The 64,221-nt window shown below is 50.5% G+C and overlaps 12 protein-coding genes and 1 long non-coding RNA gene across 35 annotated transcripts in view; 7 read left to right on the top strand and 6 right to left on the bottom strand.

Moving 5' to 3' along the window:
• Positions 1-393, top strand: part of LOC114846491 (receptor activity-modifying protein 1-like) — a 2,965-nt gene extending 2,572 nt beyond the window's left edge. Inside the window, exon 5 of the mRNA XM_029135498.3 lies at positions 1-393. This exon is cut by the window's left edge and continues 26 nt beyond it. Within this exon, the coding sequence (XP_028991331.1) occupies positions 1-221 (221 nt within the window). The 3' untranslated portion in view covers positions 222-393.
• Positions 394-3,784: 3,391 nt separating this feature from the next.
• Positions 3,785-6,691, bottom strand: LOC114845622 (UDP-glucuronosyltransferase 2C1-like). Its single transcript, XM_041068428.2, has 2 exons — positions 6,207-6,691; positions 3,785-5,762 (listed from the first exon to the last, which is right to left on the bottom strand). Exon 2 carries the CDS (start codon positions 5,751-5,753, stop codon positions 4,161-4,163), a length of 1,593 nt encoding a protein of 530 aa, XP_040924362.1. The 5' UTR covers positions 5,754-5,762; positions 6,207-6,691; the 3' UTR covers positions 3,785-4,160.
• Positions 6,692-6,826: 135 nt separating this feature from the next.
• LOC114845624 (endonuclease domain-containing 1 protein-like) lies at positions 6,827-8,403 on the top strand. The gene is made up of 2 exons (XM_029133846.3): positions 6,827-7,096; positions 7,612-8,403. Exons 1-2 carry the CDS (start codon positions 6,827-6,829, stop codon positions 8,230-8,232), a joined length of 891 nt encoding a protein of 296 aa, XP_028989679.1. The 3' UTR covers positions 8,233-8,403.
• A 102-nt stretch (positions 8,404-8,505) lies between these two features.
• Positions 8,506-10,925, bottom strand: LOC114845625 (tyrosine-protein kinase receptor cam-1-like). Of its 5 annotated transcripts, none has more exons than XM_041068429.2 (6): positions 10,790-10,925; positions 9,717-9,915; positions 9,580-9,649; positions 9,115-9,268; positions 8,713-8,861; positions 8,506-8,645 (listed from the first exon to the last, which is right to left on the bottom strand). In XM_041068429.2, exons 2-6 carry the CDS (start codon positions 9,771-9,773, stop codon positions 8,506-8,508), a joined length of 570 nt encoding a protein of 189 aa, XP_040924363.1. In that variant the 5' UTR covers positions 9,774-9,915; positions 10,790-10,925. The 5 variants fall into 5 exon arrangements, with proteins under 5 accessions (XP_040924363.1, XP_055360394.1, XP_055360397.1 ...); XM_055504419.1 differs by having other exon boundaries at positions 9,115-9,295; XM_055504422.1 differs by having other exon boundaries at positions 9,115-9,295; positions 9,717-9,878; positions 10,790-10,918.
• Positions 10,806-17,103, top strand: hid1b (HID1 domain containing b). Of its 2 annotated transcripts, XM_029133833.3 has the most exons (19): positions 10,806-10,942; positions 11,451-11,600; positions 11,849-12,019; positions 12,472-12,594; positions 13,476-13,582; positions 13,664-13,780; positions 13,843-14,074; positions 14,145-14,201; positions 14,274-14,414; positions 14,593-14,683; positions 14,748-14,899; positions 14,983-15,061; positions 15,135-15,299; positions 15,366-15,584; positions 15,659-15,771; positions 15,845-15,928; positions 15,999-16,090; positions 16,229-16,387; positions 16,458-17,101. In XM_029133833.3, the coding sequence occupies exons 1-19, from the start codon at positions 10,877-10,879 to the stop codon at positions 16,519-16,521; spliced, it is 2,382 nt and encodes a 793-aa protein (XP_028989666.1). In that variant the 5' UTR covers positions 10,806-10,876; the 3' UTR covers positions 16,522-17,101. The 2 variants fall into 2 exon arrangements, with proteins under 2 accessions (XP_028989666.1, XP_040924361.1); XM_041068427.2 differs by lacking the exon at positions 11,849-12,019 and having other exon boundaries at positions 16,458-17,103.
• Positions 16,693-21,633, bottom strand: LOC114845621 (proton channel OTOP3-like). The gene is made up of 7 exons (XM_029133842.2): positions 21,235-21,633; positions 21,022-21,158; positions 20,699-20,757; positions 20,474-20,616; positions 19,498-20,174; positions 17,399-17,554; positions 16,693-17,328 (listed from the first exon to the last, which is right to left on the bottom strand). Exons 1-7 carry the CDS (start codon positions 21,590-21,592, stop codon positions 17,158-17,160), a joined length of 1,701 nt encoding a protein of 566 aa, XP_028989675.1. The 5' UTR covers positions 21,593-21,633; the 3' UTR covers positions 16,693-17,157.
• A 663-nt stretch (positions 21,634-22,296) lies between these two features.
• On the bottom strand, positions 22,297-26,798 carry LOC114845620 (proton channel OTOP3-like). 2 transcript variants are annotated; one of them, XM_029133840.3, is made up of 7 exons: positions 26,269-26,798; positions 26,056-26,192; positions 25,732-25,790; positions 25,503-25,651; positions 24,673-25,349; positions 23,032-23,187; positions 22,297-22,958 (listed from the first exon to the last, which is right to left on the bottom strand). In XM_029133840.3, the coding sequence occupies exons 1-7, from the start codon at positions 26,624-26,626 to the stop codon at positions 22,788-22,790; spliced, it is 1,707 nt and encodes a 568-aa protein (XP_028989673.1). In that variant the 5' UTR covers positions 26,627-26,798; the 3' UTR covers positions 22,297-22,787. The 2 variants fall into 2 exon arrangements, with proteins under 2 accessions (XP_028989673.1, XP_055360389.1); XM_055504414.1 differs by lacking the exon at positions 26,056-26,192 and having other exon boundaries at positions 25,503-25,790.
• A 691-nt stretch (positions 26,799-27,489) lies between these two features.
• On the bottom strand, positions 27,490-30,504 carry LOC114845619 (proton channel OTOP3-like). 4 transcript variants are annotated; one of them, XM_029133837.3, is made up of 8 exons: positions 30,354-30,504; positions 29,781-30,267; positions 29,573-29,709; positions 29,445-29,503; positions 28,877-29,034; positions 28,090-28,769; positions 27,850-28,020; positions 27,490-27,765 (listed from the first exon to the last, which is right to left on the bottom strand). In XM_029133837.3, the coding sequence occupies exons 2-8, from the start codon at positions 30,235-30,237 to the stop codon at positions 27,595-27,597; spliced, it is 1,833 nt and encodes a 610-aa protein (XP_028989670.1). In that variant the 5' UTR covers positions 30,238-30,267; positions 30,354-30,504; the 3' UTR covers positions 27,490-27,594. The 4 variants fall into 4 exon arrangements, with proteins under 4 accessions (XP_028989670.1, XP_028989672.1, XP_028989668.1 ...); XM_029133839.3 differs by having other exon boundaries at positions 29,781-30,264; positions 30,354-30,503; XM_029133835.3 differs by having other exon boundaries at positions 29,781-30,264; positions 30,342-30,503.
• A 123-nt stretch (positions 30,505-30,627) lies between these two features.
• LOC114845623 (pre-mRNA splicing regulator USH1G-like) lies at positions 30,628-35,290 on the top strand. Of its 2 annotated transcripts, none has more exons than XM_029133843.3 (4): positions 30,628-30,772; positions 31,109-31,386; positions 33,212-33,659; positions 33,833-35,290. In XM_029133843.3, the coding sequence occupies exons 2-4, from the start codon at positions 31,223-31,225 to the stop codon at positions 34,646-34,648; spliced, it is 1,428 nt and encodes a 475-aa protein (XP_028989676.1). In that variant the 5' UTR covers positions 30,628-30,772; positions 31,109-31,222; the 3' UTR covers positions 34,649-35,290. The 2 variants fall into 2 exon arrangements, with proteins under 2 accessions (XP_028989676.1, XP_028989677.1); XM_029133844.3 differs by lacking the exon at positions 30,628-30,772 and adding an exon at positions 31,807-32,084 and having other exon boundaries at positions 31,246-31,386.
• A 2,980-nt stretch (positions 35,291-38,270) lies between these two features.
• On the top strand, positions 38,271-41,835 carry trim16 (tripartite motif containing 16). The gene is made up of 6 exons (XM_029135319.3): positions 38,271-39,076; positions 39,497-39,592; positions 39,741-39,974; positions 40,283-40,454; positions 40,557-40,637; positions 40,757-41,835. Exons 1-6 carry the CDS (start codon positions 38,504-38,506, stop codon positions 41,353-41,355), a joined length of 1,755 nt encoding a protein of 584 aa, XP_028991152.1. The 5' UTR covers positions 38,271-38,503; the 3' UTR covers positions 41,356-41,835.
• A 292-nt stretch (positions 41,836-42,127) lies between these two features.
• On the top strand, positions 42,128-44,667 carry tvp23b (trans-golgi network vesicle protein 23 homolog B (S. cerevisiae)). Its single transcript, XM_029133700.3, has 7 exons — positions 42,128-42,274; positions 42,863-42,939; positions 43,090-43,234; positions 43,513-43,602; positions 43,719-43,844; positions 43,932-44,060; positions 44,143-44,667. The coding sequence occupies exons 1-7, from the start codon at positions 42,263-42,265 to the stop codon at positions 44,167-44,169; spliced, it is 606 nt and encodes a 201-aa protein (XP_028989533.1). The 5' UTR covers positions 42,128-42,262; the 3' UTR covers positions 44,170-44,667.
• Positions 44,668-45,286: 619 nt separating this feature from the next.
• Positions 45,287-52,793, top strand: exoc7 (exocyst complex component 7). 13 transcript variants are annotated; one of them, XM_029133683.3, is made up of 22 exons: positions 45,287-45,629; positions 45,756-45,821; positions 46,065-46,249; positions 46,330-46,435; positions 46,590-46,812; positions 47,019-47,186; positions 47,328-47,339; positions 48,334-48,426; positions 48,917-48,985; positions 49,178-49,323; positions 49,575-49,727; positions 49,796-49,894; positions 50,180-50,242; positions 50,328-50,394; positions 50,735-50,773; positions 50,896-50,961; positions 51,268-51,388; positions 51,626-51,721; positions 51,792-51,855; positions 51,953-51,994; positions 52,086-52,219; positions 52,573-52,793. In XM_029133683.3, exons 1-22 carry the CDS (start codon positions 45,552-45,554, stop codon positions 52,673-52,675), a joined length of 2,193 nt encoding a protein of 730 aa, XP_028989516.1. In that variant the 5' UTR covers positions 45,287-45,551; the 3' UTR covers positions 52,676-52,793. The 13 variants fall into 13 exon arrangements, with proteins under 13 accessions (XP_028989516.1, XP_028989517.1, XP_055360246.1 ...); XM_029133684.3 differs by lacking the exon at positions 47,328-47,339 and having other exon boundaries at positions 45,288-45,629; XM_055504271.1 differs by lacking the exon at positions 50,735-50,773 and having other exon boundaries at positions 45,294-45,629.
• On the bottom strand, positions 49,889-52,162 carry LOC129603372 (uncharacterized). Its single transcript, XR_008693157.1, has 3 exons — positions 52,023-52,162; positions 50,561-51,952; positions 49,889-50,425 (listed from the first exon to the last, which is right to left on the bottom strand). It is a non-coding gene; the product is annotated as an uncharacterized LOC129603372 (long non-coding RNA).
• Positions 52,794-64,221: the final 11,428 nt, after the last annotated feature.

Genomic DNA, 64,221 nt, shown 5'->3' on the forward strand with positions numbered 1-64,221 from the left:
TGGAGAACGTGGCTTTCATCTTCCACTGCTTTTACCCAAACCAGGCCATTCAAGGCCTCTTCCTCAGCGTCCACTCCAGCTTCTTCCAGAACTGCACCAAGCAGGAGGTGGTGCTGGAGGACGCGCCCCAGTGGCTGGTGGTCACGCTCACGCTCGTCCCCGTCGGCCTCATCCCCGTCCTCACCTACGTGGTCGTGTGGAAGAGCAATGTCCCGGAGTGAGAGCTGCTGCCGCACACAGTTGTGACGAGATGTGGTTCTCAGCTGGTGCGGTGAGGAATGGAAGCCCAGTGGTTGTTGATGCTTCACTTCGTTTTAAACAAGGCTGTAGTTACTTTGTACAGAGGCACTGCTTCATAATCATGCTGTTACGTATTAAAGGCTTTGTGCTGAACATCAGGCTTGTTGCAGACACAGATGCTACAGATGGGTGTAAATCTGTTACACTTTTTGTGTAAATGTGATGAAATGCTCAGATTGGTGTTTGAAGCTGGAGCTTGATGAACATGAGGATTCAAACACTAGTTCCAACGCTTCGTGCTGACAAAGTACAGCGACTTGTGGGTTGATGAGGAAACCGATTGGCTGCCAAGTTCTCTGAAGCCCGGCCCGAGTCAGATGGAGCAACAGATGCGTTCTCTGAAAACGCTGCGGAGGCTCTTATCAGCGCCGGGGCTCCAGCCGTGGGGCCGCGGGCCTGTGGTGGCCTACATACGGTGCAGGGCCTCACGCCGATGCTGGACCTCCTCAGACCCTCCACGTCCTCAGCTCTGGTGTCACAGGTGGAATGAATGAGCTGAAAGCTGGATGTGGGGATGAAACCTCCTCCCACACTGTCACTGCTGCCCTCCTACAGTAACACGCAGCCAAGAGGAGGCAGAGGAGGAAGAGGAACCAGAGGAGGAAGAGGAACCGGAGGAGGAAGAGGAGACACCAGAGGAAGAGGAGGAAGAGGAGACAATGGAGGAAGAGGAGACAGCGGAGGCAACGGAGGAAGAGGAGACAGCGGAGGAAGAGGAGGAAGAGGAGACAGTGGAGGAAGAAGAGGAAGAGGAGGAAGAGGAGACAGCGGAAGAAGAGGAGACCGCAGAGGAAGAGGAGACAGTGGAGGAAGAGGAGGAAGAGGAGACAATGGAGGAAGAGGAGACAGCGGAGGCAACGGAGGAAGAGGAGACAGCGGAGGAAGAGGAGACAGCGGAGGAAGAGGAGAAAGAGGAGATGGCGGTGGAAGCGGAGGAAGAGGAGGCGGCGGAGGAAGAGGAGGAAGAGGAGACAGCGGAGGAAGAGGAGACAGCGGAGGAAGAGGAGACAGCGGAGGAAGAGGAGGAAGAGGAGGCGGCGGAGGAGGAGGAAGAGGAGACAGCGAGGAAGAGGAGACAGCGGAGGAAGAGGAGGAAGAGGAGACAGCGGAGGAAGAGGAGGAAGAGGAGACGGCGGAGGAAGAGGAGGAAGAGGAGACAGTGGAGGAAGAAGAGGAAGAGGAGGAAGAGGAGACAGTGGAGGAAGAAGAGGAAGAGGAGGAAGAGGAGACAGCGGAAGAAGAGGAGACCGCAGAGGAAGAGGAGACAGTGGAGGAAGAGGAGGAAGAGGAGACAATGGAGGAAGAAGAGGAAGAGGAGGAAGAGGAGACAGCGGAAGAAGAGGAGACCGCAGAGGAAGAGGAGACAGTGGAGGAAGAAGAGGAAGAGGAGGAAGAGGAGACAGCGGAAGAAGAGGAGACCGCAGAGGAAGAGGAGACAGTGGAGGAAGAGGAGGAAGAGGAGACAATGGAAGAAGAGGAGACAGCGGAGGCAACGGAGGAAGAGGAGACAGCGGAGGAAGAGGAGACAGCGGAGGAAGAGGAGAAAGAGGAGATGGCGGTGGAAGAGGAGGAAGAGGAGGCGGCGGAGGAAGAGGAGGAAGAGGAGACAGCGGAGGAAGAGGAAACAGCGGAGGAAGAGGAGGAAGAGGAGGAAGAGGAGACAGTGGAGGAAGAGGATGAAGAGGAGACAGCGGAGGAAGACGAGACGGCGGAGGAAGAGGAGGCAGCGGAGGAAGAGGAGACAGCGGAGGAAGAGGAGGAAGAGGAGACAGTGGAGGAAGACGAGACGGCGGAGGAAGAGGAGGAAGAGGAGACAGTGGAGGAAGAGGAGGAAGAGGAGACAGTGGAGGAAGAGGAGGCAGCGGAGGAAGAGGAGGAAGAGGAGACAGCGGAGGAAGAGGAGACAGCGGAGGAAGAGGAGAAAGAGGAGATGGCGGTGGAAGAGGAGGAAGAGGAGGCGGCGGAGGAAGAGGAGGAAGAGGAGACAGCGGAGGAAGAGGAGACAGCGGAGGAAGAGGAGGCGGCGGAGGAAGAGGAGGAAGAGGAGACAGCGAGGAAGAGGAGGAAGAGGAGACAGCGGAGGAAGAGGAGGAAGAGGAGGCGGCGGAGGAAGAGGAGGAAGAGGAGACGGCGGAGGAAGAGGAGGAAGAGGAGGCGGCGGAGGAAGAGGAGGAAGAGGAGACAGCGGAGGAAGAGGAGGAAGAGGAGACAGCGAGGAAGAGGAGGAAGAGGAGGAAGAGGAGGCGGCAGGCCAACCAGCGAGCAGTGAGACTTCTAAGAAAAGGAGTCTGCTGCGTGCGCTGTGGTTTCTGACAGAGCTGCTGTCTTTGTGAGGACCCGCTTGTACTTGAAGCTCAGCGAGGCCCGTGTGTGGTTGAGGGGGCGGGCTCCAACCGGGCCACGGAACCCGCCCAGTCCGGACTCTGAGCACTCGTTCAGCCCGGGCCCGTTTCTAGTGACCCAGATCCGGTCCAGTTCTGTTACTGAACCCGCGTCCCGGTGCCGGTGTAGCTGATGCCGCAGCAGCAGCGTTCAGCTGACTTCACGGTCCGAGTCGGGTTCTGGCCCGAAGGTTCTGCTCCGGGTTCCCATCGTACGAACCCACCACGGACAGACGTGTAACCTACATTCACCAGTGACCGCGGCTCAGCGCTGGTGATGCTGTCACAACAGACGCGTGTGAGCGTTTCCTTTCTGGCGCTTATCAGCTCCTCGCGGTGAGCGCCGCGTTGTTGATCTTCCTCTGTGCTTTTACTGCCAGAGCTGCTGACGACGGCACAAACGACACGAACCAGACTCTGCAACACAAATAGTGTTTGGTTCATTGAGTGCTTTTACTTTCTGGCCCCTAAATGTGATAATGTAATGTTTGAGCAGCGTCTCCAACCTGATGAAGGCCGGCTTTAAACACTCACATTGAGGTAGTGGCTGCAGAGAAGCTCATACGTGCTTCCTGCCGCTGAAGCAGCAGCTGCAGCCGGAGGACGTTGTCCTGGTGTTAGTTAGACGTTTACTTATAAATGCACTTATTCCTGTTAATCGCTGTGTTAACATAATAAATCCTTAATTGTATCAAATCTGTACCAAGCTTCAGTGAGTGAGTGAGCACCGCCCCCTGGTGTTCAGATGGCTGAACTACAGGAAAGGTGGGATTCTTTATTTTTTTATAGGCTGGACTTAATTAATTCGTTAGTTTTAGTTGAGTTTTAATGAGAGACTTACAAGCAGGAAACCTGTAGTTTAACATTCGTTTAGACCAGATGTAAGGAGGCATTCAGGGTCACAGGCATTTACAGAGCTAAGTCAGTGCTGATGATCTTGATTCTTCTGGACCTTGAACCTGGAGCCACGTTACCTGAGGTGAGTCCTGATGATGCTGTGGTATAACAATTATATTGTAATAATGTAGATATAAAGTATTTTTTACACAGACTGTGCTATAAGTATAAAATTAGAGTACCAATAAAGTGTTTGTCATGTTTTTATTAGTACACATCGCTAGTATTTCTCTGTGTATAAGTACAAGCTTCCAGCTCAGGATGAATCCGGCTGCTGATGTAAAGATAAGACGGAGCTAATGAGGTATCGTGATACTCTTTGATCAGAAATAACAGGAAAACCACAGCAGCTCTGCATCTGCTGCTTCACAACGATCAGGACACAAACATGTTTTCTAGCGTTTTCTAAAGTCTGATCTCTGATGACCAGAACTGTCCTGTGTGGTACAAATACCAACACATACTCTTTGTGGACGATCCTAGAAGGAAATGAGCTGCTCTGCTCTGGGTTTAACAGGTAACATGCTTGGCACCGGGAGACGTGTGACCTTTGACCCCCGCTGTTCAGTGACTGCTCTGACCCTAATCCTGTTTGGGTTTCCTCTTCCTCCACAGTCCACAGCACAGGACCGATATCAGCCCCACCACCGCCGCTGCCGAAGCCAACAGGAAGCACACGACGTCTACAGAGTAGAAGGAGAACCAGGACATCCTGTAGGACTCACTGCGTAGATGGGCGGCGCCTCTGTGTCTCATCACGTACTCGGTCCAGAACACTGCCGTGTCCAGAGGATGCTGGGGTCTGTCCCTGTGGAGGGCCGACAGGCGCTTCATGTTGTCTCTGTAGGACGGGTTGTGAAGGACCTCTTGTATGGCTTTCAGAAAGTTCTGCCGGGTGACTTGGGTCACGTCCACCATCTTAGCGGCTCCTCGCGCTTGGATTCTTAGAACGTTCTCAAACTGGTCGAACAGGAGCGGGATGCCGAGGATCGGTACTCCGTGGTAGATGGACTCGTAGATGCCATTGGTGCCGCCATGGGCTACAAAGGCTTTGACCTGTGGGTGACCCAGGAGGTCGTTCTGCGGCATCCAGTCCACCAGCACCGTGTTGTTTCCCAGGTTGCGTGGACGCTGCCCCACGTGTCTCCATACGACCTTCTGAGGCAGCTGAGCGAAGGCGGCGGCTATCTCTGAGGTGATGTCTGTGGGCAGGCCTTGGACCAGAGTACCCAGAGACATGAGGACGACGCCGTGCTCCCCTGAGCTCCGCACAAACTCCTCCAGCTCTGAGGACAGAGGCTCCGAAGGTTTGCACTGAAACCCGCCGATGTAGGCGACGTTTGGCATCGTGGGCCGGGGGAACTCAAAGACGAAGTCGGCCCTCATGAGCCACAGGTCGGCCCCTTGTAGAAGATGGTAGAAGTTCACGTCTGGACCGAAGTACCTGTGCACCAGTCGCTCATAGTGAGGACACACCACAAACCTGTCAAGCCACGAGTTGAGGATGTAGTGAACCAGGTTCATGGCTCGTTGCACAAATGTCATCTTATCCGTTACAGCGTGTCCAGACACGGGAACGTAAGACGTCGGGGAGGGAGCCACCACGAAGTGAGCTTCTCCGCTCGTTATCCACCTCACGTTAAACACCATGGGCAGCTTCAGCTCATGGGCCACCAGCACCCCCACAGGCAAACCTGGGTCCAGGAGCACAACGTCAAAGTCAGCGTCTCGGAGGCTCTGCATCAAAGTGTGGTTTTCAAACATCTCCACCCCCAACATGCTGGCCTGCTGGTGGATTCTGGACAGGGAGTCAAGGATTTCCCAGTAGAAGTTCACAAAGCCGATCAGCGACGCTCCCTGTCTGCGGATCTCCAGCATCTTGGTCAGGAAGGTTATGAAGAAGTCCTTGTCCTCGATGGCGATGGCCTCCGGCAGGGTCACAGTGACTGAGCGGTAATGTGCTGCACTGTCCTGGATGTACCAGCTGGAGGCCGTGCGCACCACCGTGACCTCGTGGCCCCGAGAGTGGAGGTTCCTGATCAGCAGGTTCATATTGACCCAGTGGCTGCCGTCCACCGGGAAGACGAGGATCTTTCCAGCATGGACGCAGGACGCCACCATCAGGCAGAAAGTCAGCGCCAGAAGTAGAAAACGAGGACCTGAGAGGTTTCCCATGTGTTAACTCTGAGGAAAGAAGCAGAGACAGTAACTACGAAGGCAAACAAACGTCCAGTCAGCCTTCAGAGCACGATGTGATGCTGGGCATTAAACTGCTTTTAGATGAAACGGGTTAAAGTCCAGTACATGTGCTGAAGGCTTAGCTAACAGAGTCTTAGCTAACAGAGTCTTAGCTAACAGAGGCGTAGCTAACAGAGGCGTAGCTAACAGACGCTTAGCTAACAGAGGCTTAGCTAACAGACGCTTAGCTAACAGACGCTTAGCTAACAGACGCTTAGCTAACAGAGGCGTAGCTAACAGAGGCTTAGCTAACAGACGCTTAGCTAACAGAGGCTTAGCTAACAGACGCTTAGCTAACAGACGCTTAGCTAACAGACGCTTAGCTAACGAGCTAAACTGCTCCTCACATACAGGAGAAGAACAAAATAAATCCAAACGTGTTGAAAGTACCTCGAGCCGTTTGGTGTCAGTCAAACATCGCTTCATGGGCAGAGAAGAAAGGTTTTGTCTGACTGGAGAAATGTTCTCTGATCCCAGTGAACCCAGCGACTGCAGGGAAGCGATTACTGGCTTTCATTAAGACTTGTGGTGGTGGGGGCCAAACATGTGCTCGTGGTTCCCCCAGCAGAACAGGAGCACAAAGCACGGGTCCAAGGTCTGAACATCAGCGTTTCTCTCCAGAACCAGAGCTGGTTCTGGAGAGAAACGCTGATCATGAATGCGAGCATCCTTATCGTCATAGTACCTGTACTTTAGTTCTTACAGCTGATGTCTAGATTCTAACAGACCAGCTGTCAGTTCTGACCCAACCAAGGCTCAAAGTAATTAAAGCTCCAGGCTGAGGCGAGGTCCGTCTCCATGGCTACCTGCTGCAGCCTGCTGTCTGGTAACGGCTGAATCATTCTCATCCACTTCACTGTGTCTTTAAGTGAAGTTCTCCAGTCACAACCAGTCTTTCCTGTTGAGGCCAGTGATGCTGACGCCTCAGCTTCTGCTTTCACTTCACGTGCTCAGTGTTCTCCTGAGGAGCAGACCCCGTCTCTGGTCCTCCACAGCTGTCTGCCACCACCATGTCCGCCTTCTGTGCTCTGGCTGCATTCGTCCTGGCTTTGAGTCTGTGTGGAGCCGACGTTGGGGACTTCGCTCCTTGCCTGCAGTTCTTCTACAGGTCATGGCCTCCCAAAGGTCTGGCAGGGACCCCGATCTGCCAGCGCTACGCCAACCAGCACCACTTCGCCACGCTGTACAGCCGGCCTCGCCGCTCGCCGTGGTTCTCAGCTTATCTATACACAGCACCTGCCGGGAAAAGGCCGGCAGCGTCCTGGAAGTACGAGCCTCAGGTGAGAGGTGTAACAGATCTGAAACGCTGAGAAATCAGCTCAAAGGAGAGAAAAGGAGGAACAAACCCACTAAACTAAGCCAGCTTTGGTTTTGTTATTTAAAGCATGTGACGCCGTGGTCACGGGTTTTATGTAAACAAGAGAATGAGGAAGTAGCAGAACCAAATGCTTTAAACCACAACTCAATTCACGTGTCTGACAGTGTGGTGCAAATGAGGATTTAGAGGCAGCAGCAGGTTTAAACAAAGAGGAGGATTCACATGTTCCGACAAAACAACTAATGATCCAGTGTTTGTACAAATAGTGACGAGAAAAACACTGCGCAATGGCAGTGGGTTCATTTCCAGCGTTTCCTGACGTCTGGCCCAGTAAACTGAGCTTTTCTGTCCTTTCAAATCCAAAGACGAGGAACCGAACGTGAACTGAGGCAGTGAGTGCACAAACCGCACTGACTCCAAGCTAAGCTGAGCAGCGTCCTGTCAGCGTTTCATTCTGCCACACTCTGTTCCCACCAGCTGGCCGACCCCCGAGCTGCCGGCGACATGATCCCCTTCCCTCCGGGCCCCGTGGACCAGAACGTGGTGCAGAGCCAGGCCGTGGAGCCGGACTACATCAACTCCACCTACACCCGCGGCCACCTGAACCCCAGCCTCCACCACCGGAGCCACGACGCCCGCACCGCCACCTTCACGCTCACCAACGTGGTCCCTCAGAAGGTGGGCTCCAACGACGGGCCCTGGGAGGTTCTGGAGCAGGCGGTCCACAAAACGCTGGGGGCCTTCTGTCTGGGAGACGCCTACGTAGTGACGGGCGTCATCCCCTACCGCGGCGGGCAGCGCTGGCTCAAGGAGCACCGGGTGGCGGTGCCCGAGTACCTGTGGTCAGCCTACTGCTGCCCCCACTACAACCACAGCCTCCCACAGGAGCTGAGCGGCACCTTCCCCACCTACGGCGCCGTGGGCCGCAACGACCCCAGCAGCGGCGAGGAGATCGTCCCGGTCAGCCAGGCGGCGAAGAGGCAGTTCAGAGGGTACGACGTGCGGAGGATGCCCCTGCACACGCTGGAGATGTACCTGAGGGACCGGGTCAGCGCCGAGCTCAGCCTGTTCTATGAGCAGTGCCTCGGATCACGCTGACCCGGGCCACGACAGAGGGCTCTGACCACTGGAGGCGCCTCGCAGCGCTATGATGACTACGAAGCAGCAAACGAGGGTCAGTTTGTGAAAGAAGGTAAACACAGTGATCTGTAAATAAGATGAAATATATGCAACAAAAAGTAGAAACAATAATAAAATTCACAGAAAACATTTATTGGTGAGTAAATGACAATAAAAACATATGCTTGTTTTAAAACCATAAGAATTAAACCTTGAACATAAGACGATTCAACCCTATGTTGACGCTGACAATCACTTGGGAGGAATCGCGGCTCCGGCGCCGATGGACCTCAGACCCGTCTTCTCCTCGATCCACCTGTTGTAACTGGTCACGCGGGTGTAAACGCCGGGTCGGAGCTGCAGCTCACACACCAGGGGCCCCCAGAGTCTCCCTGTGGAGCCACCACAGCGTCACACTGGTGTTTAGCAACCGGCTCGGGTCCCGGCACGTCCACGTACCCCACACGCGTCCTGGCTCCAGTCGGGTCGAGCGGCACAAAACATGTTCTCTGTGATCATGTTGCCATAATAGTCCTGGTGTCGACACACATCGTCTGGAAGGACGTCGACCTGGGCCTCGCGGAGGTACTGAGACCGGTACCACAGACCTGAGGGAGACAAGACGGAACCACACAGTGACTCAGCTCCAGACGCCGGGAGACACACACACACACACACACACACACACACACACACACACACACACACACACGCGCGCACACACACACACACACACACAGACACGCACGCACACACTTGCACACACACACACACACACACACACAAACACACACACAGACAGTCAGAAACACACACAGACACACACACACACACACACACACACACACACACACTGACTACCTGCAGTAGTTGTGTCTCCCTGCATTCACGTCTGCTGACAGGTGTCGTTTCCTGGTGTCGGCACTCCAGGCCTCACACTCGCGGCCGCTCTCGGACCTCGACACGGTGCCGTTGTAGTGAAGCCCAACGCCCTTGTAGCACTGGGCCCTGTTCACTGAAGGAACAGCCGGGTTGTTAAATGCTGGTGAGAGAGAGCAGCTCGTTACCCTCCTCACAGCGTGACAGACACACACACACACACACACACACACACACACACACACACACACACACACACACACACACACACACCGACTCACACAAACCTCAGAGCACACACACACACACACACACACACACACACACACACACACACACACACACACACACACACTATGAGCCTCCGTTCAGACAGATCCCACCTGACCGATCACATCACATGCTCATCACAACCAGGACCAGATCCATGAACACGACTTTACTCACCTGAGCTTTCATCGGAGGAGGAGGACGACGAAGACGAAGACGAAGACGACAGAACCGCACGCTTTGACCCCTGTGAACACGGAACGTCAGGTGAACTGTTATGAGCATGGATGAAGGCGGATGCACAGATCGCTCACCGCCTGAGACGTGGACAGCGCCGCCAGGGCCCAAAACAGCACAGCAGCGCCTGTCATCGCCTCTGCACCAACTGAGCCAAACAGACGCCGCCTGAACCTGCTGGAGGCTTTTATTGAGCTGGCTTCAGGAAGGAGGCGCCATTGGCTGAGCAGAGCAGGAGTCTGTGTGGGGGCAGTGACATCACACGGAGCTGCTCACCTGGAGAACGCAACAGAAACGTCCTGGAGGGATTTCTGACATTACAGGAAGATGCAAACGGGGAAAAAATGCCTCCGTTTTTCAGCTGAACATCAGTGACAGTGATGAACGTGTCATCAGACGTCAGCATTTGAACTTGAAGACATAACATAAGAATAAGAATAAGAACTTTAATAGTCCCACAATGGGGAAATTTTGTCTCACAACAGCACAGAATATGATATTGTTTGAACTTGAAGACATAAATTAACACAACAAACCCAAACTCACTGAAACCGGCCCCCTTGTTACTGAAACAGTTTGTATAAATGACAGTAGCAACTGTTCTTCACTGGATGTCACTGTTGCTCTGCGAGAATCAGCCACACCTCATTTACTCCGACTGCACCTGAAGTATCCACTAAGTCTGGTTCAGTGTGAACACCAAGACTAAAACTGCTTGTTATGGTGCCTGTGGTGAAGGTGATGAAGTGGATGACGAAGATGAACAACAGCATCGGGTTTCATTCTGTCTCTGTTAGACGTGAAAGTGGAAACAACTGTTCATTTCTACAGTCAAGAACTTGAATGAAAGTAAATATGTACATTAGGATCCCGGAAGTCGCCTGAATCCTGCTTGACCGGTGATGCGTTTACGTGCCGCGGGAATGGTGGCCTACGGCAGTTATTCTCTTATTATAATGTCATGTTTGTACGTGCATGCTTTGAATTAGTGTGGGTGTTTGTGCTTTTATGTAATAAAACAAACATTCTGTCGTGTTGCAGTGAAACAGCGCCGCATAATTTCAACACAATCAATTTCATGGTCACATGGAGTGAAAGCAACAGCCGCAGCAGTTCGGACGTTGAAGTTTACGAGCAGCCGTGAACGCACCGGGAGCGCAGCAGGCTGATAGCGGTGGATGAGGAGATTATCCTCAGCTCGGATCCAAAGGGACGGAGCAGGTTCGGGCCACACAACATGGGCAACGCCGACACCAAGCTTCACTTCAGGAAGGCGGTGATCCAGCTCACGACCAAGACGCGGGTCGGTTCCCACGGCAACGCGAGCGCGAGCGCAAAGACGAGCGTTGGTGGCGCGTTTGTGGTTAAAGGAGATAAAGTTGGTGCCAGATGGCAGCGACGTTTAGACGGAGACGGACACGTGAAACCTGCAGCTTAAGACGAGGAGTTCTCTGAAAACGTTTTGGATCATTCAGTTGTTTATTTATGGAAACGGTCCAAGACGACTTGAGCAAGTGAGGAATTAGAAAACTGGAAGTGAGTTAGTGTCGGAGAACAGGTGGAAGAGGCCTGTTTGTTGATGAGGAGCCTCAGACGTTAAAGTTAAAAGGCAGCGTTTTAGGTGATGGAGTTAGGAGTTTTCACATAACCCATCATATTATGCTTATAATCTAAAAATATTATACTAATAATGCACCACTGCATATAATAGTATCAAACGCACCATGTGCTGTCAGTGACAGAAACAATAATAGATGTAACAGCAGAACCGCGATGGTTCAGTTGGAGGACTGACTGTCTTCCTCCTGCAGCCGGTCGAAGCCACGGACGACGCCTTCTGGGACCAGTTCTGGGCCGAAACCTCCACCTCTGTGCAGGACGTGTTCGCTCTGGTTCCGGCGGCCGAGATCCGAGCCGTCAGAGAGGAGTCCCCGTCAAACCTGGCAACCCTCTGCTATAAGGTGAAGTGATGTTGGCCATTTTACACATCGTGAGTTTTAAGGGGGTTTTAGACTTTACTGAGTCCAGGCGTCTTTAGTTCAACAAGACACAATGTTAATAACAAAGAGTCAGGTGTCGCTTCTCTTCCTCCTGGTTACAGTCAAACGTAGGAATGCTGCTGTTTGTTGTTCCCACAGCTTGTAAAGGTTAAAGGTCAAACACTGACCCAGACTGCACGTGAGAGCGCTGACCAGCCGTGTTTCCTCAGGCGGTGGAGAGGCTGGTCCAAGGAGCCGAGTCCGGCTGCCCCTCGGACAGGGAGCGGCAGACGCTCCTGAACTGCACGCGGCTGCTCACCCGCATCCTGCCCTACATTTTCGAGGACGCAGACTGGAGGGGCTTCTTCTGGTCCACGGTGCCGGGCGCCGGCAGAGCCGGGGTACGGCCGAGGTCCGGTAGCGGTCAGCAGCCTCCGCTTCTCTTCCCGCTCAAAGCGGAGCGTTGATCTGGGACCAGTGTATGATCTGTATGCTAAGATTATAAAAGATGCTGTAAATGTGCTGCAGCGTTCAACAGCGATGAGCACTGATGCTGCTCTGGTTTGTTGATCCTGACCCGGGTCTGGACTGTTAGATCCTGCCCCCCCCAGTTCTCTGGTTACCTGCTCGCCCGGGACCACAGTCCAAACACTGCACATATTGTCTCCCCTTCACTGGTGGATGAATTAAGGAGGGATCGAATGTCCCTTAATTAAAAGTGTGGGACTGGGGTAAAAACAGGGCTGCAGAGTTGGTTTTACTGGTGCTGGTTCTGACCCAGTTTGAACTGCCTTGTTTGTATGTGGTGTTAGAAGGGAACTTCCGTCAGTGTCTAACAGCGTTTCTCCCCTAGCGTTTGGATGAGGAGGGCGACGAGGACGAGGCCCGGCCTCTGGCTGAGTCCCTGCTCTTGGCCATCTCTGACCTGCTGTTCTGCCCAGATTTCACCGTCCAGACCCAGAAGAAGAGCAGCTCAGTGAGTCAGAACTCCGCCGAGTGACGCGTTTGTCTGTCCCGCGTTAGAATGAGAACGGGTCCCATATCAGGAGCGAGGGGAAGTCAAACCCTGGACCAGGAGGCAGGATGTGAGGCCTGTGCTCAGAGACGAGGGCCCGGCAGGTTCCCCTCTGGGCTCAACCCGGTCAACGCTCATTAAGTTAATGAGTGACTCCCAGTGAGGGAGACGGAGGAGCGGCTGTTTGTCCAGCAGCTGTTGAGCAAACAGGTGCTGCCTTCACTCGTCAGGCCCCGCACTCAGCAGCAGTGGAGGTGGAAAGTGGCCAGAGGCTACATATACGCAGGCGCACACACACACACACACACACACACACACACACACACACACACACATACACGCAGATGCACACACACACCCAGGCGCACACACACCACACGCAGACATATGTACGCACACACAAACACACACGCAGGCGCACACACACACAAACACACGCAGATGCACACACACACACGCAGATGCACACACACACCACACACAGACATATGTATGCGCACGCACACACACACACGCAGGCGCACACACACTTACTGTATAGACACACACACACGCAGACATATGTATGCGCATGCACACACACACACACACACACACACACACACACACACACACACACACACACACACTTACTTATTTACTTACAGGAACGTGAATTTGTTCTTCAATGAGCTTCAGGGCCAGTTCACAATGTTTGCAGTCAGGCGGGTCGTGCTCAGACCTCTGTGCTCTGCTGCTCGTGCAGCGACACGTCGTCGCCTCTATTCCTGCAGCGGCTCTTATCTGTGCTGAGGTGTGGGCTCAGGCTCGTTCGGCGCCCACAGCTCCTGTCTCTGCTGCAGGACGCGGCGGAGGACGTCCGCTCCATCGACAGCTGCGAGCTCATCTGGCAGGTCGGCGTGGGCTTCGCTCAGTCGCCGCCTCCGAACTTCACCCACGACCTCAACAGGTGAGTCCCAGCAGGGGGCCCGGCTCCGGGCGGGCTCCGCCTCCTCCCGACTCTGTGTAACGCTCCATGTGGTTCTTCGAGGACGGAGCTGCTGAAGCTGCTCCTCACCTGCTTCTCGGAGGCCATGTACCTCCCTCCTTCCTCCGAGAGCCGAGGCCTCAACCCCTGGGTCGCCTTCTTCTGCTCGGCTGAGAACAGGTGAGGCCCGTCACAGGCGCCGCGTCTGCTGTGTGCTGCTTCCTGACCCGCTGCGTCTCCAGACACGCGCTGCCGCTCTTCACCTCGCTGCTCAACGTGGTGTGCGCCTACGACCCGGTGGGCTACGGCTTCCCCTACAACCACCTGCTGTTCTCGGACCACCGGGAGCAGCTGGTGGAGCAGGCGCTGCAGATCCTCGTCGTCACGCTGGAGCACGATGGCGGGTCGGCGGCCGGCGCCGCCCTCAGAGCCCTGAGCCCGTCCAGCGGCGCCGCCGCGGAGGCCGAGCAGGACGTACGTGGGAGCTGAACGAGCCCATTCATGGTGGTAACAAACCATACACCTTTCAAATCCTCTGTTTCAGGCGGCCGGACCCGAAAACCTGTTTGTGAACTATCTTTCCCGGATCCACAGAGAAGAGGTGCAGTGAAGAGCAGTTCGTGGTTTGGTTCTGAACAGCGGGACGGTAACGGGTTTCCTTCCTGTTCCTCAGGACTTGAGCTTCGTCCTCAAGGGTCTGGCTCAGCTGCTCAACAACCCCCTGGTCCAGACGTACCTGCCTCACTCCACCAAGAAGGTCCAGTTCCACCAGGAGCTGCTGATCCTCTTCTGGAAATTCTGTGACTTCAACAAGGTTTGAAGCGAGTTCTGTGTGTGGTGTCCCCCCAACTGGACCCGCTTAAATGAACGTACCACTTCATATGTGTATCATACTTTACGGTGATCATCTAGTTGGGAGGTCACAGCCTGAATCTGGTTCTGGACCCGTTCTCCTTGCTGGTCTGACCCAGTGGCTCGGTTGTGTCTCGTAGAAGTTCCTGTTCTTCGTCCTGAAGAGCAGCGACGTGCTGGAGATGCTCGTCCCCATCCTCTTCTACCTGAACGAGGCCCGAGCCGACCAGTGTGAGTCCCACGCTCTCGTCTGACCGCTGTGTCCCACAGCTTCACATCCGTCCCCTGTTTGCAGCTCGCGTGGGTCTCATGCACATCGGCGTCTTCATCCTGCTGCTGCTCAGCGGAGAGCGGAACTTCGGCGTCCGTCTGAACAAGCCGTACACGCTGCGGGTCCCCATGGACGTCCCCGTGTTCACCGGAACCCACGCCGACCTGCTGGTCGTGGTGAGACGGCTCAGCAGCTGCTGTTACCGTGGTTACGCCACAGAGCATCTCTGGATTCAGACTCTTTTCTCTCTCATGTTCAGATCTTCCACAAAATCATCACCAGTGGCCACCAGCGTCTCCAGCCTTTGTTCGACTGCCTGCTCACCATCATAGTGAACAGTGAGTATCACACACGTCGCCCCCTGGTGGCTCAGCAGTCGAACTGCTGGACTTTATTCTCTCTCCTGTCCAGTCTCCCCGTATCTGAAGAGCCTCTCCATGGTGTCTGCCAACAAGCTGCTCCACCTCCTGGAGGCCTTTTCTACTCCCTGGTTCCTGTTTTCCAACCCTCAGAACCACCACCTGGTCTTCTTCCTGCTGGAGGTCTTCAACAACATTATCCAGTATCAGTTTGATGGTGAGAACCTGATGTTGATGACTATGACTGTAACACGCGCGGCACCAACCTGCGTCTCCCTCACAGGTAACTTCAACCTGGTCTACGCCATCATCCGGAAGCGGAACGTCTTCCATCATTTAGCCAACCTGCCGTCGGACGCAGCCTTTATTCACAAGGCCTTGCAGAGGAAGAGGAAGTCTGGGATTTCCAGGAGCGGCTCCATAGAGGAGTCGATGGAGGGGTCCAAAGCAGCGGCGCCCGCTGAGCCCGGCACACTCAAAGCCAGCTTAGAGGCCACTCCAGGTACCAGCTGTGCTTCAGCCGTCAGTGAAGCAGGAGGCAGCTCCCATTTTAATGCGCACAGTCTTGTCCCCCAGGAATCGATAAGATAACAGAGAAATCCCAGGTGGGTGAGGATGGGACCATGGTGGCTGTCCCACATTCAGACTGCCCTCAGGCCGCAGCCAGCGACGCCGAGTCCGGCGCGGAGGTACGAGGAGCCGTGTTTCAGCAGGCGCCTGCTGAATGCAGGGGAAGTCACAATGTTGTCATGTTGTTGCCAGGTTCACCACGCGGAGCCGGACCCGGCCAGGACCCGACTGTCGAGCGTCTCGGCGCCGGCGGCCTGGAGCGCTGACCCAGACTGGGTGAGAGGAGGGGTCAGGTTTTACTGGGTTCTGACAGGAGGCGTTTCTGACCTGAGCTGCGTGTTTTCAGGTGTTGTGCTGGAAGGCGAAGCTCCCTCTGCAGACCATAATGCGGCTGCTGCAGGTTCTGGTCCCTCAGGTGGAGAAGATTTGCATTGACAAGTAAGAAGGACAAGGAGAGGTGGCCCTTTAAGTCACAGCTACGGTGGCTTAAACCGACCACCAGCTGAACATCAACCCTCCTCTGATGCAGCTGACGCTATGAAACACATGAAGCCGTGGTTGTTGTTGTTTCCTCAGGGGTTTGACGGACGAGTCAGAAATCCTGAAGTTCCTGCAGCACGGCACGCTCGTGGGCCTGCTGCCGGTTCCACACCCCATCCTCATCAGGAAATACCAGGCCAATGCCGGCACGGCCATGTGGTTCCGCACCTACATGTGGGGCGTCATTTACCTGCGGTGAGAACGCGCGTGCCTTCGGCCGGTTTTGCTGCTGCCTCGATGCTCACACGCCTTCACCTCGTTACAGCAACGTGGACCCTCCCATCTGGTACGACACAGACATCCGGCTCTTTGAGATCCAGAGGATTTAGAGCAGCGGACAAAGACTCGGGATCCCGTTTGTTCCTTTCACACATTCAGCAGCAACAAGACGATGATCAGAGAAGCTTCTGTCCTCGTCCTGGTTTTATTTTAAACAGACGGGTTTCTATTTGTTTTTTTTGTTTGTTTTTTTAGTGCAAATGTGTCAATAAATAAGTTGCTGCACATGAAAAAAAGACTTTAATATGAGCAGATGAATTAAATACATGGCACATTCACCAGTAGTATTCACGAGTATTACCTAATAAAATTTAATTTTAGTTTAGATATTTTCTCCTCAACACAGAAAAACTGAGGAATACTGTTGTAATGAAAAGAAACTAACATAAAATACACCGTATCCAAAAGCAGCTGATCATCATCATTCAACAACCTCCAGCAGCATCTAATCACTCATGTCCAGTTTTTCAGTTTATTTATGGATAATAATATTTTTTTCCTTTATCCCAGTGATTCCAATGTCTGACTTTTAACAGTATAGTTTGTGTAACAGTAACCAGATGCTGGTGATCAGAGTGTGGAGCTGGAAGCTCTCAAACCATCACGCGTGGAGCAGCAGCGACGTCCACATATTCTGCTCCTGTAGCGTAAACGTAACGTAAGCCCTCCATGACGCGGCCCAGTGCTCAGGCAGTGATGAACAGCTCCATCAGCGCCACCACCGAGTGCATCCGGTAGAAGACGCTGAGCGGCTGGCCCAGGTTCACCATCACGAACCAGGCGGTGAAGCCAAAGAACTGCTTGCCCACGCCGTTCTCAAACTGAGGGTGGACCCCAAAGGCAGGAATGATCCACAGCTGGAGGAGAGAGGCAGGACGTGACTGAATGCAGATCCAGCCCTTTTTACCTAACAAACCACCACGTTACCATGACGTTGCAGAGGATGAGGAAGGCACAGATCTCCTGAATGGCTCTCTTGGTCGGTGACTTCTTCTCCTCCTGTTGAACAGCAGGCGAGGCCAATGCGCTGCCGTCCAGCAGCTCCGTATCCGTCCTCTTCTCCTGTGCTGCTTTGTTTTTAAGCTGTGGGGAAGAGTGGGGTTTGTCAGTGAAACCTTCTCCTTGTTGTCAGAGGGTCCAGATGTGTCACAGGCGCCGCTTGTACTTGTAGACTTAGTGGGGCTATACCATGCTTACACTAATTTGAGGCGTTAAAATACGCACAAATTGTGGCTAAATTTACATTATTATTTACGTTACGATGCAGCTAAGTCTTAAAGTACAAATCTGGTTACGCACGCACAGATTGGTTTACGGACGCACAAATCTAATCTGACCCTAATTTGACTCCATATACAGTGATGGTCCCATAAGTACTTAGCCTCACTGCACGATGGCGCCACTATCACAAGAAAAATTTACTTTTGTGTAGTACATTCTCTTAGACAGGTACTGTTGAAATTTTAGCCGAATCGGACTTGTACTTCTATTTTGACAGCGTGTAGAAGTGGGCGTGTCCGTGGATTTTAGAAAAATGGAAAAAAGCAATATCGATCGGTGATCCAGTTCTTGTATTTGTAAGGGAAATCGCGCAGCGAAATCAAAGAGCGCTTTGATGCTGTCTACGGTGTCGCTTCTCCTTCGATGGCGACCATCAAAAATTGGTTCAACGAATTTCAACGTGGTCACACATCGGTTTTTGATGAGCCACGCCCAGGCACCACGGAGGTTAATGTAACAAAAATCCACGCTCTTGTATTGGCAGACCGTCGATTGACGGTGCGTGAGGTAGCTGAGACAGTAGGCATCTCAAAAAAATGCGTAGGTCATATCCTGCATGAAATTTTGGGCATGAGAAGGCTGTCAGCACAATGGGTGCCGCGTTTGCTCACTCCGGACAACCAGTGCAACCGTGAGACTACTTCAGAGCATTGTTTGACGCTGTTTAAGCGCAATCTGAAGGAGTTTTTTGTATCGTTTCATGACCGTTGACGAAACCTGGATCCACTGGTACACACCAGAGACCAAGGAACAGTCCAAACAGTGGACTTCATTTGGAGAACATGCTCTGAAAGGCCGAAAAGGTGATGGCCACCATTTTCTGGGACTCACATGGTGTGATCTACATCGACTACCCGGAGAAGGGCAAAACGGTCACAGGGCTGTACTATTAGAATTATTGTGCCAATTGGACGCCGAATTGCAGAAAAAACTGCCCTATTTGGCAAAGAAAAAAGTGCTCTTCCACCATGACAACGCAATGATTCACACCTCTGCCCTCACGATGGACAAATTGGTCGAATTGGGCTACGAACTGCTGCCCTATCCACCGTATCCTCCAAATTTGGCCCCGTGGGACTTCTTTTTGTTTCCAAACTTGAAAAAATCACTTGCCGGGCAGAAATTTGAATCGAATTAGGAAGTCATTGCCGCCACGGAAGCCTACTTCGTAGACCTCGAGAAAACATATTTTCCGACTGGTTAAAGAAGTTGGAGCATTGCTGGGTCAAGTGTATTGAACTAAAAGGAGACTATATTGAAAAATAAATTGCCACTTTTCCAAATTCTTTTTTGTAGGCTAAGTACTTATCCGACCGCCCTCATAAATCTAGCTTACAAACAAGGAAGATGCGTCCAAGATGTGCTACAGTATTTGACAAGAGCGTTATGAGCGCTCACTCGAACTACTTTCCAAGGTCCAAGAAAGGAGCTCTCACTCTGACAGGTTTACAGAATCTATCTTTGAACACTTTGCCTCTTTACCTGAAAGGCATCACACTCTAATTCAATAGCTTACGCTTTTCGCTACTGAACATAAAATTAATGTAATTTTGACTGAATACTTCAAATACTGTCAAAACAAATACTGTAGTCCTACAGCTAGATTTGAACTAAAAACCGTGATATTACCAGCATCACACTCTAGCACCAACATACTGAGATAATCAGTGTTGGTTAGTACTATTTCTAAATTGCTGGGCCCAACTTCTTTTCATAGGGCCCATAACTGCTAGTGATGCCCCCACCTTTAATATCTTCCCTAACGTGCTTTTCTTCTTGGCCGACAGCTCTGGATGCCTGTGGAGGCCTTCGATGATGAAGATGTTCTGGAGGATGATCTGCAGCAGCGTGAGGAGGGAGTAGGAGAGGTCCAGGTTCTCCAGCAGCTCATTGGCTTCCCCAGCTGCTGCCGCCACCAGAGAGAAGTAGGAGAGAGCGAGCTGGCCGATGGCCGCCGCCACCAGAAGGACCACGTCCAGCTTCCTGGAGGGATTGTGTCCGTCCTGATGCGCCCTCCTCTCCAGCATGTGGACCAGGATGCCGGCCGAGCAGCACAGACACATGAGGGGCATGACGGCTATGTGGTAGCCGTAGAACATGAGGAAGGAGGTGAGACGGAGCTCCTGACGGTTGACCCAGATCTGATAGAGGACGAAGATGGTCACTCCTGCAGCGAGGACCACGGTGCCAAAGACCAGGCCAACCGCTCCACCGTCGTAGATCATGCGCAGGGTGACCTTATGAGAAGCGTGGTGGTGGTGGTGGCCTGCAGTCACCCTGCGGGCCACGTTCTTCCACATCACATAGACCATGCAGGCTGCCATCAGGTAGTACTCGATGTTGAAGGGGTAGAGGACCTCAAAGCCCTTCCTAAAGACCAGGCAGCTTGGACTGGCGGGGCATGAACACAAGGTTAAGTTGCCTGCAGGAGGAGAAACATCACTATTAAAACATGATGCTCAAGGCAGAGCTGCATAAACGCAGCCAGGACAAGTTTTATGAGTTTCCTTTTACCAAGACTTATTTCAAAGAAAGACAAACAGTGGATCAGAAGGTTGGCAGCGATACCTGGCTTAGCGTTAGGAGCTACTCCCTACAGCGGGAGTCCCATGAGTGTGTATCTATTTGTCCTAGTGGCTGAGCTGCGTGTACAGACAGGCTTGTGTGTGCTCAACACGTCAGTTAACCCTAAATGTGTCGCCTCCTCTGAATTAGTTCTACCGTCGTAATCGGTGCCATCGTCCTCAGTCACTTTCGTCTTGTTCATGGCCTTCTCCAGCTCGATCTCCTCGTGGATCGTGTCCTCCGTCACGGCGTTGAGCCACAGCAGCAGGTCGGCTGAGAGGATCACCATCAGCCCAGAGCTGCAGGGAGTTAGAGCAGAGAGTGACTCCTCCAGTGACCTGAAGCTTAACATGCTCCCAACGTGCATGTGTTGCTCTGTACCTGGTGATCACCTTGTGTTTGTGAATGCAGTCTTTGGAATGAGCCCAGAGCAAATATGTCTGAGAACAAAACATGTTAATTACACGTCAAGATCAGATCAGTCACCAATGAAATGTTGTCAACGCTGCTGTGAACATTTGAGTCCAACGGCTTGTTGATGCTTTTTGTTAGTTACAGTATGAAAAGTCAACGATATGTTAAATGGGGTTCTTCCTCTCTGGGGCTGGTAAAACCAGTTTTCATATTATGTAACTTTGTCACTAAAAACTTCTGACCCTGCTGCTTCATTCCCGTGCGTCCCTTCCGTGGAGCTGTGTCGTTACCTGCAGTCCTAGAAACGGAGCCTCTATGAACGGAGACAGCACCTCAGCAGCAGGTGTGCAGTTGCTGACGTGGATCAGATAGCCGGCCCTGAAGATGAACACCAGCAGACTGACTGCAGCGAACAGCAGGAGCCCCACTGGGACACAGCAGGAGGCACGTGCTTTATGATGGAGGGAACTCACACGCATCCTTCTAGCACAAACAGAACCTACCGGTGACGGTGACCCCCCCGGCGTGGTGGTCTTTATGTGGACTGATGTCAGGCTGCTTCCTGGCCCACAGCAGGTACCAGAGCATCCAGATCAGGCCGACCAGCATCAGCACCACTATGAACACCTGGGGCTGGGCTTTCTTCAGGCCGTCGGGGTTGAAGGCCTGTCCCGTCACCAGAGCTGCTCCCAGCAGGAACACGTTCATTCCCAGGAGTCCGGACACCAGCGGCTTCCTGCTGGGATCCCAAATGGAATGGTCCTCGTGTGTCTGGATCTGGTCGTCTGGTCCGTCGCTGGAGGGGCTTCTCTGTGTGTCAGAGAAGGTTTCCATCTCTGTGGCTCCGGCGTCTCGGGTCATCGTCCTCTGGTTCAGGATCCGTGTCGGAGTTCGCTGCTGTCAGACAGTAACTGTGCAGCATGTGAAGGCGTGCGTCCAGACGGTGGTGGTGGAGCTCGTCTTTGTCTGCCGGTTCCGCCCTGCTGTGGTTGGCTCACATTCCTCTACTCTGAAAACAACACACCTTTCAGGGAAAGTGGGCGTCACCTGTCATGTCTGCTTGACTCTGCTTCATTACCTTTTTACCTGCTTGTTTCACGACCACTAAATAGTGAAGCAGAGTCTTTGTGAATTAACATTCAAGCCTCCGACTATTTATTGTCTGTGGCAGCGAGCGACGTTCGTGAAGGGAAATTTGTCTGTTTAGCCTGAATTCCAAACACTGTAGGATCTTTAGACATATTAAATAGAATAATATGATGATCATAAACTAAAACCGTGGAAAAGCCTGAGACGACACACATTGTCCAATTTTCCTTCTTAAGAAGTCATTTACAATCAGTGATTGGTTGACGTGTACTCAGAGTCTGTTGAATTATAACTCCTGTAATTGTATAAAGTTGGTCTATATGTTTATTAGAACCGCTGCCTGGCTCCAGGTAACTCAACTGGAAGTGTAGTTTCCTTCAGACCTGCTCTGGCCTCCTCCCTGAACTTAAACAGAGATGTCCTCATACCAAAGTGCACAAAAACAGACTTCAAGAATAAAAACACATGACTCAATGTCAGGACTATTTCAGACACAGTGTATCTGTTTAATCTTCAGACATCTGTGCAGCTTAAGTAAATGAATCTTATATAACCGTCGCAAAAAGGATCAAGTCCAGGATACACGTTGTCTGCGTGGCCCTTCCTGTGTCGTCCTCTCCAGCTGCTGGATCAGCATCCAGCCATGTGTGAGGCGGAGCTCGCGACGGCTCATCCACACCAGACGGAGAACCCAGACTGGAGAACCCTGGCAGAACCAGCACGAACATCTCTACTGGTGAACGTTTAGAACCACTGGACCAGATCACTCATCTCGACCTTGAGCAGCTAAACCAGTAAAAGGCTGTTGAACCATCTCTGACCCACTGTTTGTGATAATGTCAGAATCAAAAGTCATTGAGTTGTTTGTGAACGCTTCTGCATCTTGAGTACTTTGTCCTGATAGCAGCCACTTAACCACAGCGCTCTGAAACATGTCAACTACTTGTGGCCTGACTTGTTCTGACGCTCAGGCAGTGATGAACAGCTCCATCAGCGCCACCACCGAGTGCATCCGGTAGAAGACGCTGAGCGGCTGGCCCAGGTTCACCATCACGAACCAGGCGGTGAAGCCAAAGAACTGCTTGCCCACGCCGTTCTCAAACTGAGGGTGGACCCCAAAGGCAGGAATGATCCACAGCTGGAGGAGAGAGGCAGGACGTGACTGAATGCAGATCCAGCCCTTTTTACCTAACAAACCACCACCACGCTACCATGATGTTGCAGAGGATGAGGAAGGCACAGATCTCCTGAATGGCTCTCTTGGTCGGTGACTTCTTCTCCTCCTGTTGAACAGCAGGCGAGGCCAATGCGCTGCCGTCCAGCAGCTCCGTATCCGTCCTCTTCTCCTGTGCTGCTTTGTTTTTAAGCTGTGGGGAAGAGTGGGGTTTGTCAGTGAAACCTTATTGTTTTCAGAGGGTCCAGATGTGGACGCTTGTACAGTACTTGTAGACTTAGTGGGGCTATACCATGCTTACACTTCAATTTGGGGCGTTAAAATTACCAGAAAATCGTGGCTAAATTTACAAGTAAAATAACATGACCTTAATTTGCCTCCACGCTCTGATTGGCTAATGAACAAGGAAGTTGTCGCAGTCCTTTAACGTGGAACAGCAGATCCTGAAAGCTCCACAAGCAGCAACAAGCGAGTCCACTGACTGAGGACTTTAATTATATTTAATGATCAGACAGACATGACGGCTCTGTGAAATTGATACTCGCACATTAAACAGGTGTTTCTATCATACGTTATGTAGCATGTTAGCCGGCAGGCTATTAGCAATGCCATGCTATGTTACGATGCAGCTGGAGGTAAGGTGGATATGTTCCAGTAGCGCTGCCGTTGTGATTCTGTGTGATCGTTTCAGACCACAATAAACATGTTTACTTTAACAATGCTTTTAAACAGCCTGATATGTAATGCAGTTGTTAGACAGGCTTGGATTTTAGTGCAGGATCTTGGTGCTTCCTGCTGATCAACACCGTCTACAAGGACACAGATGCCCAGTGTTTCTGCAGAAGATGATCTCTGACCCACCTTAACTCCAGGTGCATCATAACATAGCATGGCATTGCTAATAGCATGTCAGCTAACATGCTACATTGATGTATGAAAGAAACACCAGTTTAATGTTCGCGCAACTGCATCACCTCCGCAAATCACGAGAGTAATGTCACACTTCATACACATAAACATGAGCCATCATGTCTGTCTGATCATTAAATATAAATAAAGTCATCAGTTAGTGGACTCGCTTGTTGCTGCTTGTGGAGCTTTCACAATCTGCTGTTCCACGTCAAAGCACTGCGACAACTTCCTTGTTCATTAGCCAATCAGAGCGTGGAGGCAAATTAAGGTCACGTTATTTTACTTGTAAATTTACCCATGATTTGTGCGTAATTTTAACACCCTAAATTATAAGTGTAAGCATGGTTTTGCCTCACTAAGTCTTAAAGTACAGATCGGTTTACACACGCACAGATCTAATCTGACCCTAATTTGACTCCAGCTAGCTAGCTAGCTTACAAACAGGGAAGATGCGTCCAAGATTCGCTACAGTATTTGACAAGAGCGTTATGAGCGCTAACTCAAACTACTTTCCAAGGTCCAAGAAAGGAGCTCTCACTCTGACAGGTTTACAGAATCTATCTTTGAACACTTTGCCTCTTTACCTGAAAGGCATCACACTCTAATTCAATAGCTTACGCTTTTCCCTACTGAAAAAAACGTGATATTACCAGCATCACACTCTAGCACCAACATACTGAGATAATCAGTGTTGGTTAGTACTATTTCCAAATTGCAGGGCCCAACTTCTTTTCATAGGGCCCATAACTGCTAGTGATGCCCCCACCTTTAATATCTTTCCTAACGTGCTGTTCTTCTTGGCCGACAGCTCTGGATGCCTGTGGAGGCCTTCGATGATGAAGATGTTCTGGAGGATGATCTGCAGCAGCGTGAGGAGGGAGTAGGAGAGGTCCAGGTTCTCCAGCAGCTCATTGGCTTCCCCAGCTGCTGCCGCCACCAGAGAGAAGTAGGAGAGAGCGAGCTGGCCGATGGCCGCCGCCACCAGAAGGACCACGTCCAGCTTCCTGGAGGGATTGTGTCCGTCCTGATGCGCCCTCCTCTCCAGCATGTGGACCAGGATGCCGGCCGAGCAGCACAGACACATGAGGGGCATGACGGCTATGTGGTAGCCGTAGAACATGAGGAAGGAGGTGAGACGGAGCTCCTGACGGTTGACCCAGATCTGATAGAGGACGAAGATGGTCACTCCTGCAGCGAGGACCACGGTGCCAAAGACCAGGCCAACCGCTCCACCGTCGTAGATCATGCGCAGGGTGACCTTATGAGAAGCGTGGTGGTGGTGGTGGCCTGCAGTCACCCTGCGGGCCACGTTCTTCCACATCACATAGACCATGCAGGCTGCCATCAGGTAGTACTCGATGTTGAAGGGGTAGAGGACCTCAAAGCCCTTCCTAAAGACCAGGCAGCTTGGACTGGCGGGGCATGAACACAAGGTTAAGTTGCCTGCAGGAGGAAAAACATCACTATTAAAACATGATGCTCAGGGTAGAGCTGCATAAAGGAATCAGTGACTGAGCACTAATCGCTCCAACCGCCCATGTTGTTCCCGTGGCGTCCGATAGGAGGTCACACTTTGAGCAGCAGAGTCAGGTTTACCTTCATAGTGAGACACATGGGCCTGTGTGACCTTGTTTATGGCTGCGTTTCCTTCCTTCTCCAGCTCAATCTCCTTGTGGATCGTGTCCTCTGTCACGGCCTTGAGCCACAGCAGCAGGTCGGCTGAGAGGATCAGCATCAGGCCAGAGCTGCAGGAAAGAGGAAACTCACATAGTGAAAGGTGAAGATGGAAAGTTCCTGTAGACTGACACGGACAGACAGACGGTACCTGGTGATCAGCTGGTGTTTGTGAATGCAGTCTTTGGAATGAGCCCACAGTAAATATGTCTGCAAGAAGAATCAAGCAGCTTCAACTCCACACTGTCATTTTAGATTCATTAGTCAGAAACCAGCTGTACGTGTTCACGGCTGATGAGGTTGTTCAGTGAAACCTCCTGCTGTTTACAATGCGTGCACCTTCACTTCATTCGTTTTGGAAATGTTGATGTCTGTGGGTGGAAACCTGAAACCCCACTGAACCTGTTTCTGTGTCTATGACCCTGCTGCTCCATTGTCCTGCGTTAGCGCATCCTGTCCGTGGAGCTGTCGTTACCTGCAGTCCTACAAACGGAGCCTCTATGAACGGAGACAGCACCTCAGCAGCAGGTGTGCAGTTGCTGACGTGGATCAGATAGCCGGCCCTGAAGATGAACACCAGCAGACTGACTGCAGCGAACAGCAGGAGCCCCACTGGGACACAGCAGGAGGCACGTGCTTTATGATGGAGGGAACTCACACGCATCCTTCTAGCACAAACAGAACCTACCGGTGACGGTGACCCCCCCGGCGTGGTGGTCTTTATGTGGACTGATGTTAGGCTGCTTCCTGGCCCACAGCAGGTACCAGAGCATCCAGATCAGGCCGACCAGCATCAGCACCACTATGAACACCTGGGGCTGGGCTTTCTTCAGGCCGTCGGGGTTGAAGGCCTGTCCCGTCACCAGAGCTGCTCCCAGCAGGAACACGTTCATTCCCAGGAGTCCGGGCACCAGCGGCTTCCTGCTGGGATCCCAAATGGAATCCTGCTTGTCCGGCCGGATCTGGTCGTCCGGTCCATCGCTGCCACGGCTCCTGGGTGTCGCAGAGAATGAGTCCAGCTGAGCGGCTTCACAGTAACCGGTCATCTTCCACCTTTAGCTGTCTAAAGCTGTCCGTTTGTCAGGCTCGCACTGAGGTGGACATGCTACGCTTCAGCCTATGAAGGCTTGGGCTGATGCTCATCTTTCCACCCTGATGTAGGTGTGGCCACTTTCCCTTCCAATGAGAACGACAGGATGAGCTGGTGCTGCCCCTTTTTATTTCTGCCTAACCACCACAAACAACAGGAGCAGAACGTGGCTGAGCCCCTGATTCAGTGACCTTTTCAAGGAGCCTTGTTTGCAGCAGGAACCTCACACTGTGTCGCGCAGCAGCTTGAACAGAAGGTCAGTCACATCCTTCAACAACCAAGGATCGATTTGTGTCCTCAAAGATGAGAGCGGTGATGGTGGAACTCACACGTCAGGTGTGTTTGGAGAAGGGCGGCTGCTGCTCACATAAGACATTACTGCAAATAGACCGACTAAAACGTAAAGCTCCTGTTGGCAGACGTGTAAATGCTAAACACTTCTACAGTGAATTAGAGGCTTTACAGACACAGTGGTTCATTACAGCAGACTGCCTTTATGTGTGCGACGGGCAGGTTGTAGCAACAACAAACAGCCCAGTGTCACGTCAACACGCCCCAGTTACTGAACTAGAACCTAAAAACCTGGACCCAAGAATCTAATAGTAATATAAACATATTCCTTAAGACCTGAATAAAACCCAATAATTCCAAGATCAGAATCAAATCTGCTCTTGAAAGTCTTTTTATATATTTATTTTCCTGTGCCGCTGAAACAGTGAAACAGTTTTCTAAATGTTTGCGTCTTGTTTGCAGCTTTGCGTCAGTGTCTTTGGCTCATGAAGTTGTAACAGTTTAAATGTTGAATTTTAGTGCAGGAACTTTGAGTATTAAATTATTTTATTGGCTTGTTTACTGAAGTAAAACATCCGCGTGTTCCAGGAACCTCTCGTCTCTTCTCTCCAGGAGCAGTTTTCACGTCCAAAGTCAGGCAGTGAGGAACAGCTCCATCAAAGCTCCCACCGAGTGCATCCGGTAGAAGACGCCCAGCGGCTGGCCCAGGTTCACCACCACGAACCAGGCGGTCAGACCGAAGAACTGCTTCCCCAGACCGTTCTCGAACTGAGGGTGGACCCCAAAGGCAGGAATGATCCACAGCTGGAGGGATCAACAGAAGTCACTCTGTTACATGAAGGCGGTAACTAGGATTCACACTGAAACACACACTGACACCATCGCTACCATGATGTTGGATAGGATGAGGAAAGCACAGATCTCCTGCATCGCTCTTTTGGTCCAAGGACTCGTCCCATCTTGCTGTTGAACAGCAGGGGGCGCTGTTGCGTCAGCTTCTAGCAGTGAGACGTCAGTCGTCTTCCTCTCCTCTGTCGGCTCGCTCACCTTTTTCTTCAGCTGTGGGACAGTTTCTCATTAAACAGACCGTTTCGAGTCTTTTTGTTAAACATCCACGTCATCCGGTACCTTGAATACGGTGCTCCTCCGCTTCTCCTTCTTCTTGGCCAGCAGGCTCGGGTGCCTGTGGAGGCCTTCGATGATGAAGATGTTCTGGAGGATGAGCTCCAGCAGGCTGAGGAGGGAGAAGGACAGGTCCAGGTCCCCCAGGAGCTCCTCCGTCCCCACCGCCAGAGCTGCCACCAGGGAGAAGTAGGAAATGGTGAACTGGCCCACGGCTGCAGCCACCAGCAGGATCACGTCCAGGTTCCGCGTGGGGTTGTGCGCCGCCTCGCGCGCCCTCCTCTCCAGCCGGTGGATCAGCATCCCGGCCAGGGAGCACAGGCACATGACGGGCATGACGGCCAGGTGGTAGCCGTAAAACAGCAGGAAGGCGGTGAGCCGGAGCTGGGGGTGGCTCACCCACACCTGGTACAGCACGAAGACGGTGACTCCGGCGCTGAGCACCAGGGCTCCGAGCGCGAGGCCGTAGACGCCGCCGCCGCCGCCGTAGGCGACGCGCAGCGTGACCGTGTGGGTCGCGTGGCCGTGGGCTGGGCCCGTGCTGCGCCCCACGTTCTTCCACATCACGTACACCATGCAGGCCGCCATCAGGTAGTACTCCATGTTGAAGGGGTACAGGACCTCGAAGCCTTTTCGGAAGATGAGACAGGCTGCGCTTGCACTGCACTCGCACAGGGTGGAATTATCTGCAGGCAGAAGCAGCAGCCGTCAGGTCCTCAGACTTGAGGCTTCAGCTCCAACTACTGCACCGACACACAGGGCGCTCAGGAGCTGCCTGATGCCTCACACCCACCAGCTGCTTTGTAGGAGGCGTCTGCTTTGTCGGCTGTTGCGTTGCTGGACTCGCCTCTGGCTGCTTTCTCCAGCTCGATCTCCTCGTGGATGGTGTCGTCGGTGACAGCGTTGAGCCACATCAGCAGGTCGGCTGAGAGGATCAGCATCAGGCCAAATCTGCCGGCAGACGCAGACGAAGACGCAGACGCACACAGATGCAGACGCAGATGAAGACGCAGAATCACACACACACACACACACACACACACAGATGCAGACAAAGACGAAGACGCAGACGAGGACACAGATGCAGACACACACACACAGACATACACACGCACACAGACATACACACGCACACAGACATACACACGCACACAGACATACACACACACACATCAGACACACACAAGCAGACACACACAGACAAACACACACGCAGACACACACAAGCAGACACACACACACACAGACAAACACACACAAACACAGACAAACAGACAGACACACACACACAAACACACACACACACGTCAACCGGAGGCTGGAAGCGACTTTTAGACGCTAGAACCACGTGGAGACGGTACCTGGTGATTAGCTTGTGTTTGTGAATGCAGTCTTTACAATGAGCCCACAGTAAATATGTCTAAAAGAGAAACAGACAGAGGTTTGACGTGGTTTCAGGCAGCTGTAGGGAGTTTTGCCACGCACTCACCTGTAGAGCCAAGAAGGGAGCCTCCATGAATGGAGTGATCAGGACCACGGTGGGCATGCATGCCTTCAGACTGACCAAGTAGCCCATCTTGAAGACGGACAGCAGGAGACTGACTGCAGCAAAAAGCAGGAGGACCACTGGACAGAGCGGGAGGAAACATTACTCCAACTGGTTTGGACCACTCTAGTTTAGACTTTTAGAAACCTACACATGACCGTCACCCCCCCGGCGTGGTGGTCTTTATGTGGGGAGATGCCGAGCCGGTTCCTGGCCCACAGCAGGTACCAGAGCATCCAGAGCAGGCCGAGTCCAATCAGCAGCACGATGAACACCTCCGGCTCCTCGTGCTTCAAGCCCTCCGGGTTCAGGGCCTGTCCTGCCACCAGAGCCATTCCCAGCAGGAACAAGTTCAGGCCCAGCAGCCCGCTGACCAGGTGCCTTTTGCTGGGAACCCAAACCACCACCGGGTCCAGCTCCTGGGTCTCACTGTCCAGTCCATCGCTGGTGGGACTCACGCAATCCAAATCTTTACCAACATCTGGATTCATTCCATGTTCCCCCTTTGTATTTCTTCTAACAACGTTCTTCGGCGTCTTTAGGCCTTTGTCCTCGTCTTTGAGCTTCCATTCAGCTTCCAGGGGTTTCTCCGACATGCTGCAGTCCATTGTGGTGATCCTCTCGCTCTGCCTTCACTGCTGAAGGTGTGGTTACATTAATAACATCAATAACGACACACCTTTAACTTGAAGGTATCGCGTTTCACATTGACCTTTTTCCTCACATGGAACAAAGTTGGCCTCATGTCCCCAAACGACCGGAGCGCGGCGTTTGCCGAGCTGCAGCGCGGCTTTACTTTGAAAGGGTTTATCACTGTTTGCATCGACAGCAGGAACTGACTCATAAACGTGGAACGTCACTCCTATCGCTGGTAGCAGCTAGTTGGTAAGTGGCAGCTGATAACCCGCTGCAGCTGATAAAGGCTCCCACTGCCTGAACACACCTGAGCCAGTCACTAATCAGCTGGGTGCCTCCACACCTGCTTGTGTTTTAGAGCCAGAAACAGTCACGTTATGTAGCCCATCAGTTACGTTGCATCACAGTGGCCACAGGTTCATTGTTCAACATTTATTCTTTTTGCAGCTCAGACGTTTCAATTTCAAATGAAAGCTGCAACTTTACTAATGCACATACAAATAAAAGGTAAGCGAAACAAACTCTAATTTTGTGATGAACCGTCAGACTGGGGCCTTGAGGCTGGTGGCATTGAGTGAAATCTTTGAACGTGGTTCTTGTTTTAGGCCTTTATTATGTAATGATGAAATCAGTTAATTAATAATAATAGTAATTAATGGCTGTAGCTGCTGTTTTAGATTTTATTATCCTGCTCGGGTGTACGTGAATCACTGAGCTGTATTTTAACTGTCAGAAAGAAACAGAACAATTAAACAAACCGCCTGATAAGTCAGGGCTCGACCAATCAGAGGTCAGCTCGTCACCCCAGCCCCGCCTCTGAACACGCCCTCGCTGGTCTCCTAGCAACCAGCCCGTCAGCGCCGCGCCGCGCCGCGCATCTCGCAGGACCCGCGGACAAGTTGTCGGAAGAACCAGTCACTCCATGGACCCGAACTCCGCCTGATCCGGGGCGCCGCCATGAACGACCGGTACCACCGGGCGGCCCGGGACGGGTTCCTGGACGTGCTGAAGGAGGCCACGCGGAAGGAGCTGAACGCGCCGGACGAGGACGGGATGACGCCGACGCTGTGGGCCGCGTACCACGGAAACCTGGAGGCGCTGCGGCTCATCGTGGGGAGAGGGTGAGTCCGGTACCGTCCCACTAGGACGCGATCAAATCAGCTCCACGTTATGATGGAATGTTACAGTTCAATCAAGAAAAAGTAATAAAACATTTGTCCAATAACTAAAGGACTTCAGTTAATTATTAAAATGTACATGCGTCCATAGTCATATATGTATAAGGAAGCAGGACATGAATGAAGTCTAATTATTATATTATATTAAATTATAAAGGAAAGTTCCTTTATAATTGTCAATACTGTTCTGCCTGCTGCACCATCACTAACAAATCAGTGCAAGTGGAGGCGTTTACACTCCTGTAGTCACACACACACACACACACACACTGGTTCTGTATGATGTTTTGCACACAGCTTCATGTTCAGTCCAACTCAGTTTTTAAATGGATCAGTTATGGTGCTTTAACCTTTATATTCTAGTACAACAGAGAGGCAGACGCCGTTCCTGGGGTTGTTGGCAGCAGGACAGTACATCATGCTGAGTGGCAGCTTTATGAGGCCGGCAGTAAAATGGAGGCGTCTGATGCTGAACATAAAGGTCACAGCGATGGAGAGACTCTAACAGTGGAGTTGACTCCAGCTGACCTGTAATTCAAGGCAGGAAATACTGAGATTCTACTTGTTAAAGCCGGAAATATTATCAATTAATAAATTCACATCATCTTAAGCCAAAGGCAGTTTGAGGTTCATCGTATCAGGTTGGTCAGAGTAAAGAAGTCATTTAAATACATTCTCTTTGTGGTTTTATTCATGTGATGTACAGTTGAACTTGTGTTACTGTCCACGTCTCTACTGCAACATTATGTCTACAGCTCATATGTTGGTATTAATTATTTTAATTAGTGCAGCTGCCAACTGTCCCCTGTGGGATCTTTAGTTGATTGAGGATGAGGACAGAACAGGCCTTCAGACATTTGTATTTATGTTGGACCTAAAAGTTCAACGTGTGGTTTTTGCTGATGGATGACTCTGACTCAGCCTCACATAAAATGGAGGCTGTGACCCCTGAAATGAGCCCTTGCTCCAGTATCTAGTGTCATATCTGCAGGTTTTACTGCCAGTGTGATGTTACAGCGCAGGCAGCTGTGAAATCAGGGTTCGTGGTGCTGATCCAGGTCTGTGCTAGTACTGTATGTGAGAAAATAGAGGCCTCAGGTGTTGGGATAAATAATGCAGAGCCACCTCTGTCATGTTTAACCTGCAGGCTTTTAATTATTGAACGAGTCTGAGCCGTGACCCGGCCTCCAGGAGGAGGGACAGGAAGGGGCGGGGCTTGGTTCAAAACAGAGCTGCTAGCTTAGCTTAGCTTAGCTTAGCTTAGCATGAAAGCAGCCAAAGCAAAATCCAAAGGCCATTAAACTTCATACTAGCTGCACCTTTAACAGTACTCTTGTAATATATCATTAATGGTTAATATGTTATTTATTAAGGTTTCAAAAAGCTTTTGGGTTGCCAGGTTGTAGCTAATGCAAGTATACATACATACATCCCCTCATGGTTTATCCAGTCTTTTGCTTGACAATTTCTAGCATTAGCATGTGTAATTGTATATTTGATGGATTGTAGAACAACAAACATTCGTCTGATTTGTTTGAAGATAAACGGTCTCATTTGCTGTGAGTAATGGAGATAAAGGCCAGCACACTGTTACGCAGGAGGACGATGTTATTGCTTGTGCAGCTTTATGGCTGGCGCCGTCCTGATGTGACAGGTGTAATTACATGATAAAGGTCAGGTGTAAGGTCTGCACACCTTCACGGGGTGGGTTCAAAACGAGCTTTGGGCCCCACACCTCTGCTTCCCATGTTCCTCTGCTGTTCTCCAGAGGGGACCCAGACAAGTGTGACATCTGGGGGAACACGCCACTTCACCTGGCAGCTGCCAACGGCCACCACAGCTGCCTGTCCTACCTGGTGGCCTTCGGTGCCAACGTGTGGTGTTTAGACAACGACTACCACACTCCGCTGGACATGGCCGCCACCAAGGGCCACATGGACTGTGTCCGCTACCTGGACTCCATCGCTGCCAAGCAGATCAGCCTCGACCCGAAGCTGGTCAGCAAACTCAAGGACCGGGCGTTCCGCCTCACAGAGCGCCGCATCAAGGACTGCGTGAAGCTCCAAAGGAAGCACCATGAACGCATGGAGAGGAGGTTCATGAAGGAGTCGGCCGCTTTAGACAACCTGGATGCGATCAGCTTCTCCAGCTACACCAGCAGCAGCACGCTGGGCCGCAAGTTCAACACGCTCACCTCCAACATGCCATACTCACAGGTTAGCTTCTGCCCGTGAGCAGCCCTCCTCACCTTTAAAACCAATTAAAAATGTTTTTTTGTGCAACGTGAATGTATTGGGTGTGTTTTCACGCTGTAGTCACCTTTACACTGGCTTCCATCAGCTAATCAAGATGGTGGGAAGTGAAACTAATGCCTGTACTCTGCTCTCAGGCCACTCTACACTCCACAGCCAAGGGCAAAGCCAAGATACAGAGGAAGCTGGAGAAGAAGAAGCAGGTTGACGGAACCTTCAAGATCTACGAGGACGGCAGGAGAAGCGTGCGCTCGCTGTCCGGCCTGCAGCTGAGCAACGACGTCATGTTCCTTAAGCAGGGCACCTACGCCGCAGCCAAGGAGCGGTCGCGCCTCAACGTACGCGACATGTTCCCCACAGACGAGGACGCGGACTCGCTGTCCCGCGCCATGAGCGACCCCGGCCTCCACGAGGCCGCGTGTTCAGAGATCAGCGCCGACTCGGGCCGCGACTCCCTGTTCACACGGCCCGGGCTCGGCACCATGGTGTTCAGGAGGAACTATGCGGGCGGGGGCATGTTTGGGCTGGGAGCACGGGATGAAGCCAGTGTCGCGGGCAGCGACCCTGTGGGACGCGCGCCCAACGTGCGGCTCCGTGGACGACTGCCCTCGCGGTCACCCAGCTTCGATGAAGACAGTATCGGCAGCGCGTTGAGTCTGCAGGAAAGGAACCTGCAGGAGCTGCCCTGGGAGGAGGAGGAGGTTGGTTTGGACGAGGACCTGGAGCCAGAGTCCAGTCCTCTGGAGACCTTCCTGGCCTCTCAAGGCCTCGGGGAGTTCATTTCCATCTTCAGGAAGGAGAAGATCGACCTGGAGGCGCTGCTGCTTTGTTCAGATCAGGATCTCGGCAGCATTCACGTGCCTTTAGGCCCCAGGAAGAAGCTGCTGGAAGCCTGCAAAAGGCGCGTGGATGCTCTGGATGAGCCAGAGGCCATGGAGGACACAGAACTCTGAAGCTCAGTAGAGCAGTCCTGACCTTTCTGCGTGGGAGCTAACAGTTACATGGAGCAGGATTATTTTACAGCCATAACAGATTCACACAACTCTGCGTCCGTTTCGTGATGCATCTTATTTTTTTCAGAGAACTTTTTCAAAGTGGAAGCTTCGTTTGGACTGTGTGACTGAACAAGGTTCATCCAGGTCTTCACTGTACAGAAAGTTAATATTTGTACCTAAGTTCATTACGTTTGTAAAATTCTGCTGTAATTGATTCCTCCGGTCATTTACAGCCGTTTCTTAGCGTATTGACCTTATTAATTTATTTCATTATATTAGCGGCTACTACTGGTATATGCCACTGGGAGGTGATGAAAATGTGGCGAGTAGAACCAATTCAGTAGTGCATTAATATAATTAGGCAGCTCTTTAAATCATTTGCCATTTAAATGCGATCGTGGTTCACATGAATATCAGCTGCTTGTGATTCTGCTTCTGTCTGAGCAGTCATGCAGGTGAAACCCTCCACCCTCCAGAGGCTGGTCCTGTTCATGTAGCGCCACACAGTGGTGCATGGTGGTACAACACGGAGTCAGTGTTTGGCTCCATGTCCTCTTTGTTTAACCCATCTTTGCACATGCAGTTTATTTTTGTAATTCATTTCAGTGGCCGTGTGACGGATGAAAGCAGTTCGTCCGTTCAGAGAACAGTTGACCGCAGTGAGAACCGCAGCGACTATGTGCCAGATGACGCCGCTTTCTCAGGTTGCTGTGGGACGTGTTTGCTTTCACCGAACGTCTGCCTCTGCATGTGAGAGTCTGACTGTGCATGAACATACATGTTTTTGTAAAATAACAACTTTTACTGAAATAAACCATCATTTCACGTACTGAATTCATCACGATGCTTGTTGATGCTCTATCCTGGGTCAAATCTTCCAGTTTTGTTTCAGAAAGCAAAATATAATCAGTAAATACTGGAATAAGACACTATTATACAATATTATACTATATATACTGGTTTTAATTGGTTCTGAGCAGTAGATTTTTGTGAGAGCCACAGGCTGGAGGGGGTGTAAGTGGAGCTGTCCGACGGCCGCAGCGCAGCTTTTAGGAGCAGCTGCCTCCAGCCCGACAGCAGCGCGGACACCAGATACCGCACGGAGCCGGGGAGGAAGAGCTGAGTGATCCAGTCCTCAGCCCTCCGCTCCCTCTGCTTTCCCAGGACGTTCGCCTCGGTTACAGGGAGAGGAGCTGACACAAAGGAGCGGGGGCACATGCACAATGTATGAGCTGCACAGAGCTGCAGCCCTAGTGGCCGTCTGGTTCATCTCCTCTGAGGGCAAACACATCCCGCTGGTTTACACTGGAAGTCAGCAGGCGATGGGAGGCGGTAAGAGAGGCGGTTGAAGCAGCAGGAAGGAGGCCGGGCTCGAAGCCAACGCTCTCAACGCTAACGCTGACCTACTGGGCTCAGGGTTCGTGCAGCTTTCTGCAAATCTCACGGTGACTGTATTTTAGCTGTCGCCAGCGCAGGTGCTGACATGCAGAGTGTGTCGGATGAAGCCAGGATGAAGAGGAGGCACTCGGGCCGCACACAGAGACGGGCTGAACCGGGCGGGAGGGACACGCTGATGATGGAGCTGAGGGTGGCGGAGCAGAGCGGCTGGTGGGAGAGGGGGGGGGTCGACTGCAGCATCCTGGCAGCTGCCTTCCTGTGTCTGCTGGTTCTCCTGGTGAGAAACTCCAGCAGTTGGACAAACACTTAAATGGGATGTAAAGTGCTGCGAGTCGGATGAAAGCCGCTCCTCAGTGGCATCTGTCAGTTTTGAGATGATTTTGTCGTTTGACTCACGCTGTGAGTTTCCATGTTCCTGCTGAATAATTAGTAGAGAGCAAACGTTCTCCTGCCGTAAACAGGAACGTTAGTGGGTTCATCCACAGACCCTCGGCTCGTCTCCTCCTGCTGGTCATGGTTCTGCAGAGAACCGGTCCCAGCCGTGTAGAGAGGCTGAAGGTGCCTGCGTTTGTTTGCTGCAGCCTTCCTGCTGCTGTCCTCGCCTCGTTCTCTGTGCCCTACATCCACATCAACATCTTCCAGGTGAGAACGGTTGTCCCTCTGACGGCCGGGGCGGTTCTGGATTGGTGGGTCCAGTTTGAGTCTCTTGGGTCCAGATTATTTGACTGATGGTTCTGTGAACCACTGGCTCTAAATGGCTCATATGCTTCAGTGCATTTAGGTTTATTAAACACAGATAAATTATGAGAGCAGGTCTTGTTTGAAGCTGAATGGAGCATTGTGGTCTCGTGGATCGGACCGGCCGCTGAACTAAGGGAGAAAAGGAACAGCTCATGCATGACTTTCCCAGATGGAGCCTGAGTCCTGCAGGTCATTGTGCATTGTTCTGATCAAAGTGTGTGAAGGAGGATTAGAAATCAACAAGCTCTGTGAACTCGAGGGTCAAAGAAGCAACAGCGTTTGTTCTTGTGGGGGTCGGACTGAACCTGGCTCCGTCCGTCACCGTCTCCTTCCTTAGATGAATCAACTTTGATGCAGCTTTAAATGAATGCATTCAATGCTGATGTGCAGCTTGTTGTTTGCCCCTTGACATCTCCTCTCATCATTTTATTTGCAGCACATCGGCCTCCCCATGTTCTCTCCGACCCGTCGGCCCAGGAGGATCTACCAGATGAGCCACGGAGTTCTGAACCTGCCTCGGAACCCGGTGCTGGACTGGATGTTCGGACACTCGCTGCTCAGCTGTCACGTGGAGCACCATCTGTTTCCCTTCCTGTCGGACCACACGTGCCTGAAGGTGTGGCCGCTCTGGGCTCGTGTCTGTGTCCTTATGGACGTGTTTGTGTTCTGCAGGTGAAACCTGTCGTTTCCAAGTATCTGGCTGGAAAGCAGCTGCCGTACCAGCAGGACTCCTACCTGTCCCGCCTCAGTCTGTTCTTCCACAGATACCAGGAGCTCATGGTGTTTGCTCCTCCCTTCACGGAGCTGGTGGGGGTGCAGTGACGGGGGCTCAGACTGATGGTGCCCGTTTAGTCAGTGCGACCAGAAAACTGATTACACACGTTCAAAAAAACCACCTCCACCCACAAGAAAACCTCTCCTCACAGCTACAAATAAACTTTCTACATTAGTGAACTTGAACCAAATGTGACCTTTCAAATAAATAAGCTCTGGTTCATTTGATGTGTGTTTATTGCTTCTGTACCAAGTTCAGCTTTGCTTTATGAAACCACCCTAACCTGGTTGGAATATTGGCCAAGCTGCTGATGGAATGACTCACACTGTCTTACTGAAGAATCTGACCACGTCCTGTGGTTTTGGTTCATTTACCTGGTGAGTGCAGCTTCGGACTTTGGCCACTAGGGGGCGGCAGCTGCACTGAAGGCGCTGCGTGGCTTATCAACTTGAAGTAAATGTTGACATTTAAATCAGGAAGCAGGTCAGTTTCCTGCTTCGTTCAGTTCAGAGGTTCCATCCGGTTAAAGCGGTGATATCGGGTAGGAAAGAGAAACCAGTGCTTTCAGCCGTAACTGTGTGAAGGTACGACACTAGTCATGGATCACAGCTGTAGTTTGCAGGAAGTCTCACTGGTGAACTGGGCATTTTGCCTGACTACTACTGCTCATCTCCCATTCACAGTAGCCTCATACCTTGTGACTAGTACCTGAAACTGCTCTGACGTCAGCGATAGGTTATACATTCTCAGAAGGCTTCACACAGCACTAACCCTCTGTGGCTCCACCTCTGTGGGAGGAGACGTGATCGTGTGTCACCATCTCAAGGTGCGGCCTTGAGCGGTTGAGCCGGTTCTTTCTAGAGAACTTATCAGGGCTGACGAGAAGCCGGGAGGGAGTCATGGCCGACGCAGCAGCCGGAGAAGAACCTCTGTGCTCAGATGAGCTGAACACAGACCAGCCTGAACCTGCGGACACTCTGCAACAGAACCCGCCAGAACCTGAAGCTGCTGAGGTCCAGGACGCACAGATGGGACGGGAGGTCAGAACCCAGGACGAGCTGGACGCCGGGAGTCCTGGAGAGACGATGGCGGGCTCAGAACCGGCCACGGAGGACGAGGGGGAGAACGGAGCCGAAGAGGAGGCGAACGAGCAGGAACCACCTCTGGGCCCCGATGACGTGGCGTGCGACTCCTGCATCGAGAGCCCCCGCCGGGCCCTCAAGTCCTGCCTCACCTGCCTGGTGTCCTACTGCGAGGCCCACCTCCGGCCCCACCGGGAGAAGCCCAACTTCCACAACCACCGGCTGGTGGAGCCGCTGCGGGACATCGAGAGGCGGACCTGCGAGAGCCACAAGTGGCCGCTGGCGCTGTTCTGCCTGGCCGACGCCTGCTGCGTCTGCCAGGACTGCGTGGCGGAGGATCACACGGGCCACGGCGCCGTTCCTGTGGCGGAGGCTCGCAGGCAGATAGAGGCAAGAGCCCCCGGTGTGGTCACAGTTACAGCGCTCACCACACACGTGTGGGCTGGTTCCTGCTGCTTGTAATGGCTGCGGTAGGAAGTAGGAGCAGAGACGCAGACCTGTCAGACCTGTTTAATACACGAGATGAGAAGTACAGTGCTTAAACCTTCAAGAGTGTTCTTTAAGAATTGGCTTCATCCAATTAGAGTTTTTATATTTCATGAGTCGCTGACTTGCGGCTCAGGCTCTAAACCTACACTGGATATTGGAGTTGCCTGAACCTGTCGGAGGAATTTAATGTGAAACCAGGCCGGTGTTGTGGGTGGGAAGGGATGTGAGTCGGAGCGAAAGCTGGTGAACAGCTCGTGTCTGTTTGTTGACGTTTATGTGTGGATTAAACTGCAGGTTCTGAATCTCTGGCTGTGTTCACAGAGGGAGCTGAAGGAGAAGCAGACTGAAACGGTGAAGACGGCGACGGCGGCAGAAAACGCCATCGAGAAGCTTCAGGTCAACACAGTTTCTATTGAGGTGAGTGAATGACTAATCTGAAATGCATGTTAGTGACAGCATGGGTTATTTTAGCCCTGACGGAGCAGGTTCCCCGGGCGTGGGAGGAAATCCATGTTTACATGTTGCGGCGTCTCCTAAAGGAATGCGTGTGACGTCTAATCCGCAGCAATCGGTGACTGAGGTGCGAGGCGTGGTCGAAAACCAGTTCCAGAAGCTGCAGGCGATGGTGGAGAAGGCCCACAAGGAGGTGACGGAGATCCTGGAGGTCGAGTACAAGCAAGCGATGAAGCAGGTGGAGGGCATCAGGGTCCACCTGGAGCAGAGGTGCACGGAGCTGAAGAAGCGCCAGGCGCAGATAGAGAAGCTCTCCAGGAACAAGAACGACGTGGACTTCCTCCAGGTGAGCAACAGCACAACCAGCAGATTCCTCCAGCTTCTTACAAAGCGAGAGCAGCCCACAGTTATCACCACATTCATGTGTTCACCACCTAACTGTGGTAATACTATAATGTAACTAAGTACAAGTGCCTCACACACAAGGAATGGATTCAACAGGTCCAACATTCTTCAAGCATCAAACCTTCAAATCAAGTGCAGGTGTTCTCGTTCATAGAGATTCTCTCAAACACGCGCAGTGGACTTAAAACGTGAGACAGGTTGAGGTTTAGTGCTTCAAATGACCTCAGTCTGTGTCCTTTGGCCGTGTAGGACTATTCAGAATGGAAGAAAGAAGCGGCTGACGTTTCTCTGCCCGGCGTCTACATCGGCCTGGTGGACGGTCTGAAAGCCTTCAGCCGCGTCATCACGGACTCCACGCAGGAGCTCTGCACCAGCCTCGAGTCCTCGTACATCGAGAAAGTGAGAAAGACGTGCAAAAACGGTGAGAGGACGGCTGGGCCGATCAGTCACCTGTCCATGTGCTGCCAGCCCTGCAAAAAGTCACAAATAGCTTTCACTGTTCACTGAAATATGCTCGTTTCAGATAAAACGGGAATAAAGACGACGGTTCATGAAATCGCTGCCATCCTCCCAGATCCAGTCACACACGCAGACTTCCTCAAGTGTAAGTCATGTGATTTTACACTTCATTTGACTTATTATGTGAGAACGGGAGCTTGACCTTTGCAGTTGCCACATTTCTGTGGTTACGTCACGTTTGAACGCCTCTAACTCCTCCCCCAGATGTCGCCAACATGAGCTTCGATGCTGACACAGCTCACAAGTTTCTGCGGTTGACAGAGGAAAACAGGAAGGTGGCGAACACCACGCCCTGGCAGCACCCCTACCCCGACCTGCCGGAGCGCTTCGAGAACTGGCGCCAGGTTCTGACCACAGAGAGCTTCTATCTGGGCCGGCACTACTTCGAGGCGGACATCAGCGGCGAAGGCACCCACATCGGTCTGACCTACAAGAGCATTGACCGCAAGGGCACCGCTGGCGACAGCTGCATCACGGGGAACAACTTCTCCTGGTGCCTCCAGTGGAACGGACGCAGCTTCTCGGCCTGGCACAGCGGCGTGGAGACGCCCCTCGGCGTGGGGAAGTTCACCCGCATCGGGGCGTACGTGGACTACAAGCAGGGCCTGCTGGCTTTCTACGGGGTGGACGACAAAATGACGCTCATCCACAGGTACCAGGCAGAGTTCCGGGAGCCTCTGTATCTGGCTGTGTGGTTGCCTAAAAAGGAAAACGTCGTTGCCTTGGTTGCACCTGGGGATCCGATAGCCCTCAGGAACCCCTCCCCCCCCAGGTCCCCTCCGAATGGGCCTGCTGCTTCATGAGCCGGCGGCGGAGCAGCGGTGCACGTCGGGGACAATCGAAGCCAAAATACACTGTATGATGATGTTTACAGCCCAGAACATAAGTTCGCTTCCATTCAAGCATTACATTCTGAATTCAAACTTGTGTTGGTTCTGTTTAAGCTCATATCTTTGATTGTTTTGTTGTTGTTGCTACAGTTATTGTTCCTCTCTACACTGTGAATGAACTTTTTGTCCTATATTTGTTGTTTGCATAGACAAATTTGAATTTGCATGTACAAAATTGTACAAAAACATGTTGAATACGGTCTTTTGAATTTGAACTACGTGTTGCTAGAAATGTAAAAGTCTTATTATGTTGTACTTGGAATTATTGCTCCTATTCTAAATTAATTTAGTAGAGTATAAACTGCAACATGTGCCTTTGAAATAATAAGTTGAGGTTTGAAGTAACAGGTGGGAAAACTCAAAATCTTCCAAAAATAAAGATTATAAACTGAACTAAGAATCTGCTTTACTGGGGACGTACTGCCACAAACAAAAGGAAAGGATTCAGGCAGGCTCAACATTCTTGAGGGATGAAAACATTCAAACCAAGTCCAGATGTTTTCACTGTGGTTTTTTACACCAATACTTTTCTCTCAAACCGTCTGTCCTGATTTGGATGGATTCAGTGCTTTGACACAGTCAGTAAAAAGAGCCATTCATAATCTAACAATACGATTAGTTCAACTGTGTTATAATAAATGTTATATATTTTAATATAATAATTTTGCAAAATCGGACCAAAAAAGTTTTACGTTTGAACGATTCTTAGTACGTAAGCGTCAACGTAACACGACTGACACGTCATCACGCTGCAGTCACGTGACTAGGTCGCAGAGTGACGCCTAACCTAGCATGTAAGCAGGAACACGCCAACGTCAACATGTTAACGGGCGTAAGTAATTTGTTTTATTGTGTTGATGTTTGATATGTGAATCTGCACTAGAGTAGAAACAAAAGAAAAAAGTATAATGGCTAAAATTTTGCTTTTTAATTTGTAACTAAGTATAAAGGTCGTTAAAGGTTTAGTTAGCTAGCTAGCAGCTAGCAGCAACTAGGCAAAGTTGGCCGCTTTGTCTATTTACGCTGTTTTTATCATTTTTAAGTTGATACAGATTGTTTCCATTAGTTCTTCATACGCTTAGTGTTAACGCCTAAACGTTCGTTTGGCGTGTTGTCATGTTTTGCTTGACAGAGCAAGCGGCTAAACGTTAGCTTCAGTAAACATCTCTAGCTAACCACAGAACACGCCATCATTTCACATTCATTAGCTTTGACGGGACATGAACCTTAGTAAACTCATTTATCAATGCAAGCAGTGCATTGTAGTGTTCATAGATAATTAAGTTAAATTACGCGTCATGTGTTTCCTATGAATTGCACATAGGGGAATGCTTTGCTTATCACATGTCCATACAGTATGTAAACAAAGCTTTGTGTACACCCCATCTATGTCTGAGTTTGCTTTTTACTGGTTCCTCAGGATGCCAATGATGAAGACGTGTCTCTGTTTGATGCGGAGGAAGATGCAGGTAAAAGGTCAAAGAAGACAAGTATTAAGTAAGTTTAACAAATCAGTACAGTTAATCTTTGGAGTGATGCTGCAATCTGCTTCTTGGTTAATTGCATTTCAATTTACTGTCTCAATTGAGTTTGTGGAAAATTTTAAAGGGCATGTTTAACTTATTTTCATATTAAATCTGTTGCCAGGCACCCAGTGGCGTCCTTTTTCCACCTCCTCTTCAGAGTCAGTGCCGTGCTTGTGTATCTGCTCTGTGAGATTTTCAGTAAAAGTTTTATTGCCTGCATGGTTGCAATCATCCTTCTGCTGTCATGTGACTTCTGGACTGTGAAGGTGCGTTTTTAATCACTTTTACAAGACAGTGGCTATTCTTTTTTTTTGCCATAATCAAAGAGAATATGAACATGTCACAATGACATGGAAGTTAGGTTAACTGTACACTGCAGCTTCCTGTGGTTGGTTTCTTCAGGGTCTGTATGTTTGAAGTGGATTTGAAAGTTAGTGTTGTCTTGACATTTTGTGCTGTAGGTTTTATATATGATAAGTAGATAACAAACCTAATTGTTAGTTCCAGATTCTATATTACGCTCTAAGTATCCGTTCATTTGCAGAACATCACAGGGAGGTTGATGGTGGGCCTGAGGTGGTGGAACCAGGTGGATGATGATGGGCGAAGCCACTGGGTATTTGAATCAAGAAAGGTAACTCTGAGCAGATTTCTGTGCTTTGGTGTTGGTGTAATTATTTTGCTGCACACAGGAGTCCTCAAATTCACTTTTAAGATTTAGTGTAATCATGACTGTCTTGTTTTCCACAGGGCACAGGCAAAATACAGGCTTCAGATTCCGAGTCGCGAATCTTCTGGCTCGGACTGATTATTTGTCCAGTCCTCTGGGTCATCTTTGCCTTCAGCACTCTTTTTTCTTTCAAGATTAAATGGCTGGTGAGTTTTCAACTGTAAAAGATACAGAAAAAAATTTGAATAAAAGCTGTTTGTTGATTTACAATCTTAATATCATCACCCTCTTAGCCTATAGTGATCATGGGTGTGGTGCTGCAAGGAGCCAACCTCTACGGATATGTACGCTGTAAAGTGGGGAGCAAAACCAGCTTGAAGAACATGGCTACAAACTATTTTGGACGTCAGTTCCTGAAACAGGTGACTTGATGTTTCAAAATAAACCTCAGTGAGCATATTCCTGTCTGTTTTGTCAGGTCTGAATGTGTGTTTCCTCTTGCAGACGCTGTCTAAAGAAGAGGAATCATAGCGTGCTCTGCTGTTAATTGAACGTCTGCATGCAAGTGGAAAATAGAAGGAAATCTCTATCAGAAGGCAACAGTAATGGATTTAGTTTGTTTTATTTTAACACTAAAGACAAATTTTTCATAGACGGTTCAACAACAAACAGCAATAAACCCCTCCAGGTCATAATGGATGCTTTAGCATAAATGCATGATTGAAGAATGGATATGAAACCTAGAAATGGTAAATTGACTGATGCTTTGTGTGGTTCCACAAGTCCCTCAAATATATGCTTTAGTTACTTCTTTTCATTGGCTCTTGAGTTTAACCTTCATAAATGTATAATTAATAAATGTAGGTTCTGAGGGACTAGTTTTTGTTTGAATAACAGATAAGAGGATCAGCAGCTCAGAAGATAAATAGTTGGATGTGAAGTGTAAAAGATTGTATGAATTGTGTAAATATGTATTTAAAGATCTTATGTGCAACGTCTTCTTTTGTGCAAATACATCTGTGCATTTTTTTCCAGTGTGATTAATGTGAACAAGTGGAATCTGAATGAAGCTTTCTGTGGAGACCGAGGTTTGTGAATTTAACATAAACGACATGGTGTTAACAATGAAATCCAACGTATGAAGCTGAATAACGAGCAGTGTAAAATAGTTTGGTGATTGTAGACTGGTGGTTGGTTGTTGGTGGTGGGAGACACCCAGCGGTTGGGCTCAAACACTGCATGAAGCCTTAACTCGTCTCTGTCGGTACAACCAACGCAGTGTTTCCAGCATATTTACAATAGCAGCGTTCATTGGTGGGTTGATAAACGACTTAACATTTAGAGTACATTTGATGTGATACGAAACTAAATTGGTGTTAATTTCGTTTCAAACGCATAAGACAGATGCGGAAGAAAAGCGTGTCACGTGCGCAACGGACATTTAGGCGTATTTTACTTCAAAATAAACAAGAAGTCAGTAATATAGTATTTATTTATTATAGTAATTTATAGTGAACAGTGTCATTTTATGCAGTATAAGCAATGGAGTCTAGTAATCGTGAAAATACAAGTGTTCAGTATCCTAATGGACAAACCTAGTACAAACTAACTCAATTTCTCTGTTCTGAGGAAGTGGTCTAGTAAAACACCATCAATGAATTCATGTTAAAGGTGTTGCAGAAATTGACAAAATGAAATAAAGTACTTAGTAACGTGTTCAAAAGAAAAAGGTATTTAAAATCGACAGTAGCGCTTTATCGTGAAATTTCAGCCGGAAGTCTAAGTGTAAGCGCTAGCATATCCAGCTAAATAGCGCCGCTATCAACAACGCTAGCCTCGCCATTAGCTTGGCTTCGTTGTTGATACTTTCATGGTCTGAGAATTCCGTTGACTCGTTGAATTAACCTCCTTTGATGGGAATCACCACGAAGATGATTCCCACCGAGGACGCGTCCGCCAGGAAGCGTGAGATCGAGGAGAAGCTGAAGCAGGTCAGGAATGGAAGCGAAGGAAGAAGCCTCGGCTTCACGTTAGCACGTCTCACTTCGGCTTTAGCTCCACGTTCAGAGCCTGTTCACAGACATCACTGGTCATTGTGATTGTATGTGATGTTACAGGAGCAGGAGACGCTGTCCTTCATCAGGGAAAACCTGGAGAAGAGCGACCAGTTGACCAAGGGCATGGTAGCGCAACACACACACACACACACAAACACACACACACACAGAACATCACGTACATCAACACGCCATCGCACAGACGCAACATTACACACACACATACACATCATTACACACAGACGCACGATAAACAAACTCACAGCTGACACACATCAGACACCCAAGTAATATTTATTAAACGTACATTTTGTGGACAGCACGTTGTTTTTTCTTTTCTCATATTTGACCTGTGTGGATGTTCCCAAGGTCTCCATCCTTTCTTCGTTCGAAAGCCGTCTGATGCAGCTGGAGAACTCCATCATCCCGGTCCACAAACAGACGGAGAACCTGCAGCGGCTGCAGGAGAATGTGGATAAAACTCTGTCCTGCATGGATCACGTCATCAGTTACTACCACGTGGCCAAAGACACAGACAGGATCATCAGAGAGGGGTGAGAAGCAAAGCTCTCGTCGTGTGTGTTCTGGAGCTGCCGTCACATTTACTGTCTGTTGTGTGTTTTTTCTCTTTCAGTCCTACAGGAAGACTGGACGAGTATCTTGCCTGTATTGCAAAGATTCAGAAAGCGGTGGAATACTTTCAAGACAACAACCCCGACAGCCCTGAACTCAACACAGTGGTACAGTATCACCTTCAGTCCAGACAATAGTTCAATGGCGTCAGACAATTGTAGAACTTACAATCGGTACGGTTAATTTAAGCTGGTGACAGCAAAATAAATAGCTTTGAGATGTGAGATCATGCTTTAAAGCAGGCGTGTGGCTGTTGTGCAGAAAGCTCGCTTCGAGAAGGGGAAGGAGCTGCTGGAGGCAGAGTTCCGCAGCCTGCTGACTCGCTACAGCAAACCCGTTCCCCCCATCCTCATCCTGGATGCCATCAGCGTGGATGATGAGCTGGAGGTTCCGGAGGAGGTGGTGCTGGAGCACCTGCCTGAAGCTGTGCTGCAAGACATCATCTGCATTGCCGGCTGGCTGGTGGAGTACGGACGCAACCAGGGTACGCTGCCCACATGCACTTGAAAGTACTGAAGAATCCACTAATGGTTTTGAAAATGTCAGAGGATAGAGATGAACAGTCATTACACTTTTTGAGTCCTAGAGGCGTTTATTTTAATCTCACTGCATGAATGTATTTATCCAGTTAATGACAAGCTGCAGAGTGAGAGCTGGTGCCCTCCTGAACACTTTCTTCTTCTTCTGCAGATTTCATGAACGTCTATTTCCAGATCAGGTCCAACCAGCTGGATCGGTCCATCAAAGGCCTGAAGGACCACTTCCGCAAGAACAGCGCCTCGTCTGGAGTGCTCTACTCGCCCGCTGTCCAAACCAAACGCAAGGACACACCCACCAAGAAGGCCCCAAGGAGACCAGGTCAGCAGCAGACTCACCTCAGCCGCTGCTTGTGGTTTCATCCCGTGCTGTAATAATGATCCAGCTCAGACGCTCACACTGGATTGCACGTACTAATCCTTCATCCTTTCCTCTCTCATAATCGTGGTGTTGTGAGGACAGTCTACATCCCAGGTAAACAGTCTTAGCGCGTGGTCCGTTCCTGCTTCTGTCTGTGCGATGCTGCCTGTGTTATAGTGTTGGAATTGATTTGTTGGCAGGGAGATTAGTTCTACTGTAGACGTAGGCTTTTGTTTTAATGGTGTGACACACAATCATGTTTTATGCATTTATGTAGGATGTAGTTTTCAGTGTGTGAACAGTTGGTAGTTTATTGATGACTGGGGTGAAATGACTTAGTTTTGTAGCAGTTCTTTTGCATAGATACACGTATAGACATTACTGAGAGTCAATATATTGAAGTCTTGCAAGAAATGGTAAGAGTTCAAAAGTTTTATTGAGCAAAGGCCTGATGTGCTGAATGTTGCACTTCTCTGTGCTCTTAGTGTGAAAGTGAACTGTGTTCATGCTGCCACATCACTGGTTCCCAGGGTGATCATCAGTGTTTGTAGCTGGTGTTGACTGAGGAGTCGCACGCAGCCCATGCTCTGCTTCTGCTGCCGTCCTGTGACAGCGCTGCTTGAGTTCAAACCAAACACGTTCATCACTTGCGCTTGCAGCTTCTTTGTCTCCAGATTAAATGTGAGCGAGGTGAATGTGTCCATCGTTAGCGTCCAACAGTGTCAGAGCAGGAGATGCTGTGGTCAAAAAGGCCGGTAGAATGCAGTGTGTGAGCGACTAACCCACTAACTGAGCTGTGAGCTACGTTATGTTGTGGCATGTTCATATCAGTAATGTCAGTGTATTATAATGACTGTTTTGACTTGGCTGTTGTATGACCTGATCTAACCTGTGTTCTGCTCCTTCACGACCCGGGTTCTGTTCATGAGCAGCTGTAGTTTGCTCTCTCACCTGGGTTCCTGTTGCGTAGCTGTGCTGCAAGACTAAATACAAAGCTGAGTGTCGGTGGTGGAGGGATGTGCTCTGATTCGTGACTCACCTGCTAGCTTTCCCTCTTCTTCTTCTTGGCTGCCCTCCCCTCCTTCTGTCTCTGTGTCTCTGGGACCAGGGACCATTCGCAAGGCTCAGAACCTTCTGAAACAGTACTCACAGCATGGGCTGGATGGGAAAAAGGGGGGCTCTAACCTCAATCCTCTGGAAGGTAACGCACTTCAGTCTTCTCTTCGGTGTCTGTTTCTGCCTCTTCGCTCACAGTTGAACCATGGTACACAAGTTGCCTAGAGAAGAAAGCTCACAACAGCTTTCAGTCACTGCAGGTCATAGGCCTGGATCAGAACACCTAGAGTTCTACAGAAACCCAGTATGTTCTGCTTCAACTGGTTGTAGTGACGGGATGGAGAGGGGGAGGCTTGAATAGATATGAAGCCAGTGTGTAACAATGATGCACAGCATCTGCAGTGACTCCAAAGCTGTTGGGAGGTTTTTAGTAGAAGCTCATGCAGACGAGTGTGTGGGAGCTCTCTGCACCCAGCGTGGTGGGCGTTCCCCGCTTCCTCCCTTCTCCCCCTGCTGGTGCTTGGTGGTGGTTGGTGCAGCTGTTCCAGGATCAGGTTTGTCCCCCCCCCAGCCTCAGTCAGGACCTGATGGTTTGACTAGGCCTGTCTCCCTGCTGTCCCACCCCCACCCACCAGGTTACGATCACGACCCGCGGGTCAAACACCACTCTGACGCCCTGACCGAGAAGCACGGGGCCGCTGCAGGTGAGTGAAGGGAACATGAGCAAAGCCACGCTGATCAGTCAGGTGTTTGTTTAATAGACTCTCACATGTACTGAACAAGTAGAGATGCAAACACGCAGTTTGTTAGGAGGCTAACACCTTCAACCAACACCAGACCCCAAATCTGGACTCAAACCTGGGTTTACTGACTGGACCTTCTCGTGTTTCTCCCAGGAAAAGATGATGTCCTAGACATCGAGATCGACTCCTACATTCACTGCATCAGCGCCTTTGTAAAGCTGGCCCAGAGTGAGTACGCCCTCCTCACGGAGATCATCCCCGAGCACCATCAGAAGAAGACCTTTGACTCCCTCATTCAGGTCAGAGCGAAAGGATGAGTCACAGCCTGCTCAGCATCTGTGTGAGGAATGAGAACATGCAGCTCCACCTCTTTTAAGCAGTACCGGTCTGTCCAACCATGTACTGTAGTGCTATGATGTGTAAACCTGAGACGTTCCGTTTGAAGAGGATGAGTAGACGCTGCTTTGTCTTTATGTGCTTTTAGAGTAACTAAAGCTTTACCGACCGTGTGTGTCGGTGGTTGCTGACTGGTTGTGTTTGTCTTGAGCAGGAGGCGCTGGACAACCTGATGCTGGAGGGCGAGAACATAGTATCTGCAGCTCGAAGGGCCATTATGCGTCACGACTACTCAGCTGTTCTCACCATCTTCCCCATCCTGAAGCACCTGAAAATGACCAAACCCGAGTTTGACGCAACACTCCAGGTGTCAATCATGCTGTGAAGTCTTGCTGATTGCGTGTGAACCTGTTGGTTGACGGTGTTTGTGTGCAGGGGACGGCAGCGAGCACCAAGAACAAGCTGCCCACACTCATAACCTCTATGGAGACCATCGGAGCCAAAGCTCTGGAGGAGTTTGCGGACAGCATCAAGGCAAGACGCTGTGTGTGTGTGTGTACTTGCATCAAGTGAGGACCAAAAAACGTATTTTCCTACCAAAGTGACATTTTTGGCCTGTCCTCACTTCTTTGAAGGCCTGTTTAAGGGTTAAGATGTGATTTTAGGGCTGAGGTTAGAATTGACTTTTGGTGCCTTTATTTGTGATGGTTAGAGTGAGGGGTTGGGAAGGCATTATGTCAATGGAGGTCCCCAAGTACAAGAATGTGTGTGTGCGTGTTAGTGAACTGTATTTGCTCATAGTGTCCTGTTGAACCACAGAACGATCCAGACAAAGAGTACAACATGCCCAAGGATGGAACGGTCCATGAGCTGACCAGCAACGTAAGGCGCCGCCCTCCGTCGTGGGTTTGTGGATGAAAGGTGCACCTGTGTGAGAGGAGCTGACGCTGTGACGTGTGTCCTACAGGCCATCCTGTTCCTGCAGCAGCTGCTGGACTTCCACGAGACGGCCGGCGCCATGTTGGCCTCACAAGGTAAGGTGACGCCAGGCAGGCTAGCTTTGACCTGTCAGATAACAGTGGTCCAAACTAAGAATGGCAGGAAGTGCCGGTGGAGGCTGTGTGTCACGGACTGAAGCAGATCAGTGACTGTGAATCTGTTGATGTGTGTGTGCTGCTTCTGTGATTGTGTGACTCCAACCTTTTTGCCTTCCTTTTTCTTGCCACACGCAGCTTTACTTTGCTGTCTTTGTGCATGCGTGGACGCTCTGTCCTGTTGTCTTTGCCTGCTGGGTTTACGCTGCACTAACAAGTCTTCGCTAACCTTTTTGCACTTGTGCCTCTCTTTCCTCTCTTCTTGCCTCGGCCCTTGTAGTGCTGGGGAACACTTACAATATCCCTTTAGACCCCCGAGGTAAGCCGCTGCCTGTGTAAGCCCATGAGGGGTGTGATTGTGAATGCTGGTTGAAGACGTTGACAGGAAATGTGAAGCTGTCCACTGAGTGAACGCTCCCGCTGCCTGTGTTTTTCCCCCAGAGACGAGTTCGTCAGGCGGTGGCTCCACCTCGGAGTTCAACAAAAGGCTTCTCAGCACTTACATATGTGAGTAGACAAGACGAGCTGTGATGAGGACAAACACTGATCTGCTCAACGGTCAAATACAACATGTAACGGCTTGTAGAGAGAAGTGTGACATTGGGCAGAGGCGTAGACCTACTGCTTTGTTTCATGCATGTGATGTGGAGGCTGCAGCTGGTCGACTCGGCATCACTGAGTCCTATTCACAGACAGCTGATCTGAGCATTGTACTTGTTAGGTTGCCATTCATGGCCAAACGCCAGCCTTTAGGTTTGCAGATCTCGATGAATGTGGTCATGTGTCCAAGCCAATGGCTGGTTTATGTTTCAGGCAAAGTTTTAGGGAATTTGCAGCTGAATCTGCTCAGTAAGTCAAAGGTGTACGAGGACTCTGCTCTGAGCGCCATCTTCCTGCACAACAACTACAACTACATCCTGAAGTCCCTGGAGAAGTGAGTAGGAGCACAACACAGGCCCGTTAACAGAGCTTCATAATGAGCATGTGCTGGGTCAGAGACGTAGTAGATGTTAACGGTTTGTAATGTGTTAATGGGCTTTTTGACCTGCGCTGGTGGTGATGCGTGTTAGAGCCAGTGTGAGGGTGTTAATGTGGAAGCAGTGTGAACTGAGGAGCCAAGTCAACGTGTGGTGCTCATTTGATGGCAGCTCTGTGCTGTGCTTGGATTCAGGTCGGACTTGATCCAGCTGGTAACGGTGACCCAGAAGAAAGCAGAGAGTCAGTACAGAGAACTGATTGAGCAGCAGATGCAGATGTACCAGCGCAGGTAAACCTGAGCACTTTAAACAAGACAAAGGCGTGAGTCCAGTGTGAAGTGATGTTGTGTTGTGTTGCAGCTGGGTCAAGGTGACGGAGCATCTGACGGACAGGAACATGCCTGTAGGTCTACCTGGAGCCAAGGTCAGTGGCTGAGGCCCGTTTGCCTCTGACACAGTAGCCTGAACAAACTCAGGTGTCGGGTTGAGCATTTCATGACTTCATGTGGTTTGTCCTGCAGCTGAAGGACAAAGAGCGACAAGTCATTAAAGACAAATTCAAGGTGAGAATCGAAACGTCAGCTGACTCACTGCACTGATTCACTGTGGATGTAGGTGGGTGGGAGAAGTTGTCATTGTCTCGTTGTGTTTCAGGGGTTCAACGATGGCCTAGAGGAGCTGTGTAAGATCCAGAAGGGTTGGGCGATCCCCGACAAGCAGCAGCGGGACTTCATCCGTCAGGCCCAGAAGAAGGTGGTGTCCGATGCTTACAGGGTGTTTCTGCACAGGTGAGAGCAGGAAGCAGCTTATGTAGTGAAGAGGTGAAACACTGAGCAATGTACAGCACTATAATGCTGGCTCGTGGGCGTGTCCCAGGCAGCGATGGGGGCGGGGCTGTGGGGGTCGGGGTAGTGGAACACACCAGAAATGTGTTGGGCCTTATACAGAATGATATTGATGTGCGGGAACCAGTTTAGGACTTAGGGTTTATGACGCCCAACATATTTCTGGTGTAAGCGATGCCCCTACTGTTCCACAAGGCCTGCCTCCATCGCTGCCTGGGACACGCCCACGAGGCCAAAATTAGCACTAGTTCTGCAACTACTACACCTTCACCTCCCACCTTCCTCTTCCCTGCCAGATGTGCTAATATCTCTTTCACCAAGAACCCAGAGAAGTATCACAAGTATCGACCAGAAGAGGTGGAAGACATGATAGAAAAGCTCTTTGACACATCTGCCTGAGTTCCTGACCGACCGCACTGACTGGTTCTGTTTGTAACTGCAGACAAGGACAACCAACAATTGTACTTATGAGATGGATCCACACTCACACTAATAAACACAACTGTGCATTATGTCATTGAAGCTTGATTCAAGTCCTTCATGATACGAATCACATACTGAGATTCACAACAACACATGCTGGACCATCACTGCAGGGCCGGCTCTGGGCATAGGCAAACTAGGTGGTCGCCTAGGGCGCCACCTGCTGGGGGGAGGGGGCGCCGCTCCAAGCTTTCAGAAAAAAAAAACTGTGCTAAACGCGCCTGGAGCGAAGGGGAAGTGCGCAAAATCAGGATCTCGCCTAGGGCGCCAACTTGCATCAGTGCGTCAGCAAATGACCACACCATGAACATCAAACCTTTAAACTTGTTTCATGTTTGATGCCCTCCTCCAACGGCTTCACTTCATGGGTTGCTTTCTATGTCACAGTCACACCCAGGAACCTCAGTCACTCCACAGTAGAACACTGTAAAGTCATCTCACATATCATGTCACATTACCACACAATGTTAACGCCGGAGATGAATTTTACCTTTACAACAGTGCAGGTTCAGTTACTGCTTCCTCTGTGTGACCTCAGGACAGGACCAGTACACGACTCCAACACTGATCTGCTGCTCTGTTGTGTTTCTTTGGGATTGAGTCCAACTCGCCAGCAGATGGAAGCACAAGCACAGTCCACAGCCTCCACATCCCCCACTAGGACTGCTATGATCAGTGGATGCTGCCTCCTGCCTCAGCATCTATCCACCATCAGAGCCACGAGGAACCCAGAGACACAGAAGCCTCTGTGCTGCCAGGTCTCGAGAAAAACTTACAAATGACCATGACCTCGCCTGCAAGCCTCACTCCTGAGCACTTAGCTCAAAACGTGACACACGGTTAAAGCAGCAGCAGAGAAGCAACCACAACTCATCACACTGAGGGAAACCGCCTCTTACTAATTGCAGGAGGAAACTCACAAGTACAAGATCAACACTAACCTGAGTCACGTTCACTGACACGTCCTATTAACCACCAGGGAAACAGCATGAGAAGAAAATGACATCATCATTACACATTCATTGGCGGAGCAGCACAGAAAGCCAATAGGTGACCTCAGACCAGTGGCAGCCACACACATTGTTTGAAGTGTGATCGGCGCAAAGCAGTCAAGAGTGGAGGACAGAGGCTGAGACCAGGAACCACCGACACCAACGACCTGAACGCAGCTTCAGCTGCAACAGCACGAAGCTGCGGACTGATTGATGCGCACGAACACACGGACAGTAGCATCACATCCTCCCAGCTGTCACTCATGACTAGCGACCGGGCCTGTGTTCGGATCTCTGACACATTACAAACAATAGGTCCAAGTAAGAGTGAAGAGCTGAAGTTGATGATATGATGGAGCAAATATTCCAAAGACCGTGACAAAACTACTGCATGAGGATTATGACAAGGATTAGACAGAAGCCAAACAAAAAAGATGGACATGAAGGACCCAACAGACAACTCCTCTCAGACGTCCTCATCTAGGTAACGTGGGAAACTGAGGTCAGTGTGAGCAGAGGCAGTGACTGGAGCCGAGCGTCGGTGCTCGAGGAACCAAACGGCCGTGTTTCCTACAGGCCACAAGCTGCGCATCACCATTCCCTCATTAACTACCACTCCAACCCACAAGTGTCAACACTTGCACAGAGGCCAATCGCACAGCGTTGACCTCAAAAACATCTGCTCTCAACAACAACACAGCGCTGGGCCCGACTCGCTGCGAGCCGCTCCGCGCCGCCGACAGACCCACACGTTATAAATAGCCTGCGCCGTGTCCAGTGCATAACGTCAGCGCTTGGGGAGACGGGCTCAAGGAGTGTTTCATTATAAACCTGTACCATTAAAAGTTGAGGGCTGGATTGGAAGTTTGGCTCTCACGTCCCCTCTCAAACTTTTATGGGCCAGTTATGGTCCTACATTTGATGCAGGAAACAGAGCTGGGGGAGGCGGGCGAGGTAACGGAGCCGTGACCTCACGAGTCAAAGCTAGTGCTGCTGGTTGTGTGGCCACTGGCTGCACTGCAGTTAATGGCACAAAGTTGATGCTAAATCAATCAGGACTCAATAAACATCCGTCACAACGTGATCGCTCTCATTAATATTACCACAGAAGCAGCACATATCTTCTGTGTTTAACTGGTGTGGATCTGCCAAACATTCGTCCCCAATGCGGAGGACAGACTCGAAGCTTGATCCATGTCCAACATATAAAAGAGGCAGAAACAAGGAGCCATCGTCACGAGAACTCCACACTTCGTGGACTTCCATCACACATCTGCTCAATTTCACTACTCCCGTGCCGTGAGGTCAAAGGTCACAGAGGTCAAGCCGTGAGGCCAGCAGGTGCCTCAGCAAGCTGCATGGGAGCGAAGGAGGGAAACGGCGAGGGCTGTGGGAGAAGCTCCATCACGCAAACTGCGTGTGGTTTCCAGCTTCGTGCCAAGACGCTCGCTCTCTGCATCCCAGACTCTCTCCCTCCCTGCCGCTCGCCCACACAAATGGTTTGAATAAGAGGGCTGCATGACTGGGCTGTGGCCACAGATGAAATCCTGAAGAGTGATAGTTTACTTAGCCTAAATACCCCCGATTAGACAAATTGAAACATTGTTGTTATGCGGTGGAAACTCAAGGACCCATTGGCCGGGTCCACTCGCCCCGTTCCGGAAAGGGCCGTGCTCGTGAACTTTCGTCATGCGAAAACCGCAAGCGAAGAAAAACAAAAGCAAACACAAAACAAAGCTGCATCTAGATCAAGTAAAATCCTGCAGCAAAACAAAATCTGTAAAATGCTGTCACATCAAGATGATTCACAGAGGAGGCAGGCGCACGCGACTGGGCTTCTGTTAACTACTGAAAAACATGTCGCACCGCAAACGCTCGGCCCGACTCCTTCGACGTCACATTTTCCTCCACTTTTAAATGAACACGGACGCAGACAGGGCGTGGACGTGCTGCTATCTGAGCACGAACTGCTCCTCTAGTAAATACAGGAACCAGCCACAACGTCACACGTGATCAAACCATCCAAATATGATTTAAATGACTTCCGATTCCTCCAGCGTTTAAAGCCAGCCGACCGATCCGGTCCCAGCGAGTCTGGCCTGGTTGGGCCTTTTATCTAGTGACAAAATGATTATCCAACAATCTGTCAATCAGAAAACAGGTAAAGACTTCAATGAATGAAGTCATCCATTAAAATTAATAAAATAAAACTCTGCTTGTGGCTACACAGAGAACAGACATGTTTCCTGTTTTTAATCTTCATTCTGATTTGTGACGCACCATTTCAACTATTAAGCAACTAGACGATCGTTAACACGTTTTCCTAATTCAGCACAGTAGTGAGCGTCACCAGCTGCCAGTCGTTTCCTAGGTCACGTCATCATCATATTCCAAATGTTTTTAAGCGTGAAACACAGCTTCAGGACGACCGCCTCTCGTACCAGAACAGCCCAAATGCATCCACAACGCCTGTGAAGGTGTCCTCGAGCATCGCCTGCAGCAGATCCCGCCCCCTTGTGGTGGTAAACCACAGGTCGCTGCAGACGCCACCCGGGCCTCCATCCAGGGCTTTTGGGTCCGTCTGTCTGTCTGTCACATGGTCCCGAGGCTGAAGCTTCCCACTCAGCACCGGTTACGCTACATCAGCGCTGGAGTTATGTCACCGTACAGTGATGTGAAGCAACTGCTGTGCTCCAAATTGTGACATAACAGTATGTGGAGAAAAAGTCTCCTAGTATACTGTGATGAAAATGGGTCAAAATAACGTACTGTAATTTCTGGACTATGAGTCGCTACTTTTGAACCCTGTGTCCAACAATTTGTGGAAGCTTCTTGCTGCCGAACACGGCTGAGATGTTTACACTGAAAGCTGTTGAGACCTACTGTATATGCGCCTTAGTCACTGTTATGTGGTAGCGCTGTATGTCCTGCTACTGGTGTTACAGGTTGGTACGTCAAGTGGAAAAGGCCTGTCCATCAGAGCGCAGACGACTGTGGCAGCAGCGCCCTCCGCGACGAGGAAAAAGTCAACGAGACATCGAAAGAAACCCCAGAAAGCGTCTGACAGTGATAGTGAGGCTGTTTAATACTGAGCCTGAAGACGATGACTTTAGTGGTAACCAGCCGTGTTACAGGCGCTGTTTGGAAGAAAAAAATAAAACTGTATTTAATAAAAAGGTACAAAAATCCTTCTGCGTATCATCTTTTGTACAAATATCTCCTTACAATGTGGACACGTGTGGCTAATAGACAATATATGTAGAAAAAACCTTTTCTTTTATGGGCATGGCTTAAATTCAGGAGCGCTCTATAGACTGGAAATTACGGTATTTCATGAAAAAACAGCAATAATAAAGTATGTGATAAGAAACAGTGTCACAGTATAGTATTTCGTCCAAAAATGTCATAGTATAGTATGTTGTCAGAAACGTTTTGTATAAGTGTAGTCTAGTACGTGGGGAAAAAGGTCTGCACTATCCCTGTGGGGTCATTCAGGTTTCTCACTGCTGGGTAATAGGCCTGACAGTGAGCCTGTCCAGAACCACATGACATCTGTGGAGGTGTGTGAGACGGTGTGTGGCTTCCTTTGGTTTCCGACTGGAGCACTCGGCCTGTGGCCTGTTGGGGTCAAAAAGAAACTTAATGGCCTTGAAAGGGGAGAAAATGGCCTCCAGCGCAGAGGTGGTTAATAGGACGAGACCACGGAGCACCCGTTTAGACTTCCCTTCCTGCTACGACTTGGTGGATGAATAAATGGTGAAGCAGCCATAAGATGGCGGGGCAGCTCCTGGTCTTTTCTCATCATCGAGCTCCCACATGGACGAGGAGCCTGTACTTGACCTGCTCCCGACATCCAGCGGACTTCAGAGCTGTGGTTTCGTCCACACACCATCGCTGGTTCTGGCAGCGGCTCTCATCCCATCACATGTAAGCACTTTGTGTCCATTACGGTCACAGCAGTCTTCCCTTGGGTGTGGGATCGGGTTTGACAAAGTTCAGGACAGCTACACAGAGGACAGCCAGAACCAGAGCCTCTCCGTCCACTAAGTGCTGAAACCACAGGAGCTGCAGAGCAGACGTCACAGTAAATGCAGCGGAGCTCGCGTCGCCGGGGTGGACGTCAGTCTCTCTCCTGACGTCTCCTGTCAAGGCTTTGTGATACGCTGGAGCTTGATGATGTGCTATCGAGTGTTTGCTTGTATGCATTTATTATTGGGTCCATATGGTTCTGGATTGGTGTTTTGGGGAACGGACTGACCCGAGTGAAATATTTCCGCTACTTGGACCATAAAATTACTTCCAGTCTATGAATACGTTTTGTTTTCAAAGTGAAACTCACGCACACCAAAGTTATTAGAACCTCCTTCCTCCGAGTGCGGACAACAAGCGACGGTCTGCTCTTTGTCTGATCGGATCGGACCCGACTGCTGCTACACAAACAGGTGCAGGTCACAGAAGCAGAGGATACTCTGAAAAGCTTCACAAGCATTTGCAAGTTGCTAATTACTTGTTCACAACTGTATAATTACACTCAAAGGCAGCGCTGCCAGGTCCAGGATGAGGTCCAGGATGAGGTCCAGGATGAGGTCCAGGATGAGGTCCAGGATGAGGTCCAGGATGACATCAGGCCCAACCTGTGGGGGAGGCACCTCTCTGCTGTAGGTGCTGAAACGCTCCTTTACGCCTCATGACCTCATGTCTGTGCCCTAATGAGATGCTTCCACGCTTCGCTCTGCCTCCGGGACCCTCCATGATCCGGTCGACCCAAGTTCCATTCCTGTTACTTCATGGGACCTATAAATAGCCAAGCATCTGGGCTGCAGACGCACGGGTCCAGTTCCCCTTCTGGCCCCGACGGATCACACCTGACGACCGACTGCAGTCACTTCACTCTACAGTGAACAACAGAAAACATTCTATTCTCTGACCACTGCAGGTTCTGACATTTAGCAGAACAGCGTGTTCAGGTATTACCCACACTTTGATTCAGGTTGTACGAGCTGGTGTCCCAGTCTCCAGAGCTGGACAGGAACTGCTTTCTACTCGACTTTGGGAAATGTAACCTGAGTCTTTGGAGCACATGAACTCAGTGAACTGGTGCATTATACAATCATAGGAAGTTTAAAGAGCCCTATATTCTCCTGTTCCACTCCTCCACCTCCTCTGCCATCATCATCCCCCATGCTTGCCCCCACCAGAACTGCCACCCAGCGCCCCCCTTCAGAGGCCGCAAGAAATAAGGGGTCGATTTTCCACCGGTTTAATGAGAATCACAGACAGAAGAAAGGAAACGTGCAGAGTATTTATAGAAACACGTCAGGAATGCAAACCCCCTAATTGTGCTTAGTCTATCGTGCTGCTGCTAAAGGCCTCCCACACCCAGGACTCAAACCAAAGGACTCTGCTGCTTCTCAGCAGCAACGGCTGCTGTACAGACGCTCGCTGTCACCTTCAAGCTGCAGCGTGAGGATTTGTTCCGCCGAGAGCGAAACAAAATCAAAGCCTTCGCTCAACGGTCAAATCTGTGACTGATGAGAACCAGGAGTTCCTGTCCGAGCAAACGCACATCAGACATTAATGCGACATCTGAACCCACATACTGTACGCACGACGCACGCCTTCTCCCAGTGTAGGAAAATCTAGGGAACGCCTTAATGAGGTGCACGCTCTTTCCTAGACGCCGCGTGACTGTGTGTTTATGTCATGTTGTTGCTGTTGTTTAAGGTACAGTACAGTCAGGAGAGGCTTTCCACTTCAAAGAGTCAGACTTATCTTAAGTCCCTGATTAAATGCATTAAACAAGGCTTCATGATCGGTCGAATTTGGTGGATAATACATCACAGGATGAGCAGCATGGAAAATCCAGGTCATGTACTTCAGTGAAAACCCTCCCAAACGCATGTGCTGTCACAGTTATGTCACTTTGCATGCAAGCAGGCGCTCCAGCAGGCTGCTGGTGTAACAACAGCCTCAGTGTGTGATGACAGCTCAGCTACTGAAGGTCCTTATCCTGCAGACATGCACAGTATTTACCCTCAAACACACAACACAAGGATGGAACTCAGTATTTAGCCAACAAGCAGGAACACACCGGATCCCACCTTCATCTCAGTGGGATCCTTTGTTGTCCTGCCGCCTTCCTGTTATGGTTAAGGACTCTCACCAGGTGGGACAGAACCAGTGGAAACAGCGTGAAAGCGGAGCAGACAGCGGTCGATGGACGATGCCTCTGAGGCCGTTGTCGCTCTGCTGTGACCTAAAAGCTTCTGTCTGCTTCTGTAGAGTCTATTATCCACAGCAACTGGGACACAAAGTGGGACACACACCTGTAGTTGGGAGCGTTCGGTTCAGGTTCAACATGGACTTAAGCACACAAGTGTTTCCCATCATAAGCATTTAAACAATGTCACCGTGTTCTTGGCAGGAGTCAAGCAGCGACATGGATACGAGTGTGCTGCTGGAAGAGGCTCTGCCACCGGCAGGAGGCGCTTTGTGAAGACTGGATCAGCTGGAACCATTTCATGGCCCACTGTCATTGACGCCTCCAGGGTTCATTAGCATGTTGTAGCTTTCACCTCATTTTGCTGTACCACGCTGCAAACCTGAGGTTTGACCTATTAAATGAACTCTCAGCAGCTTCCACACTTTGGTTTCCTGTTCTCGCAACCTGTTCCATCATATAATAATCGTAATACAGCGCAGTACCTCCCAGTCCGGCCCATGCGCAGCAGATGCGGTGCTTGTTCATCTTGTTCAACAGTTTCCTCCGTGAACGTGCAGATGGAGCAACAGGTGGTTCCGTTCAGAAACCTGTGATTGGGAGTTTGCCTTTCTGAACCTCTGAAGCTCTGAAGGCTCAGTGCAATAAGCAAAAGCTGCTCGCATGACTTTCTTATTCAGGGTGTTGTCTTAATCAGCTTAAGGCTGGAAATACTACAAATGTGTGTAGAGCAGCCAGGTGTGGTTCATGTCCAACACAAGCACAGAATATGATGTATTACACGTAGAAAGGCAGGGAGAGGGCAAACGGTGTCGCTGCCGACGAGGCAACGAGACAGAAAATACTTAGAAGCAAAATGCTGGAAGTGGTTCAGCAGGAGAAAGTCTGGTCTGCCATGTTACATTACTCAACACATTTCCTCCTGGTCTCACAGCTGTGCAGGTCATTAACAAACGGTTGCCTTTCCAGACCCGCGGTTTAACAGGTCCAGCTGTGCGTCCTGGGGTCACAGCAGGTCTGAGGCAGAAGAGCTGCTGGTCACCAATGGAGCGTGAAGCAGATCTGGGACCTGCGGCTCTGACAGCACACACTGCTCTGCGGCGCCGGCGCCGAGCTCGGCCCAGTACGACCCACACACCTGACTTGGTTTTGATGGCTGCAAACCTGACTGCCTGAATACGGGTCAAAGCTCAGTCCAAACACAGACACCATGTGACCTTGGAGCAGAAGTCCTCTGGAGGCCGCTCACCAGGTGAAGTTATGATCTACTGTAACACAGAACATGACGCAGCTTCTCACACTGCTGTGAACACGACGCCTCACAAAGTCACGGACTCTGGGCTCCGACAGAACCTGAAGCTCTGCTGCAGCTGAGCTGGTGTTTCATGGAGCTAAACTGACCTCAGCGTTGGGCGTTTGAAGCTGACACATCAAACCCACAGAGCTCAGCTGAGCGTCACCAAAACACGGCGTGCACGTTTCATCTGTGTTTTGCCTCAACACAACGCTGCCATGTCAGTGACTGGGTCCACGCTGAGCTGCAGGACGTGGGACCAGAACCCTCCCACTGCTTCGGACCCACAACGCAGCGCTGCAGCCGTTTGGCTTATTTTGCCTCATTTCATTTGTTGGCCAGCGTTGGCCCGTTTACACTAAAGCTGATGAAGCTTTGCACATCTTTAATTAAAAATTGTCAGATGAACCCTCTTTACTCCTCACCACATGTCACAACTCTTGAACTCTTCATTTACTAACGTCTTTCTCGTTATGAATACTGGCCTGTAACGGCCTGTGACTGTCTGCACGTGCGTCGCTCTGCGTTGCCTGCGGACAGTTCTGAACCACCCCACAAAGCTGCTCCCCCAGAGCGACGGTTATTCAAAGTCTGCTGTTTGCTCCGTGTGCACAGTCGTGCTGGTGGACGTTCAGGGGGTCTGAGCGAAGGAAACCACATGAAGCCTCCCATTGTGTTGATACAGTTGCCTGCCCTGAGGCTCGACAACAGCCCCTGAAGAGAGAGAGCAGATAAAGCGTTCGGGCCTCTGCGCTTCGAACCCCTCCCCCCACGGCGGAGGGGGTCACGACCCCCCAGCTGAGTCAGTCCGGCCGGCTGTAAACTACTGGCCAGCATTTATCAGGTGCCTGCTTGATCGAATGTCGCCCCTGAACTTGTCCCTGGAAGCGGCTGAACATCAGGCCACATCAGTCACTATGGAGGAACTTAACAGCGTTGCTCCAGGAGAGCAGACTTTTACATCATAATAACTTTGCCGGAGCAGCGGGAATAAATCCAGATATATCTGGGCGGACGCCATGGAACCTTCTCACCAATCAAACGAATGTGAACAACACACAAGACCACCCTTCTGCAGAGGAAGTAGAGTAGATCTCTCACACATGAAGGAAAATCTGAGTCACTGCTCACTTCCAATAAATCTGTTTAAATCAGATCAGAGTCCAAGCACATGCCGTTTGTTATAATTAGGTTTTTAATACAATTTCATAAAAGAGCCGAGCGCTTGAAAAGGCACCTGTTTGATGTCGGATCTGTCCTGAAGAACGGCTGATTCCAGGCATAAGAGACAAAGACCAAAAGCCGGGGAAGATCAAAAACACTGAAAGTCGCTCAGCTGCTCTGAAATGACGTCACAACAGCAAAACAACAAACCCGCTGTAACACAAACACTCCTCCAATGTCCTGATGACAAACGCTCAAAACCGGGGCAGCGATTCAAGCCCAGATCAGCTGACGGCGTCACATCAAACACTGTGACGCTGGGCGTGTGCGTCCAGTCGGAACAATGATAACGACAATCAGCCATAAACAGCTCCTACAGCCTCCGAACGTCTCCACACATTTGGAATAACTGACATCAAACATCCTCCAGCCGTGACATTTATGTGTCCCCACACTTCCGTACTCACAGACCAGAAGTTCAGTTCTGACCCGTTGCTGCATTTGCACACAGAGGTTGAAAAGCAGCGTTCACGCCATCCTGCTCCACGAGCATCAAAAGCCCGTGATTTGGTAGCAGACGCAATTAGGGCCTAATTAGCGGCATTAGACCAACGTCCACATCGGAAACACAAGCATGCTTTTCTTTCCACTAATTATCTTTATTGCTCTATATTACGATGACAAATGAAGACAAATACGTGCAAAGTGTTTTGGGCTTGTGCTTTTCTGCTGGTTATGATTTCTACCATCAATCTACGCTGTCACAGTGGACACACACGCTCTCTGTAATGGTTTAGTATCACAGCACGGCTGCTGGATCTGTTTATTTGTGTGGCTCCTTGTTTTGTCGGGTTCCCTCTGCTGTTTAAGGTCCTGAGTCCATTTCTTAGGTCCACATTAAAAGTAAGGGCAACTTTTTCCACTAGGCCACTGCTGTGTGTCATTAGCTGAGCCCATGGACCACGTAACACAAGGGAACTGCTTTAATGGAGTCTAATCTTTGATGACTTATTAAAAACAGCCTGTTGCTTCATGTGCAACGCCAACGTTTAGGATCACAAACAAACTGTGAGATCTAATTAGACATTAATATCAGTTCATTATCAAAAACAAACTAAACAAGTGTTCATTGTTAGAGAGAATGAGACCATGTAAAGCCCTGTTCACCTGCTTTTCACTGGAAGGTGCTCATGGTGGTAACACGTGCCATCGGCAGCACGTGCTGCTCGTCCTCCTGGGACGTCAGAGGTCCGGACGGGTCCAGCCTCTGGGAGCAGGCACGGAGGTCGATGACCCAGTCCCCGGGGCAGCAGGCGATAATGTTGTGCAGTTTCACACCGAGCTCTAACCTCTTTTTCTCACTCAGCACTGAAGCTGGTGTCGTGCTGTCGGACTCTTCGGCAGCTGAGATCTTTCAATGACAACTGACCACTTTGCTGGATCGATGCTGTTGAACCGCTGGGAGCAGAACCGTGTGTCCTACTGCCCCAGTCCCACCTCAGAAACAATGTGTCAAACGATAGCGTTTATGATCACATGGCTCAATATTACACATTGAGTTCTGGAAGGTGTGTTTCAACCCCCGCCTTCCTGCTTCCTCTCCCTCCGAAAAGAATGAAGTCATGTTATTCAGGAACCCACTCATCTATCAGGACAATGGAGCACTTGCAATTTCCCAGCATGCACTGCTGAGTTGTACCACTGAAATGCCTAGGAATCAATGCACATAGTTCCTCATAGTCCGAAGGGCACAAGGAGCCAACTGATACTGAGTAACTGCTTCCTTCCTCGA

This window comes from Betta splendens, chromosome 19, assembly GCF_900634795.4.
Source record: "Betta splendens chromosome 19, fBetSpl5.4, whole genome shotgun sequence".
NCBI classification, from domain to species: Eukaryota; Metazoa; Chordata; class Actinopteri; order Anabantiformes; family Osphronemidae; genus Betta; species Betta splendens.

Excerpts from the sequence above, each read along its gene's own strand:
- LOC114845622 (XM_041068428.2), bottom strand. The coding sequence starts at position 5,753 with ATGGGAAACCTCTCAGGTCCTCGTTTTCTACTTCTGGCGCTGACTTTC.
- LOC114845624 (XM_029133846.3), top strand. The coding sequence starts at position 6,827 with ATGTCCGCCTTCTGTGCTCTGGCTGCATTCGTCCTGGCTTTGAGTCTG. Across the intron at positions 7,097-7,611 it reads CCTGGAAGTACGAGCCTCAG|CTGGCCGACCCCCGAGCTGC; the intron begins GTGAGAGGTGTA and ends TGTTCCCACCAG.
- LOC114845625 (XM_055504419.1), bottom strand. The coding sequence starts at position 9,773 with ATGACAGGCGCTGCTGTGCTGTTTTGGGCCCTGGCGGCGCTGTCCACG. Across the intron at positions 9,650-9,716 it reads CGCTGTCCACGTCTCAGGCG|GGGTCAAAGCGTGCGGTTCT; the intron begins GTGAGCGATCTG and ends CCGTGTTCACAG. Across the intron at positions 8,862-9,114 it reads GGGAGACACAACTACTGCAG|GTCTGTGGTACCGGTCTCAG; the intron begins GTAGTCAGTGTG and ends TGTCTCCCTCAG.
- hid1b (XM_029133833.3), top strand. The coding sequence starts at position 10,877 with ATGGGCAACGCCGACACCAAGCTTCACTTCAGGAAGGCGGTGATCCAG. Across the intron at positions 15,062-15,134 it reads GCTCACCATCATAGTGAACA|TCTCCCCGTATCTGAAGAGC; the intron begins GTGAGTATCACA and ends TCTCCTGTCCAG. Across the intron at positions 16,091-16,228 it reads GAGAAGATTTGCATTGACAA|GGGTTTGACGGACGAGTCAG; the intron begins GTAAGAAGGACA and ends TTGTTTCCTCAG.
- LOC114845621 (XM_029133842.2), bottom strand. The coding sequence starts at position 21,592 with ATGACCCGAGACGCCGGAGCCACAGAGATGGAAACCTTCTCTGACACA. Across the intron at positions 20,758-21,021 it reads CTCCGTTTCTAGGACTGCAG|ACATATTTGCTCTGGGCTCA; the intron begins GTAACGACACAG and ends TTTTGTTCTCAG. Across the intron at positions 17,555-19,497 it reads CGTTAGGGAAGATATTAAAG|CTTAAAAACAAAGCAGCACA; the intron begins GTGGGGGCATCA and ends TCTTCCCCACAG.
- LOC114845620 (XM_029133840.3), bottom strand. The coding sequence starts at position 26,626 with ATGACCGGTTACTGTGAAGCCGCTCAGCTGGACTCATTCTCTGCGACA. Across the intron at positions 23,188-24,672 it reads CGTTAGGAAAGATATTAAAG|CTTAAAAACAAAGCAGCACA; the intron begins GTGGGGGCATCA and ends TCTTCCCCACAG. Across the intron at positions 22,959-23,031 it reads TCATCCTCTGCAACATCATG|CTGTGGATCATTCCTGCCTT; the intron begins GTAGCGTGGTGG and ends TCTCTCCTCCAG.
- LOC114845619 (XM_029133837.3), bottom strand. The coding sequence starts at position 30,237 with ATGGACTGCAGCATGTCGGAGAAACCCCTGGAAGCTGAATGGAAGCTC. Across the intron at positions 29,035-29,444 it reads AAACACAAGCTAATCACCAG|ATTTGGCCTGATGCTGATCC; the intron begins GTACCGTCTCCA and ends GTCTGCCGGCAG. Across the intron at positions 28,770-28,876 it reads CGCCTCCTACAAAGCAGCTG|ATAATTCCACCCTGTGCGAG; the intron begins GTGGGTGTGAGG and ends TTCTGCCTGCAG.
- LOC114845623 (XM_029133843.3), top strand. The coding sequence starts at position 31,223 with ATGAACGACCGGTACCACCGGGCGGCCCGGGACGGGTTCCTGGACGTG. Across the intron at positions 31,387-33,211 it reads CGGCTCATCGTGGGGAGAGG|AGGGGACCCAGACAAGTGTG; the intron begins GTGAGTCCGGTA and ends GCTGTTCTCCAG. Across the intron at positions 33,660-33,832 it reads CCAACATGCCATACTCACAG|GCCACTCTACACTCCACAGC; the intron begins GTTAGCTTCTGC and ends CTCTGCTCTCAG.
- trim16 (XM_029135319.3), top strand. The coding sequence starts at position 38,504 with ATGGCCGACGCAGCAGCCGGAGAAGAACCTCTGTGCTCAGATGAGCTG. Across the intron at positions 39,975-40,282 it reads ACGACGTGGACTTCCTCCAG|GACTATTCAGAATGGAAGAA; the intron begins GTGAGCAACAGC and ends TTGGCCGTGTAG. Across the intron at positions 40,455-40,556 it reads GAGAAAGACGTGCAAAAACG|ATAAAACGGGAATAAAGACG; the intron begins GTGAGAGGACGG and ends TGCTCGTTTCAG.
- tvp23b (XM_029133700.3), top strand. Across the intron at positions 43,845-43,931 it reads CTTTCAAGATTAAATGGCTG|CCTATAGTGATCATGGGTGT; the intron begins GTGAGTTTTCAA and ends TCACCCTCTTAG. Across the intron at positions 44,061-44,142 it reads GACGTCAGTTCCTGAAACAG|ACGCTGTCTAAAGAAGAGGA; the intron begins GTGACTTGATGT and ends TTCCTCTTGCAG.
- exoc7 (XM_029133683.3), top strand. The coding sequence starts at position 45,552 with ATGGGAATCACCACGAAGATGATTCCCACCGAGGACGCGTCCGCCAGG. Across the intron at positions 50,395-50,734 it reads CGCCATGTTGGCCTCACAAG|TGCTGGGGAACACTTACAAT; the intron begins GTAAGGTGACGC and ends CGGCCCTTGTAG. Across the intron at positions 51,856-51,952 it reads TAGGTCTACCTGGAGCCAAG|CTGAAGGACAAAGAGCGACA; the intron begins GTCAGTGGCTGA and ends TTTGTCCTGCAG.